The sequence below is a fragment of the Castanea sativa genome, chromosome 5, assembly GCF_040712315.1.
Source record: "Castanea sativa cultivar Marrone di Chiusa Pesio chromosome 5, ASM4071231v1".
In the NCBI taxonomy this organism is placed as follows: Eukaryota; Viridiplantae; Streptophyta; class Magnoliopsida; order Fagales; family Fagaceae; genus Castanea; species Castanea sativa.
This window is the reverse complement of record NC_134017.1, coordinates 77,906,535-77,978,623: the sequence shown is the minus strand read 5'-3', so window position 1 is coordinate 77,978,623 and position 72,089 is coordinate 77,906,535. Positions and strand designations below refer to the sequence as shown.

At 33.7% G+C, this 72,089-nt stretch overlaps 3 protein-coding genes, 1 non-coding gene and 1 pseudogene across 4 annotated transcripts; all 5 read right to left on the bottom strand.

The window, feature by feature from the left end:
- Positions 1–15,943: 15,943 nt before the first annotated feature.
- Positions 15,944–17,509, bottom strand: LOC142635862 (LOB domain-containing protein 24-like). The gene is made up of 2 exons (XM_075809924.1): positions 17,354–17,509; positions 15,944–16,300 (listed from the first exon to the last, which is right to left on the bottom strand). Exons 1-2 carry the CDS (start codon positions 17,507–17,509, stop codon positions 15,944–15,946), a joined length of 513 nt encoding a protein of 170 aa, XP_075666039.1.
- A 9,200-nt stretch (positions 17,510–26,709) lies between these two features.
- On the bottom strand, positions 26,710–28,184 carry LOC142635861 (protein MANNAN SYNTHESIS-RELATED 1-like; annotated as a pseudogene).
- A 12,596-nt stretch (positions 28,185–40,780) lies between these two features.
- On the bottom strand, positions 40,781–42,797 carry LOC142635860 (LOB domain-containing protein 24-like). The gene is made up of 2 exons (XM_075809923.1): positions 42,642–42,797; positions 40,781–41,119 (listed from the first exon to the last, which is right to left on the bottom strand). The coding sequence occupies exons 1-2, from the start codon at positions 42,795–42,797 to the stop codon at positions 40,781–40,783; spliced, it is 495 nt and encodes a 164-aa protein (XP_075666038.1).
- Positions 42,798–46,558: 3,761 nt separating this feature from the next.
- TRNAK-UUU (transfer RNA lysine (anticodon UUU)) lies at positions 46,559–46,630 on the bottom strand. Its single transcript has one exon. It is a non-coding gene; the product is annotated as a tRNA-Lys (tRNA).
- Positions 46,631–53,603: 6,973 nt separating this feature from the next.
- LOC142635968 (protein MANNAN SYNTHESIS-RELATED 1-like) lies at positions 53,604–59,165 on the bottom strand. Its single transcript, XM_075810018.1, has 6 exons — positions 58,839–59,165; positions 57,963–58,110; positions 57,776–57,846; positions 56,122–56,207; positions 54,454–55,033; positions 53,604–54,261 (listed from the first exon to the last, which is right to left on the bottom strand). Exons 1-6 carry the CDS (start codon positions 58,938–58,940, stop codon positions 53,983–53,985), a joined length of 1,266 nt encoding a protein of 421 aa, XP_075666133.1. The 5' UTR covers positions 58,941–59,165; the 3' UTR covers positions 53,604–53,982.
- Positions 59,166–72,089: the final 12,924 nt, after the last annotated feature.

Below are 72,089 nucleotides of genomic sequence, written 5' to 3'. Positions count from 1 at the left end.
AGTTCTTTGCTTTTGTATTCGTCAGTAATGTACATCCGTCGATGCGGAATCTTATTACTGAGATTTTTTTTTTATTTCTAACTCTCCGAGACTTGGTACCTGTATGAGCACATCATTTGAAAAATCATTTCATTAATTTTCAGTAATTAGTACATTCTTGATCTATGTCTGTTGGTGGTACTTCTTCAAGTTTTCTATGTTCCAAGGTCGCGGGAGTTTTTGTCCGTCCAGGGTCTCCAAGTGATAGCTGCCTTGTCGGGAGTAGTGCACGACCTTGTAAGGTCCTTCCCATGTGGGGCCAAGTTTCCCGTGGGCGGGGTCTCTAGTTGCAGTCGTCACCTTACGTAAGACGAGATCGCCAATTTCTAGTCTTCTGAGCCTGACTCTTTTGTTGTAGTATTCAGTCATCTTACGCTGGTACTTCATCGTCATGTTCGAGGCTTTGTCCCTTACCTCGTCTAAGCAATCCAGATTGATTCGAAGTTGGTCGTCGTTGTTCTCCTCGCGGAAGACTTCTCGCCGGGTGCTGGTCATACCCACCTCGACTGGGATTACTCGCTTCTGCCATAAGTGAGCCTCGAAAGGCGTCTCTCCCGTGGGGGTTCTTCTTGCCGTCTGTAGGCCCACAAGAGATTGGGCAATTCTTCTGGCCACGCGCCCTTAGCTTCGTCTAGTCGTGCTTTTATGATCTTGAGCAGTGTTCGATTAGTTACCTCCGTCTGTCCGTTAGACTGTGGGTGCCCAGGTGACGAGAACTTATTCTTGATACCCGATCCCGAGCAAAAGTCTCTAAATCCACAGGCCGTCGAACCGTCGGCCATTGTCCGAAATGATCGTTTACGGGATCCCGAACCCTGCAAATTATGTTTCTCCACACGAAGCTACGGATTCTTGCCTCCGTGATCGCGTTGCTATTGCTTCCGCTTCAACCCATTTAGTGAAGTAGTCGATAGCGACGAGCAAGAATCGTACTTGTCCTTTTCCCGGGGGTAACGGACCGACGATATCGATCCCCCATCGTGCGAATGGCCAGGGAGGTAATCGTTGTCATCTTCTCGGCAGCCTCTGGACGTTCCCGAACCTCTGGCACTTATCGCACCTCTTGACGATCTCCATAGCGTCTTCCTGCATAGTTGGCCAGAAATACCCTGCTCTAATAACCTTACTTACCAAGGATCTGGGCCCGGCGTGGTCTCCGCAAATCCCTTCGTGGATTTCGTGGAGGACGTACTTAGCTTCTTCCTCGTCGAGACACTTCAAATAAGGCAAGGAGAATCCTCTTTTGTATAAGGTATCATTCAAAATTGTGAATCTGGCCGCCCTTGCTTTAATCTTCCTGGCCTCCATTGAGTCATGAGGGAGATGTCCGTCTTGAAGATATGAGACGATCGGTTCCATCCAACCACCCATGTTCTGGATGGGGAATACCGAGACTTCCTCGATGCTAGGGTATTTTTGAATCTCCATGAGAATCTCCTTGTCCGTTGGTTCTTCTATAGACGAGGCCATTTTGGCGACCTCGTCTGCCTCTGCATTTTGGCTTCTCGGGATCCTGACGAAATTCAACTTGTCGAACCCACGAGCTAGATGCCTGACCAACTTGAGGTACTTCTGCATCCTTTCTTCCTTCGCCTCATACTCTTCCCTGATCTGCCCTATCGCTAGTTTCGAGTCACTCTGAATGAGCAAGTTCTTAATCCCGAGAGCATTGCCAAGTCTTAGTCCCGCCGCATGCCTTCGTATTCGGCCTCGTTGTTGGTTGCCGGGAATTTTAATTGGACTCCATATTGGAGTTTTTCTCCATTGGGGGTGTTTATAATGATCCCTACTCCTCCCCTCTTTCGGCCGACGATCCGAGTCGGGCCCGAATCGTCCAGCTCCGCCTCGTCCGTGACGTCACCATCGTCCGGGAGGGTGAATTCGCCTTATGAAGTCCGCTAGAGCTTGCGCCTTGATGGCCGTTACGGGATGGTATTCGATGTCGAACCGGCTGAGTTCGATTGCCTACCGGACCATTCTCCCGGCCTACTTCGGGCTTGCTCATGGATTTCACGATGGGTTGATCCGTCATTACAAGGATAGGGTGTGCTTCGAAGTATGGTCGTAGCTTTCGCGAAGCCACTATTAGGCGAAGACAATCTTCTCAATCCCGGGGTATTTGGCCTCGCTCCTTGGAAGGCTTGGGCCGACATAATAAACGGAGCTCGCTTCTTGTCTTCTTCTCGGATTAAGGCGACGCTGTGGGCCGCGGCGATGGCGCGCTGTGTATAAATAAAGGTTCTCTCCTCTCGCTTTTGAGGACTCAAGACGGGCGGGCTGCTTAAGTAGCGCTTGAGTTCTTGAAAAGCTGCCTCACACTCGTCAATCCAGGCGAACGCTTGCTTCAACGTTTTGAAAAATGGGAGGCATTTGTCCGTCGCTTTAGAGACGAACCTATTCAGTGCAGCTATTCTTCCCGTGAGCTTTTGGACATCTTTGACGGTTTTGGGGGATGCCATGTCGAGTATCGCTTGCACCTTCTCCGGGTTTGCTTCTATTCCCCTTTGGGATACCATGAACCCTAAGAACTTTCCCGAAGCTACCCCAAAAACACACTTACTAGGGTTGAGCTTCATCTGGTATCTTCGGAGGGTATTAAATGTCTCTCCCAAGTCGTCCAGGTGAGTTAGCTCTTCTTTGCTCTTGACGAGCATATCGTCCACATATACTTCCATATTCCTCCCAATTTGCTTGCTGAACATCTTGTTCACCAATCTTTGGTACGTTGCCCCTGCGTTCTTCAGTCCGAAGGGCATTACCTTATAGCAGTAGAGTCCTTGGCTTGTGATGAAGGCGGTTTTTTCCTGATCTTCCTCAGCCATCTTTATCTGGTTGTAACCTGAAAATGCGTCCATGAATGTTAGTAATTTGTGTCCAGCCGTAGAGTCTACCAACTGATCTATCCTCGGCAGGGGAAAACTATCTTTCGGGCAGGCTTTGTTTAGGTCCGTGAAGTCTACACACATTCTCCATTTTCCATTTGCTTTCTTCACTAACACGACGTTGGCCAGCCATTCGGGATAATAAACTTCTCGGATGAAGCCTGCCTGTAACAACCTGTTAACTTCTTCCATGATTGCTTGGTTTCGTTCGGGGGCAAAGACCCGTCGTTTCGCCGGACGGGTTTTTTCTCAGGATCTGTCTTCAATTCGTGCTGGATTACCTGGCATGGTATGCCCGGCATATCTTCGTGACTCCACGCAAATACGTCCAAATTTCCTTTAAGGAAACGGACGAGCTCATTCCTCATCTCGGGGCTTATAGTTGTACCTATTCTCGTCACCTTCAAGCTTTCCCCCTCAACGAGTTCTACCGTTTCTAGGGCTTCCATGTTGTCTTCTTTTTCTCTTTCAATCGTCCATGTGTGGTTTTCTCCTGCAGCCAACACGGCTTGATAGCACTCTCTAGCTAAGACTTGATCTCCTTTTACCTCACCGACCCCTTCTTCAGTAGGGAATTTTATCTTTAGGCAGTAGGTGGACGTTGCTGCCCTCCATTGGTTGAGCGTGGGCCTTCCAATGATCACATTGTACGAAGAGGGGCAGTCTACAACCAGGAAGTCCAGATGACGGGTCTGCTGCTTCGGGTATGCGCCTATCGTGACTTTTAGTGTCACAATGCCCTTGGGGTATACCCGGTCACCGCTAAAGCTGACGAGGGGGGACTCAAATGGACGCAATTTACCAGGGCCTAGTTTCAATTGTTGGAAGGCCGATAGGTACATAATGTCTGCAGAGCTACCGTTGTCGATGAGGATCCTTTTAGTATTGAACCCTTCAATTGTGAGTGCTATCACCAGCGGGTCGTTATGGGGCTGCCTGACTCCCCTCGCGTCCTCTTCGCTGAAGAATATATCTTGGTTCGTCCATCTGTGTTTCAACGGGGGTTCCATGTGGACACTGTTTACTTGTCTCTGGTACGTTTTCTTGAGGGACCTGTACGATCCCCCCATGAAAGGTCCTCCTGCTATCGTGCTTATCTCCCCGATCACTTCTTGTGGTTGAGATCGGCGACTCTCGTTTTTGGACGAGGGCTCTCGTTGGCTCGTGTCGCCCTCTCTGAACCTGCTGGAGTCCCCCTTCTTGACAAACTTCTGAAGTTTTCCTTTCTGTATCAGTTCTTCTATCTGTCCCCTCAGATCTCGGCAATCTTCTGTGTAATGGCCGTGGTCCTTGTGGAATCGGCAGTATTTGCTCTTGTCCCGTACACTTGGTGACGAGTGCAAGGGCTTTGGCCATTTTAGGTGGTGTTGATCCTGGATCTGTGTCAAAATTTTGTCAACAGGCATAATTAGGGGTGTGAATTTTACCGGTCGTGGAGCTTTCTCGTCTTTCCGTCTGTCGGTGTCACCTCTCCGACGGCTCGGACGCTCCCTCTTTTGTCCCCTGCGTTCGTCTTCCTTCCTTCCTTCCGTCTTTAGTTTCCCCTCGTCTACGATGGCCGCTAGTGCGTCCTCAGCATTCATGTACTTTTGAGCTTTCAATAACATCTCTGCCATCGTCCGGGGCAGATTCTTTGCTAACGAGACGACGAATTCTCTGGATTTAAGCCCTGCCTTAAATGTCGTCAGCTGGACCTTATCGTCTGCATCGTCCACCTCTAGGGTCTCCCGAGTGAAGCATTTTACATACGATCGCAAGGTCTCCCTCTCTCCTTGCTTAATAGTGAGTAGGTGATCCGCTGGTCTTTTGGGTCGTTGTCCCCCGACGAAATGGCGCAGGAAAGCACAACTTAACTGCTCAAAGTTATCGATGGACGAAGTGGGCAATCTTGTGAACCACTCTCGTCCAGCTCCCTTCAGCGTAGTTGGGAATGAACGACACATGATCTCGTCAGGGGGCTGTTGAAGGCCTAAGGTCGTCTTAAAGGTGTTAAGGTGATCTTGGGGGTCCTTGAGCCCGTCAGGCTCGCCGAGGTAAGCCAATTTTGCCGGTACCGGTCTTTCTAGGATTGCCATGGTAAAAGGAGAGTCCGTCGCTCTGACCATTTTATCCAGGCTTCGATCAGTCTTCTCTTTGATGGCGTTTCTTAATTCATCCATCTCCTTCCTCATCTCTTGGAGGATGTCAGAATGCTGCTCTTCTGGGGTTACCGTTCTCCGTCGGTCACTCCTCCCATGGCTATCCCCTTCGTCTTCTTGAACAGCTCTTGACCGGTTCTCTTCTTGCTGTAACCTCTGTCTCATCTCCTGATTCTGTCTTGTAAGTTCTTCGACGGTGGCTGCGAGATTTCGGACTTGCTGTGCCAAGGCCGCTGAGTCCGGGTTGGATTCCATCTGGAGCTGGTGGGAACTGCGTTCTCGTTGTATGACAAAGTCGTTCCCACAGACGGCGCCAAACTGATGAAGCAGTATCTCGTTGATTTGCTTGGATTCGTCCAGACGGCTCCTATAAGTACTCTGACGAACCTGTGGGAGCAGGAATTTACTTAAGTAGTCACCGGTGTGGTGCCTGCCACAACACCTCCGATGATAAAGTCAGTATCGAAGAAGATAATGATTGAAAATACCAGAAAAAATGATTCAGGTGGTGATGTTGTTTTTTTGTACCTTGTATTGGTGTTGTGAGGGTTTTATATACCCTTGGGGATTGTAGCCGTTGGAGTGTTAATGACTCCCTGATAACGTCTCTGGTGGAGTTATGGACTTTAATGCGTTCACGTCGGTTCGTCCAGCTGGTCTTGTAACGGTTGGAGCTTTATTGGCAGTATTGAATGGCATTAATTCTTTTTGGTGACGCGGATACTGTTCATGTTCGTCCGTGAAGGCAACTTCGTCTATAACTATCCTCGTCAGTTAAGTATTCGTCAGTACCATCACTTACCTACAAAACAAAAGTTGTTCAAACGAAATTGTGCACAGAATGCACTGTGTCTATGTGAGCACCGCTTCTGTGAAATTGAAGATTCATCGCATGCTCTATGCGGTTGTCGGGGTTTAAAAGAAATCTGGTGGGAAGTGGAACAGTGTCGACCTTTCTTGACGGAACAGTTTGCTAATTTTAGAGATTTATTCCGTGGTATTCTACTTCACAGGAACCAAAAACTTCCTGAATTATTCGCCTTTATTGCTTGGAGCATTTGGTTTAACCGAAATGCCATTAGAGTTGGCAATTGGTTTTTGCCAATCTCAAGAATCTACTAGGAGGCAGTGGAAAGATTACACCAGTATCAAGTGGCCAATGATACCCCGCTGCCACTACCTGAAGCTACACACCCTGCTCACTGGCTTCCACCATTGCCTGCACGGTATGAAGCCAACTGTGACGGAGCAACCTTCCCTGACATCAATTGTGCCGGTTTGGGTATCGTCATTAGAGACTCTGAAGGCATGGTAATTGCTGCCATATTGGAACGAGTCCCTTTGCCCCCATCAGTGGACGATTTGGAAGCACTGGCATGCAGAAAATCGATCACCTTAGCACTTGAAATCGGGCTGCAGGATGTAATCTTCGAGGGAGACTCTGAGGTTGTGTTTAAAATCCTCACCACCGACTCGACTTGCCTGGCCACATTCGGCCACATCGTTGAGGAGTCACGGTCACTTGTCTCAAGGTTGCAAAATGGCTCCTTTTCTCATGTAAAACGTTGTTGTAATGCAGTGGCTGATAAGCTCACCAAACTCGAGAAGTACTCATTGAACCTCAAATTTGGTTAGAAGACATCTATCACGATGCAACCAATCTTGTAACAATTGACAGAAATTTTCAGCCCAATTAATATAACGCCTCGGCTGGTTTCTCAAAAAAAAAAAAGAATGATGCGAAGAAAACTAAACTTTGCCTATGCCAAAGTTTGCAGTTTCAGTGAGATCTTATTACCACCGTGCAACTTTAGTGCGGTAGTCACTTCAAAAGTATAAATATTTGTGGGGTATAAGCGACAAAGACCAAGGTTCAAATATTTAAGAAGAAGCTTCACACATATATACTTTTAGAATAGGTTAGATTAGAGTAGAAATTTTTATCTTGTAAAAAAAAAAAAAAAAAAAAGGTGAGATCTATTAATATCGGTTCTAATTTTATCTTCAAGTCTATTTATGTTGCAAACCACAGTTTGCTAATTGTTCAAATTACATATTTTCAATGAGTTCAATGCTCGCAAACCAGATGAAATAAATGTCTTCAGTGGAGTTACCAAAAACCGCCTTTTCATGTGGATAGTTTTTTTTTTTTTTTTTTTTTTTGAGAATGTTGATAGTTGGAATTACCTTGGTACTTCAGGTGATTAGCCATTATAATTGTTTAACATGCTTTTATTTTTTGTACATGCATGTATACTTGGTATTAATAATGCTAGTCCTTACTATTTTGTAGATACTCGTCATTGAATTTCTTGGAAAGTTTACATCAACAGTAAAACTCAATTGGAAGCAATCAAGGACGGACCGAGGATTTAAAGTTAGGGGAGGCCAGAAATAAGCAAGAAAAAGAAAATTACAACTATATCCATATATGTTCAATTTGAATCTTTTCTTTTAACAAAAAAAAAAAAATCAAACATTGTAGTTAATTTTCTCATGATCTATGAATAAAATAAAATTATATTTATTATCTCACAAAAGGACTAATCAAACAATGACAATTTTATTTTGATAAATTTGTGTCACATATTTATTATATTATTTATTTCTTTCTGTTTCTTTATCTCTGTCACCCATTGCCCCAAACACAATAGTACCCCACTACTAATTTATAATGCATTATATGTCCTTTATCTTTTTCTATCTCTTTATCTTTGTTGGCTATTCCCAATATTGCCCCACTGCCAACAAACAGTCAAACAATAAAATGCTTTATATATTATCACTTTATTATAACTATATATAAACCACAGCTCACAATCAAATGCTTTAGCAAAAACTTTATTTAAATCACAACTCACATCTCACTTTCTTAATTCAGACTCTCCTACTCATCAAATGCAAAAAATTAAAAATAAATAAATAAATAAATCTCTGAATCAGACAGACTCCCAAGCCCCAAATGCAACCGCATATTCAAATTCAATTCACAGTCATCCTTTGCCAAAAAAAAAAAAAATCCTACAACACAATCACAGATTCCCACAATCATCCTCAGCCAAAAAAAAAATATAACACAATCAGTCAATCATAGATTCACAACACAAACATTATATCAATGTTATGTTAGGTTTTGAAGTTTAAAGAGAGAAAAAATTCTTGAAAGGGCAAATTGGAATTTCGGGATGGAGGCTGTAGCTACCAGAGACAGCGGTGGGTTGGGTAGATCAAGTTGTCGAAGGTGCTGAGGGCAGTGGCGGCGACGTGGGTCTATGGCGACTAAGGCTAGGCAACGTGATGGTGGCTTGTGGCGGCGTTGTGCGGGCCTGACGTTCTGTGCAGCGCTGTGGTTGACCGTTGACTCCAGTTAGTACTCTTTCTCAGTCTCTCCACTCTAATCACTCTCTCTCAGTCTCTGTCTCTCTCAACTTTCTCTGTCTCTCTCTTTTTGTTTTATTTTATTTTATTTGAATCGGTTTGTAGGGTTAAAAGGGTTAATGGGTTTAAAAAAACATTTCGGGTTGGGCTTGGGGGACCTGGTCAAGGTTGGTGTCATGACACAAACCTGTATTTTAGAATTTAGAGCATGACTGGCATGTTAATATAGAGTTTACCTCAATACTAACACGAACCAACTTAAGCTGAAGGTGCTTATAAAAAATCGTTTTTTGTGTTCCTTTTTATTTCCATGCATAAAATTTGTAATATACAAAATTCGTAAAACTTTGAAACTTCATTTCATTTCGAACTTTGCAAGATTACAACTTGGCTGAAACTTAAGGTATTCGTGTAAATATTACATAGCTAAATGTTTAGCAAAACTATTATTTACGAACCTAACCCCAAGACATAAAACTGGGGTTCGAAACAAACTAAGGTTTTGCATTACATCAGTGCTCAAAATGATCAAGTATATCTTGATTCCTCCTATACAACAAAAGAGTTAAACTACTATACAACAAAAACTATACGTTCTAACAAACGAGAATCACAGGATTCTTGCCATCTCTAATACTCTTGCTGCATTTAGGAAATAACCTGTGCACTAAAATATAATAGGGTGAACTGCGAAGCCCAGTAAGGTTTTAAGCTCCATGAGCATTTAATAAGAATGCATGTAAATCAAGTATTTTATGGATATGTCAACTTTGATAAATAGTCTTCATACTATTCATAAAATAACTTATAAACTTTCAGATGAAAATACATCATTTTCCTTTCATATAATATTAAAGGACATAGTAAGCAACTTAAACATAATTCAGTACCCTTATCTTTAAATAAACTATAAAATACTTTATCATAAACTTTCCATCAGACTTATAACACATTCAACAGACTTTTCTTATCATCATATTTTGATATAATTTCCAAGTAGTTTAATAGCTCATTTGTAATACATATTAGTTAGTCCAATTGTAAGTCTGTCACAACTTTGGGAAGCTTCTAGCACAATGTGCTAAGCATCCAGCATTTCCCACAATGCTAGGTAATCTCAGGATCATATCAGAAAATATCACCCCTTTTGATTTGATCATATCATCAACCATGGGGGTTAGTTGGCATCATCCACAAGTTGGTCATTCCCAATGAGAGTAGGTACAGCAAAGTCTTCATCACTTATAATGGTCAATCAAAATCTCCATGGAAATACCAATACTATAACCCTTATTGGCTGAATTCAGATCTTAACAATGGAATAACCAAAAACTATATTTTTCTAATAACTATGCTTTTACATAAATATTTCATAATAGTAGCATATTCCCTTCATTCTTAAATATTATGTTCGTGATATAAGTAATAGCATCAATATGCTAAAATTATCATATATATAAGATTGAACAACTCACAAACATAATTTTACTTAAATCATGCTTATATGTAATATCTCTAATTAAAAGATTTTAATGCACAATAATTTTCTAAATAGTCCTTATACTTATCAAACGCACATGTCACATATCCCTTACCTAAAAACAAAAGACGCAAGAGATTTGAATAAGAGGTGCTAAAGTATCTATGTTCTCGTTCTCGTCACCTAAATGAAATACCAAAACTTATTACTAACAAATTCTTCCTAAGTATTTAAACTAATACATGAATCACCACCTAACTCTTAAACTCAAGAAAATCTTAATTCCCATCACACAAAGGTTCCCCAAATACAGGATACATTCATCAAGCACATTGTGTACCAAACCATAGAGAAATCAAGGCACACAAAATTTATCTATGATTTAGATACAACAAAAGATGAGCATACTAATTAATAGATCAAAATATTCACCCTAACTTTAGAATTAAATCATCAAAGTCAGGTTTATCATATACTGTTCTCTGCTCATTTCAGCAGCATATGCCTCACTTGTAAAATACAAATGGGCTATCCGAACACATCCAAATTTCATAAAAGTTTACAGAGTCACTCCTCTGGATGTCTATTAAATACCATATCAATTTCAGAGTCAAAACATAAAACCATGATTTATTACAAATCATACAAGACAGCATGTTCAAATTTGTCCTGATAGAATTTCATGTAACTTAAAAATTAAACAATTATTTTTAAATTTAATCTAAATGTTGTGAGACTACTTCCATTACAACCATGTGTGTCTTAAAATTTATAAAAACTACCCCTAACATCCTAATTCACAAAATATGATTTAATACAGATTTTTCATGTTGTAAACACCAAGTCTGTCACAGTGACAACTTTGACATATTTTCTCACAAAATCACCAAATAAATGCAATTGGCCTTCATTCCATTTGGGTATTTTTATACCTATATTATATATGTTAGAATACATGAATAGGCATCCAATTGAACATAATATCTTCAATATTTCAAATTGCTAACCCAAAACCACAATTTCAGCTTCTAACAATCATGTTAGAGAATAAAGAAGGGAAAATAAACAAAATAATTATACTATCAAAATACCCAAAATAAGATAAGGTTTTATTTACTTACCCACAAACTTTGAAGTTGAAACTTTAGTGTTAACCTTTTAATTTCTTCTTTAGAAAGAGATATATGGTTTCGGTGAGAGAGTGAGAGAGAGAGGTGCTGCCGATAAGAACAAAGGAAGAAGAAAACAAAGGAGCAAAGAAAGATGAACCAAGAAAGTTTCTGGTACAGTAAAGAAAACAAGGAAAATAACTTGGGTGGGGCACGTGTTTGCTAAGGGGAAGATGTTGATGAGTCACCCTTTAAACTTTTAAAAATTTACTTTCCACCCCCGTTATAAACTTATATTTTAGAAATGTCCAAACAACAATATTACTTTGCATATAAACTCTTACCTTATAAACTTCTTTTCATAACATAAAAAAAAATTTTAAAAATTAAAAAAGTTAAATAAAAAAATAAAAATAAAAACCTATATCTTTTATAACATCAAAATATCAAAGTTTTATGCACTGAAAGTAATTAAGATAATAACAAGCATATAAACACATAAATTAATTATGCAATTAGGTTGAAATATTACAGTTGGGCTAAAGGGCGGTAAGGGTTGGCTGGGCTTAGGGTAGTATATATAACTTTTTTTTTGGGCCAAGGAAGGCCCGGGCCCCCTTAGGCCCCCTACTGTGTCCGTCCTTGGAAGCAATGGCTTATATCCATTGTTATTGCTAATAATAGGTTAGTTCAGTTATTCAAAGTAGTCATTCATGATATCTTACAAGTTTCTTTATAAAGCCATGGGAGTATCTTGTTTCAAGTATCTGATTTTGAATCTCTCCATGCATCCTGTACTGCGTGTTTAGCAATAAAATCATTTGATAATGGTTCTAACTTCTAACAGCAGAAAATCTGTTTATGGTGGAAAAAAATAATTTTCAGTGTCAGCAAGATCTGTGATGTTTTCTGAAGATTTGCAAAACTGGGCTCTTTTAACCTCTATATATATATATATTGGCTAATTAGAGAATTCTGATTAATTGACACTAGAAATGAATACAAAGAACGCACTAACTATACATCAAAGAGCATACAACAAAAGAACTATGCAGTTCTATCCCCAATGCACTAACCAAACCATGTGGAAAAAACACAAGGGAGCATAGAATGATTTTACATTTGTTCAGACAAGGGAGCAATTCTTTTTTCTTTTTTCACGAGTATTAGTGCTTGTGGTTAGAAGTTCACATGCAAGGTACTAAATGATTTTACTTTTGTTCCAAAACTTTTGCCTTTTACTTCTGACAGCTGGCCTCTTGCTGTGGTTGGGAAGCTTATTCGAGTTCCCACCACTCTGTTCTCGAACTACTTCAGTCGGCCAATCCAACGATGGAGAACTGCTTGTAATGCTTGACTCCCGGTCAATCCAACCATGAAGAGCTGCTCATAATGCTTGACTCCCGTTTAGTTGCAATTGAATGCCATATGCCATGTGTCATGTGAACAAGTGTGATGAAGTATCTATTCATGCTATGCAGCCAAAAAATAATAGTAAGTATTTTTTTTTTGTGAACATCTAACTTTACTTGTAAACATCTGACATATGACAAGTTATTGCATTTAGATATCATTTGTAAAAGAGTGGTATTTATTACACATACTCTAATCCACACAATTTTACCCACGCCCCAAAACAACATAAGGATTTCAAAGACCACAAAATTCAGTCTTTTGGTACGTGTGGAAGGAAAACTGTGCGGATTAGCTTGTGTGCAATTGTAGTATTTACCATTTGTAAAATTGGCATTCTTTTGTTGTATTTGGAGTACTATAAATGAAAAGAATTGTATAATGGATTGAAATTATTTGAACTTTCTTTAACCTTTGGTATTATTTTGCGAGATTGAGCCATTGATATACTCAGAAAAGCATTGCAAAACCAGCACTTATATTGACTTAAAATAATACAAATTAATCAAATTCTGGTTTTGTTTCAATGCCAAAAATAATGAAAAATGAATCATCTGTATACAGGCAGCCTTTGAAATTTCACCTAGGGGACCACTTGCCCTAGGGGAACAAAACTTAATGATGTGATTGCCCTAGGGGAAGACGTTAGGAAATTTAGTAATCGATTAGTCGTTTTGTTCCCCTAGGGGAACAATACTTTGCAATGGGGCTCCAATTTTGAAATCATATAAAACTTCCTTCATTTTTTATCCCTATTTTTTTATAATTTGATAGATAGGAGAGGGGGGATTCAAACTTGAGATGTCTTCATTGGAAGAACTAGGAAATATTCACTAGTTAAGCAAGGCTCTCAGCGATCTTTATTATCAATAGTCTTAGAAAATTCAATATAAATTTATATAAAATTTAAACTCTCTAACCATATCTAATTCATTTATTCTCTTTTATATATAAGGAGAGGGGTTCAAACCATAGACATTAGCCATCACTTTTTCTTTTCTTTTTTTGAGAAAGATGTTAGCCATCACTTCAACACCCTCCTTTGTATTACTTGTCTCACCCTTTCTTTTCCAAAATCATTACCTCTCCTCCAATCATAATTTAAGTCATTGTTTTCAGTCACATCTTTTTCACTTGTATCATCCTCCTCATAGACATCTTCGCAACAACATTCTCTACCACATCTCTTCTGTCACCCAAAAGAACCACCTAATCCTCGCTATCATCCACCATAATTTCATTCACATTGTTTATTCCCCTAAAACCCTTCTTAGAAGTGAAAGAGATATATATATATATATATATATATATATATATATATATATATATATATATATAAAAGTGAAATAATTTTGGTATTATTGCCACTACCCGGTAGGTGTGTGAGAGAGAGAACATAGAGAAGTGGTTTAGTGGTAAGAACTTAGCTTCTTGAGGTTTGTTGGGTGTACAATATAGGTGAGGAAGAAAGGGAGAGAGAGTGAAAACAGAATTACAGAAATAAGTGCGGCTGTGTTGGGTGAGAAGAATTGAAAGTAAGAACCCAAAGTAACATAAAATGAACCAAAAACAATGGTTAAGGGTCTCTTTGGATACCACTTATTGCTGAAAACTAAAAACTAAAAATACTGTAGCAAAATAATTTTTAAATGTATGAATAGTATTATGAGACCCAATTTTCATAAAAATTTTGCTAAATTAGACAACTTGTGGGTTTCGTGAGCAGTACATGAGACCCACTAATAGAGACCAAACCCAGCCTAAATATAGAATTTGCTACAGATTAGGCTACCAATACAAGATGAGATGAGATGAGAATAATTACAGTTCAATCCAAATGTGACTTCTTTAGAAAAATGTGTTTCTTAGAGTTAAAGCTCTTTTCTTGTTTGCCGAGCCACAAGAATGGACAATTTTGATTAAGTGGCACGTAACATAATGATATATAAAGCTGTGTTTGCTTCCTTTGGTCGAATGTCATTTCTTTATATATGTTTGTTTCTCGTTCAAAGTATATTGATATAAAATAATTGTTTGTTAAAAAGAAAGTTACTGAGGCACATATATTGAGCCAAATTTCACAGAAAAGCAGTAGTAAATTTGTGCAATCAAATTCATTAATATAGGTTTTTTTTTTTTTTTGAGATGTTTAATATAACTGTATTGAATGTTAAGGATAGTATAAATTTTATTGAAATAGATTTTAAAATATATAATTTGATGTGAGTATCAAAAAGTGATTGTGTAAAATAGAAAGAGACATTTCCAACACTATTATATTTGTGGCTTTCAAAACACAGATGAATGTTGCTTTTCTAGGTTATTTGTTGTCTGTATATATAAGAAGGGTGTGTTGTGTTTGGTTACCAAGAAAGTTCACCAAAAAAAAAAAAGATTAGAGATTAATTTGTTTTGGATGTATTGTGTGACTAGTTAGCAAGAAAGTGACAGAAAAAAAAAATCTAGACAATCATTTTTTTTTAAATGAGGAATTAATTTTTTTTTTTATGAGTTAATGGAAGGAAAAAAAATGTAGAGACCAAAATAGTATTTTTGCCAATAAAAAAATAGATACTTATATGATTATAAAGATAAAATTTGTTGCACAAGGGTGAAAAAAAAAAAGTAGAATTGATTGTGGCCATGGACAGGCTGCATCCAAAGAGCTGGAGTGTCATTACTATTGTACAAAATGTAATAAAATCTAAATTTAATTCCTTTTTTATTTTGTTATTCCATCTAACGTTCAATTGTTTTGATAGCATATCTATGTGATTTAGATTTGAACAAAGTTTAGGTACAAAATTAGCTATAACCTTACACAATATTTTCTTACTGAAGGTGAGTTTTGATAAATTCATCATTGGATTACATTTTTTTCTTATATTCTCTATGCTTGCAAAATTCTAAAAAATTAAAGATTAATTACTATGTCATCAATAAATTGTTTAAATTGCAAGTTTTTGTAGTTTAAAATTATGCATAAAATATAAGTTTATAGATCATATAATAAATAATATTCAATTGATACAAAATTTGACACATATATTAAGAGCATAAAGAACATACAATTTAACGGTTAGATTTTCAAAATATGTAGTAATGTTTTTTTTATTAAGTAATATTGTAGACTTAGGCTACAATCAATTTTGTAACTAAAATTTTTTCATTTAGATTTTATTTAATCAAAATCTTGGACTAATTCATTGTCAACAAATTGTTGAAAAAGTGTTTTATATAATATTCACACCGCATTCTAATCATTGTGCACACTATATGTGATTTAAGATCGATAAATATAGTCATATTTATATTTTATTTTATTTACGTATAAAAAAAATCTAAAAATGAGAACACAAAATATAAGAAGAAAACAAATAATACAAAAGAGAGAGTTCAAGTAATTAATTAGTACCACCTCAATGACATAATACATAAACATCTAAATCATCTGTAAATAATATCCATAACATAACTCGTGGATAAACTAAACTTACAGTTTGCTCAAAATTCAAAGCCACAAAAGGTACTGGAATAGTTGTAGTCTCCAAATAGCTGTTGATTTACGTTGGAGAAAGGATCTTGTTGACTTGAACTGAGCCATGAAGGCTGATCTTCACCTTCTTGGGCAACAGCATGAATCATTTGAAGCTGCTGCATTTGCTGTTGTTGTAGTTGTTGTTGTGCATTATGAAAGGCTATTTCACCGTTTGTCTTCACTAGCTCAGACTGAGCCTCAATTATTTTTTCTTGGAGTTGAGAAATTATCCGAACACTTCCATAGACTGGGTCTTCAACACGTGAACTTGCTTCAAAAGACATGCAATCAGCTGCCATAGGTCGTAAATGCACCGGAAGTTGCTGCAATGCCAAATGATGAAAAAAAAATTGAAACCAGCTTTCTTGCTTTGTTTTTGTTTTTGGGTAAATAAACTAGAGAGATGAACATAAGGGACTAAATTTTGAAGTAATAAAGATAAGTAGCTTAGTTAAAAACGTACTAATAATCAATTTCAAAGTAAAATAATTTTGGGATTCTTTTTTGTCAAATGAAAATCATTAATTACTCAGGCAACTTAATTTGACAAAGAATCTATTTCAAATGATGGTGCTTTCATTCTTTTTTGTGACAGGTATTAAAATTAAACTTGATAAAAGTTGACAAAGAGTCTATATATGGAAAATATCAAACGGCTTCAAGAGTAATAAAAAAACATTTCCATTAGGAGTACAGTCAATTAAATTAGTTGCTCAAATAACTAAATTCTAAAAGAATAATGCAGATTTTGTTAAAAATGGAAATTGAGATAAATTTAAATATTTTTGTTCTAGTCAACTTCATTAGTAATATTCACTTACTCGAAACACTCATAAAATTTTCTCAAGTGTTGTTTCAAGAAAACTTAGGAGGAAAAGGTACTAAACAAATTTGATGTTAACATAAAATGATGAACTCAAAGCTTACAATGATAGGAAAAAAAGAGTAAAACATGTTCAAATTCATATTGAACAAAGTAAGAACTGAAGAACAACACTAACAATAGTTGATAATAGTACAAAACATATCATCTTGAAACAAGTGTTGTTTCAAGAAAACTTAGAAGGAAAGATGATATGTTTTCTACAAAAAAAAAAAAAACCAGCGTCAATTATTATCTTCTTTCTCTATATTTACCAATCAAAGATGAATTAGAGAAAGAATCCATTAAGAAACATCTTAATGAGATCATGAACACCATCTATGTGATTATTTCAATAAGATAGAAAGATTTTTGGTGGATGACAAACAAGTTGAAATATTAATCCCTCCTCTATATATGCATATGAAATAATATATATTATACCTTTATGTTAACTAATTAATAAATGAAAAATATGTTACTACTTACAAGCTAGTAACATATTTGGTCATACCTCTAGCATTTTGGTAATGTTGCTAGCACCAAAGATTTTGTGAACACAAGCGAATCTTTGTGGATTGGTTGGAGGAAAATATGGTGCAAGAACACAATCTTTAGTGCATCTCCTTCTCAAAGATTTGCAAGCTGCACATCTAGTTGAATGGGACATTGTCAGATTTTCAAGAATCTACTCAAAGTTTTTCTTTCAAAACTTATTCTAAAGAAGAGATTTGGTTTCTATATATATATATATATAATGGTGACAAGTTTATGGCTGAGGGGTTTGTCTTACCTTCAGTACTTTTTTATCTAATGGTCTTATTTTGTTTTAATGAGAAACTGTCACATCACTCACTAACTAAATAAAAGATAGAGATTAAAACAACAATAATTACGTACAGAACAAATAAAAGGTCAAACACTACTCAAAAACAAAAATTCTATCCCACACAATTTCCTTATGAAACAAAAGGTAAAAAGAGAATAATATAGTTTCTATTAAAGTAGGGCTGGCCAAATTCAAATAAGTATTTTGTGTGTGTGTGTGTGTGTTTTTATTATTGAAAGAAGGCATTTGTGTATTTAAACATCACTTTAAATGATATTTATTTATTAACCATCAATTTAGTTAATGTTTTGTTTATAAATTTTAAAAAATGAAATAAAATTCATTATTCTTACTTTTTTATATGGACTGAAGAATTTAAATGATGGTAGAGTAGAAATACTACAAATTTTATTACATAGACCTTACAATCTGACGTGCCACAAATTAGAATAAATTAATTTAAACATTGATTTATTATATTGTTTAAGCGGCACTAGTCTATTCTTGCCAAATAAGTTGCATGTATTATGTAGTAAAATTTGTAGTAACTTTAATATTTTTCATTTACTTAATGGTGATTTGGTTGGATTATTATTATTATTATTAATAAATGGGTTGAGTTCAAATTACACCCGATGTAACTTTAAACAATATTACATCACTCGATATTTTTTAACTGAATGTGAATTTTAACAAATTAACTGTTGGATTACATTATCTTCATGCATTCTCCATACTTGCAAAATTTCAAGATGATTAAATATCAATAGTCATATTATCAATCAATTATTTAAATTCATATTTTTGTAGTTTAAAATAATGAATAGAATATAAGTTTATAGATCGAATGATAAATAACAATTGATTGGTATGAATATTGGTATATGCACGTTAAAAACATATAGAACATATAATCTAACGGTAGAATTTTTAAAATATAAATTCAATAATAAGTTATTGGGAGGTGTAACGTTACTTAGAGTTACACTAAATGTATTACACCAAATGTAACATTACTTAAAGTTATACTAGATATAACATTGTTTAGGGAAAACATTAAAGCTACTATACATTTTACTACAAAAACTTGAAAAATGATGTGAAAAAGAATGTGATTGGTAACACTTCAACAACATAATATTTTAATATTTGAATTACTTCTTATAATTGGTCAACAAAAATTTGTAAGGCCTATATAATAAAATGTAGTAATTCTAGCATCAACCAAAATTTTGAGTTTATTGCAACAACAAAAAATTTGTTGCAATAGGGCTTTATTCTTGTAGTGATTACTTAATAAATGAATTAATGTTTGAAATGTGTTTTGATGATTGTGACACATAAGTTTGTTATCTAGTATGTATTACTATTCTAATTAAAAGTGGAGGGGAAAAAAGTTCACTTTTTGGATCCCATATTTTGAGGCATTTCTCTAGAATGAGAGGTGATATTATATGTATATGATACATGTATCTACTATTTCACATGGAGATGGACCCTACATTTGTGGGATCAACCCATGTGAGAGGGTGAATTAATATATACATGAGAAACACGATATATTTTCTCCTAATAAGGGGCCCTATATCAGAGCCTAGGTCTACGCAATTTTTGTTGCATGTGGCGGGTGATTGTGTGCATGCTTAAGCTATAATTAAAGGACTGCAAGGGCTGATCAATTGGCTTTATACAGGTGAAGAGATTTTTGAACAAAAAAAAAATATTCGGTCAAAAACTTTGCATGCATTTGCATGCGCATGGCGACCACTTCTATCATATCTGTCTTTTTCACTTTTAACTAAGGTAAATAAACAATTGCTTTGTTGAGACCTGAGTAGTTTAATTTTTTATTGCATCTTTACTTAATTAATGAGCATTACAAGTTAAGCTTTTTTTAATTATATATATATATATAAAAGAAAATTTCAGTTCATGATCTTTTAGTTCAAAATACATTTTGCACGTTAATTTTTTTTATTACAATAAATTTTGGGTGCCTGATCTTTTAGTTTAAAATACATTGGTTTAGTTGGTTCAAGTTAATTCAATTGCTAAAGTTTTTTTGGTATTGATTCAAAAATTTGTGTTCAAGTATTGCCCACACCAAAAAGATACCAATTGATGTATTAAAACAATACTAAGGAGTTAAGTACTTTACATGTATTTCGGCATATTTATCTCTATCACTTTAAGAAAAGTAAATAAATAGCTGCTATGCTTTGCTGAGTGATCTAATCTTTTCCTCACTTCTTACTTAATGTGTGTTATAAATTAAATTTTATTTTAATTTGGGTGCTTGATCTTTTATTTCAAATTACATAAAGTTTAGTTGGTTAAAGTTAATAACACAACTGCTAAAGTATTTTAGTGTCAAATGAGAGATATGTGTTTGAGTATCACCTACACCAAAAAGAAATTAATTAATATCTTGATCTGATGGTAAAACATGATCATGGAGCAAGATGTTATAGATTTTCAATCCTAACTTACCTTATTTATTAAAAAAAAAAAAATCTTTCATTTCACTAATCAATGTGATTGCAAATCATTCATGTTCGAACTATGTTTGAGTCTTACTTAGAACATCAATTAGGAAACAATAAGTAAAATGAATGTACATGTGTTTTATAACATGGTTGAGATGCATTTTGAGATTCGTTGTATTATTGTTTTATGTGAAAATATGGGCATGTGTCTCATCATCTTATGAACGATTCACTATTTATTAACTTAATTTTCAAAGCTGTTAATGATTTACACTTAAAAACAATACTAGGAGGTTTACCCTCAAAACTATGTTCTTCAATACTTAGCAAAAAAAAAAAAAGACCCCAGTAGGAAACATTGCTGTTGTCTATCTAGGTCTTGTATTGAGTTGTCCCACTGAACTGAACCGTTGCCTGCAAAGCAGCAAAGGTTGTAAAGCTTTATTGTTGCCATTGAATACTTTTTTTTACTGCTCTTTTAATTTGACGGTTTGATGTATAGGCATTTGGATCAAAACTATGGGAAGGATGAAGGGATTTTTGCTACTTTGCAATGCAAGAAATATTACTTTTTTTACATTGCCAATTGATTATTATTATAGAATACTAATTTAAAATTTAAAATTTTTTTGAAATCCAAAACGAAAAAGAAAAAGAAATTACTGCATCCAAAAATGATAATTATAATAAATGAGAACGTTGTCTGTGGAGATCGAACCCATAACCACATGGTTAAAAGCCATGCGCTCTACCACTGAGCAAAGCAGATTTGTTATTTGATGATGCCGAAGAAATCACCAGTAAGCTGCGAGTACTCCTCCGATTGAAGCGACACCTGCGAAGAGAAAGTAGGTGATCGATAGAGAGCACCGGTGTGGTGCCGGCCAAAGACCCTCCGACGATCAAGTTAGAGTCTTTAAAACAACCCTAGAATGCCAGAGTTGAGGTAATAGTGCGTACCTTTGGGTCATGAGGGTCTTGGGGTATATATAGTGGTATGTGGCCGAAATATGCGCCTTGGTGAAGAAGTACTTTCCTTTTAAAAGAGTAATTCGCGGATCTTTGCCTATTGTATTGAGCCCTTTCCTTATAGGAATCTTCTTGACTAAAGTCGAACGTGTAGCGCAAGAACTTTCCTTATATTCACATAAGCAGAAGTCAAGATAGGCTAAAAATGAAAGTTGGATTACTCCTTCAGCCTTCATCTGCCAAGGTCGTCAGCCCACGTGTACCTCCTATACTGTCGTCAGCTTACGTACGCCAACGTGATCCGTCAGCCAAGGATGTTAGCCAAAGACCTTACAGCCAAGGTCGTCACCCCTGACTCGTCAACGTGATCCGTCAACTTAACGTTGCTGCGTAAGGGGCATGGCTATGAATGCTAAAAAGGTGGCATCCTAATGAACCGGGCTGACGGGTTGCGTGTTCCCCTCAGCATTCTTAAAAACGTCACTATCATTATTCTTCTGAGTTTAATAAATATACACCGTTTACCTTGGATGAATTGCACGTACAAACCCACTTCCCGTCTCTATGATGATTGATTACTCTCAGAATTAGATTTAGTAGAGTTTCATTCTTGTGTATTTTCGTTGCAGAAATACCACATTTTCAATTAATTGCATCACTTTACCATGGTATTTAGCATAGCATAACACTTTAAGAGTATCTGCATTGGAACAGATGCAAATGCTTACTAAATAGTATAGTTTTAGCTGCTTACTTCTCAAATGTACTCTCTAAAAGAGCATTAGTATAGGAGCTGTTAAACTCTCAAGAAACCATTTTTAACGACCCAAACACCAAAATGGGTCACCATTTTTATTATATTAACATGGTGAGGAATGCTCTACTAACAAGCAGTGGCAGAGCCAAGAATTTATTCCCGAGGGGCAAGGTAAACACAATAAAATTATTAATTATTAAAAAAATGACTTACAATATTTTTTATCCATAGAGATAAACACAATAAAATTCTTAAGTATTAACAAAAATGATGATTGAAAACATTCTTTGTTTGACAAATTAAGTATAACTTAACAAAGATGTGTCATCTTTCATGGCATTAAAATCATTTATAATTGATTTTGAACTAAATTCTTTAGAAATCACTTACTCAAAAACTCAGGACTCATTTGGTACGTGTGTTTAAACACATGTTTTCAGTTTTTACTCACACGTATTTTCAAAAAATATAAACAACATTACTATAACAACATTACCAAACGGCCCCCTCATTGTCCGTCTTGTTACAAAGCTTACAAGTCTATAAACAATAATAATTTAATTTATATAAAGATATTTTTATTTCTTTCTGTGCGTTTAGTAGCATTAAAAAAAAAAATTAGTTAAAAGAAGATTCATGACAAACACCTTTTTTTTGTTAAAATGTTTTTGAAAGCGATTCTATCTCACAGCACGTAAAACAAAGGTGTAAAAATGCATGCTTTCAAACTCATTTTCAAAGTTGCTATCAATCATAAGAAAATTAAATATTCTTCTACAAAAAGAATTTCGTCATTTTCCCAAAAAAATTAAAGTTAATATCGAAACTGACAAAGCCTAAGTTGAAAACATTGTGTGACATTGCCCATCAAAGTGAGTCGGTTGGTCGGAAGAGTCAGATTTACACTTTTACAAAAAGCCTTTAGACCATAACCCCACTTTTAAACGTGCATGGAATTTTAATTGCTTTTTTTTACCAAATTCGTGTTTAATTTATTCATCTTGCAGATTGATAACAAAAGTTCATCATCAATTTATATACGTGGTTCAAAACTTTTCCCTTAACAATGTTCACATAAGCTGAACCCAAGAAACTTTCATATAAGGATAATTTTACCATTTTTTAAGGGCAAGTCAAAATTGCTAAGTTGTTATTGGTTAAGTTGAAAATACTTCAAAAAAAAACCTAAGAATTTTTCCCAATATCTTAATCACCAAAAACTTGACCATGTAATCCAATTTTCTTTTGATTATGAAAAAAAGTGTTTTTCTTGGATTTTTTTTTCTATACGTTACTTCCTCAAAATCTTCACATTTTTCTTTTTACAACCATATTTTCTTTAGAAAAGAATAAAATACATGTAGCCAACCTAAATCAAGGAAGTTAATTTCGTACCATACCGGTGATTAGGACGGTACTGAAATACTATTATTTTTTACCGGTTTAAAAACCGATTATACTGGAGTTGTTTTGGCCGTACCAGGTTACATACCGAATTTTGGCCAGTAAGTGGATTCCAGGCCGAAACAAAACTCTTGATTTCTCATTCAAAATAATGAAAATATAAACTCATAATCCAAACAAAACAGATATAAATCAATAATGGAGGTGAGGAGACGTTGTGCTAGGTAGAGGCGGCTTGAGAGAGGAGCATGGAGGTGCTATTAGGGATGAACGATGCTTGTTGAAAGAAGCATGGTGGCGGTGTAAAGCGATGCTAGAGGAGAACATTGAGAGAGAAGAAAAGTTGTGACTAAGAAATAAGGACGAAGAAAGAAAAGAGGAAAGTAGATCTGAAGAAAAATCTAGAAGAAACAAGATAGAGATAAGATGTAAAGCACGTGTGAAGGAGAGAAAAAAGGTTAAAGCAAAAATAACACAAGTTAAAATAAGACTTGACGGAGAAAATAAAGGTAAAGGTAAAAAAAAATTATTAAAAATTAAATTAAATTAAAGGGTGAGCCTTGGTTTATGGTTTGGGTTATGACATGGGTATAATTTAAGGCTTGGGTTCATCACTTGATTGGCCCACTCAACTTTTAATTACATTATACATATTAATTATACACATACACATATAAATATTTGCCATATTATTTATACATTTTTTTTTTAAATAGCGATAATCCCGAAACGGTACACCGGTATTAATCGGTACCGAAATATTTCATTTTTTTGACCCAATCAAAACGGTCCCTGGTATGGTATTGACTCCCTTAACCTAAATAGCCTAAGAGTATTCACATCAAGAATGCTAAAAAGCCAATTTTAGCACCAACACACAAAAATACCTACTAAATCAAACCTCTCAAATGCTAAAATATTTGACGCTCAACTACAATGAGTTTCCGTCTCTAGCAGTTCATTGTAACTAAATGTAAATAATATTTTTTTAATCCCTCAACATGCCAACTCTCTCTTTCCTCATGCTGCCTCTCCTTCTTTCTCTCTTCCTCATGCTGCCTAGCTTCTCCATTTTTTTTTCCTGTTGGTTCTCCCTCAACCCACCTTGCCAATAAATCCTTCCATTCTCCCACACCTAAGACTGAACCCAAGCTTGAAACTCTCTAACCAGCGCGGGCATCGGCGTTGAGGTGAGATTAACGTGAGTCATCGGCTTGGAGATTTGTTGGTCAACAGCATGGGCATCGTGGTGGTTGTTTGGGTTGTGTGAAATGTGATTTGTGGCTTCCTAGGTTTGGGTATGGTGGGTGGGTTTTTGTTGGTTGTGGCATGGGTGGTGGGTTTGTGGTGGTTGTGGTATGGGTGGTGGGTTTTTTGTGGTTTGTTGGGTTTGTGTGATGGGTTTGGGGGTGGTGGATTTGTGGTGGTTGTTGCTAATGTTTGAGTTTTGGGCATGGTGTCTATTGGTATTGTGGTGGCTGGCGGTGCGTAGGATTGTTGAGTTGAGAGAGAGAGAGAGAGAGAGAGAGAGAGAGAGAGAGAGAGAGAGAGAGAGAGAGAGAGAGATAACAGAGGAATAAAAAATGAATAAAAAATAATAAAGAAAGAATATTTAAATGCAGTAGAAAATAAAAATAAAAGTTTTTATGTTGGATGTATTGTAAAGTGAGGTGTTAGTTGCCATAAAGTGACTTTTTAAGTTACTAAATGTTAAAATTTACAAAACAGTTGATGAATGCTCTTAAGGATCAATAACCAATCTTAAAATTTTAGCATCAAAGCTTGATTGTTGTTGTATATTCTTTAAAAAAAGCTTTCAAAATTAAAACGCCTTCTAGAATTTGCACAAGGAGGGGGCATCTTGATATACATCCCGATGACTTTCAACAATGGAGAAAAGCCAACAAGACCCTCCCTAACAAAAGGTCAAAGTTAAGAGACTTGTAGCATTCTTTTGGCAAACCATTTTTCCCAGATTTCTTACAAATTAAAATTATTGTCCATATGATCAAATATATTGGCAGAACATACACAGTTCCTTGGTGCAACACATTAGATTGTCTAGTTAATTCAAATGCATTTTTGCCTTGACTAATAAAGCACAAACATTTTATATTTTCCAAGAATAATTAACTTCAATGTAGCTGTGTAATGTGTTTGAACCTAATGTATTATACTTAAGAAACTTTACTTACGTTTTATCCATGTTTTAATAACAGAACTACTACTAAAAGACAAGATAAGTGCACCAATATAGCATTTCAAATGACTACGAACAATCCTTTCGTTCAACCAAATACAAAAGAAACTTAAACCAATTTTACAAAGAACATAAATAGGGTTAAGTCTTGTGAATATATCATATCAAACAACATATCAACTATGACAGCTTGAAAACTTCCCATCTATCGAAAAGAAAAATAAATGAAGACATTTTAAGAAATGACCTTAACAGGAAAAAATAAATAAAAATTAGGGTACTTCAAACCCAAGTCGCGTATAAATAACATAATTCATCTATCCCGTCTGCTTACTTGAAAAACTTGATTAAGGTAATGGTAATACCTTCTTTGAAGGATTCAATGCATTTGTCCTGCACTTTCTTCAGGTTTCTTAGTGTGGGGAGTTGAGGATATTATACAAAGTAATAATGGAAGAACAAGGTTAACACAAAAGACAAACAGAAAATAGATAACTTGGAGGCACAATATCGATTTCCTTAGACAATATTTGTCCCGCACACAATTGTTGCTAAAGGGTTATCGCAAATTTATCCCTAAGATACAACCAAAATGTTGGGTTCTGTAGATAGAACTCTGGAGAATGATTACAATATTTTCCCCGCACACTATTGTTGCTAAAGGGTTATCGCAAATTTATCCCTAAGATACAACCAAAATGTTGGGTTCTATAGATAGAACTCTGGAGAATGACTACAAGATTTCTTGTGTTTCTCCCTAACTTACTATTTTCAAGGGAACATAAGCCTCTATATATACTCATAGGGTTTATTTCATCAAAAGGCACGTATGGAGAGTTAAAATGTTTCATAAAACCGTTCACAAGGCTTGAAACCTCTTCAAACACACTAAACAGTCACCAGAAAATTTTGCAAAAAAACCCTGATTTTTGACTTTCGATCGATCAAAAATTCCTTTTGATCGATCGAGTGCTCTTTTCGATCAGTCGAACAGGAATCGAGCTCAATCGAGTCATCTAGAAACTCCAAGATTTTTTCTTTACCATTTTGATCGATCGAGCCAAAGCTTCGACCAATCGAAAATACTTAAACTTGAATTTTCACTTAGAAAATTCTGGAACTTTAATTTTTACTTTAACAACTTTATGATACAAGATTTTTCAAACTCAAACATCATCATTGTTTCAACCTATCCTTATATACACCTATATATACAACATGGTGACTAGCAAAAACATGAATAAGCCAAGTGATTCTTCTTAGTCACGTAAGGAGTGCTAAAATCTGAGGCGGAAGCAAAAGACCCTTTAATATTAGCTGGAACAAGTGTTTGAATCCTACCGATAGCAATTCTCTTACCGACCACATCGGAATAGAACTGGCCAAAGATGGCTGGTACAAAAACATCACTCTGATAACATACATAGAAGTCAATAACCTTTTCATATTCAAAGCCTTCGGAATCCAAGAATGTTGCCTTTTTATCTGCAGGCATTATGCTTTCCTGCAATATTCTAGACAAGAAAAAATGTCAGACCTCATGCCAAATTAATGATTATGATTTTAATGATATTGGTGTCTACTTGGAAGCAGAAAGTGTATTATACACAATGATTAGGCGTAAGCAATTGAACAAAATCGAAGAGAATAAACAACCAGAAGATTGTGTAAGAAAAAAAGAGATCTCTCACCTTTGTATACATTTTAAGGAAGAGATCCATTAGAGCATCAAGGCTGCTTTGCCACCTTGATTCAGTTAAATAGACTGGGGTATCCTTGTCAAACCTGGTCTTCTTCAAAAATTCAGCAAGCTCTTATGCACTATAACAAGTTTTTCTTCAAGTATCACCATTTTCATGGCAACCGTTCTTCTCTATTATATCAACCCTAAAATCCACAGCTATAAATTGGCCATCTGACTTTCTGCTCAAAGTTCTTAGATGCCCAACCATTGAGTCAACAACCTCTTGAATCTCTGGTTGCAACTACAAAGTTCCAAACATTGCCCAACATGCAACAAAAGAAGTAGAACTTGTTTTTACTGATTTTTTCATGTTCACAGAAGGGAAGTATGTAACCAGCCGTATGTTGCCCTTTTGCTTATAAACAGGTTCAACATGTTCTACAATGTATAGTCTTCTGTCACCAGGTTAGGAACTTTGACAACAGCAATATTTCTTGTTGATATTTCAGAAGGCTGATCTTTTGCAACTTTAACCACCCCATCCAAGCTTTTTACAGAATTCTCAACATCATAAATATCTCCAAAGTTCTTGGAAGATAAAACCTAGTAAGTTACCCACAGAAACCTATTTTTGAAATGCATACCAATAAAAAAGAAAAAGATGGCATAAGTGCACAATATCCAGCCTAACTAAATAACTTTATTTCAAAAAACAATAAATCCAAAATGATTTTCCTCAGGTCACAATTCATAGGTAAGGTAACTAGGAACTATACCAAAAAAGATATTGCTTTGGAGAAACTTGGTGTCTGTTTGGGATGCATTTATAAGTCAGCTTATTGCTAATTTTTCCTATAATTTGTGGGTTCCATGTGAGTCACCTATTTATTTTATTTAACATTTATCTTTTATCTACAGTACTTTTAGCAAAAAACTAAATAAGTTATTCCCAAACGGATACTTGGGGCTTTGTTGGAACAATAAATTGGACAGACACTAACACAAAGTTCATCCATATATGAGAGCTAAGGGCGATCCAAGCTTGGGTAAGTTCTAAACATTGAATTTGAGTTCAGGTAAATTTGCCCTCATGCCACCCATCCTAAGACTAGCCTAATGATATTCAATAAGTTAGGTTTATAAACATTTTAGCCTCTCTCTCTCTCTCTCTCTCTCTCTCTCTCTCTCTCTCTCTCTCTCTCTCTCTCTCTCTCTCTCTCTCTCTCTCTCTCTCTCTCTCTCTCTCTCTCTCTTAGATTGGGGCAAGTCTGCTAAGCTTGAAAGTCTTTGTTCCTGCCAGTCTTGTTCTCCTTGTTCCCTTTCTGTCAGTTTTCTATTTGTCTTTAGTCAAGCTTTTTGGCCTTCTCTGCATTTGATAATCGTGTCAAAAAGGGGGAGAAATTTGATATTTGAATATCGTTCTTCAAGTGAAGTAGTGGATTTAGGGGGAGAACTTCATGTTAAAGGGGTATAAAAAATTTTATGTAACTAACTTAGGGGCAGAGTTAGTTTGATACACTTTGATATTGATATATTTTGAGATGTGTATCTTTGTGCTTTGGTTCACATGCTATGATTGAGATATTCTTGTTGTTTATTTTGATAGCATTGTGAATAAAAGTTTTCTTGAGCTTATTTGTTTAACTTGTCATTATTTTTCACATGGTACCATGATGAGTCTTGTTTAGTGCCTTTCAGGAAAGACAGATTAAAGTCAAGTCAAGATTCTGAACCTTCTTCATGCAACAACTTCCAAGGTTCAGATCTTTTACACTAGGCTTGGCTTATTTATTTATTTTATTTTTTGTAAACTTGAGTAAAATTTATTATAGGACATTCAATTTACTCTTATGGTTTTGTCACGAATTGCCAAAGTGGGAGCTTGTTAGGTTCATATTTCTAAGTGATTAGAATATTCTATGACAAAACACACTTTACTTATATTTGGGTAAATCTAAGTCGATTCAAGATGATCATTACAAGTAGTTACATTAAAAATATGAAGAATACTCAAGAAAAGCTGAATTTGCAGGTCCCAAAACCTTCTTACTACTTGTTGATCTATGGAGATTTAATAAAGCTCGATTCCTCTTGATCTATCGAGCTACGATATTTCTAATATAGCCTGCAACGTTTTATTCTAATTGGCTATTTGTTTATTGGTTTGTGTAAATCTAATAAGACTAGGAGAGCAAACCTAATTGGAATATATAGGAGAGCCCATTCAAAAAGCCCATTAAGCTCCTATTTTAATAAGGAGTTGGAGAAAGAAGACTCTAACCCTAAAAAGCTTTATAAGGTTTTCTTTTTTAAACTCTAGCCTTGTTCTATAGAAGAAAGAGATATTGTAACCAAGCAAAGTCTCTAAAACTAACATTAAAGATCTTATTAGTGTTTCTATGTAAAGCTATTGTAAATCAACTACAACAATCAAAGGTTTGCTCTGGAGTTAGTCACGTACTGGGATCCGTGCTAAAGAAGAAGTCTTCTACAAGATCAAGTTCAATTGGAGATTGGAGTAAAGCTTCAACCGACTCATTTTGTGATAGAGCTAGACTGTCTTGATCATTTCACCATGGTTGGCTATCTCAACCTAACTGTCAGCCCAGCAAGTCTTGTTTGCTATATATATTTTCCCTCATTTTAATTTTACTCCCTCTTAATTGTATGGAACATCTTGCTGTTAAGTCTAATAAATTTTGAAGGTTACTAATTAGTGAAACTCCTCAATTTGTGCTTTTAAACTTTTTTTTTTTTTTGGGTGAAACTACTGCCATGCTTTTTAAAATGTTACCCTAACTTTTCTATTCTTTCCTATGGTCATGTTGTGACCTTGATGTCTACAAATTACACTTGAACGACTGGGATGCTGAGTGGAATATAAAAATTTATATGAGAAAGCATATGAAAGCGGTGTTTTATAGTGAATTAGTGATTGATTAGTTTTGTACGTGAAAAAGGAGTGGGGAGACTGTTAATCACTACTGCTCCATTGTCCTACAGCTAGGGAGTTGTGAGATAAGGTTTTGGGTCTATTCAGGGTTCAGTGGGTTATAGAAGTTCGAAAGGCTGTCCCTCATTGCTTAATGTGGAGTCTTTGGCCAAAACGGAATGCTCAAAGTTTTGAAGGGTGTCAATGGACTATTATAAAGTTAAAATTAGTGTTCCTTCAATCTTTGTATGAGTGAATGCCAGCATTAGGCTTTGTTTCTTTTTCATCTCTTCTAGACTATTTTTTTTTTTTTTTTTGGTACTTTGAGGCCTTGGTTTTGTTGTACTCATAGTATATTTCCTGTGTACTTGCATTATACAATTTCGATCTTGGGGTGAGTTTGGTTCAGCTTTTTAAAACTGGGCTTTTTGAAAAAGTAGGGTTTTCAAAAAGTGCAGTATGAAAAAGTGTTTTTTAAAAAAAGCTGAGTATTTGGTAAAAGCTATTAAAAAGTGTTTTTCGAAAAAGCTGAGTGTTTGACTAGCACTTATAAAAGTGGTGGTTTGAGTGGTAAATTACCAAAAAGAAGTTTGTTTCATACTTAAATCAACTACTTCATCATACTTAAATCAATTTTTCTCTTTCTAAATTTTTTTTTCTCACCAATATTAGCTAATAATAACCTACCACTTAATATTTATTGTGAAAATATTGTGATAATTGATACTGATTTTAATTTGACCGTACTATTACAATTATTTTTTTCTCTTTCTAAAAAATTATTTTTTTCTCACCAATATTAGCTAATAATAACCTACCACTTAAAATTTATTGTGAAAGTATTGTGAAAATATTGTGATAAAAATTGATATTGATTTCAATTTAAACGTACTATTAAAAAAAAAATTCTCTTTCTAAAAAAATTATTTTTTTCTCACCAATATCAAATAATAATAATCTACAACTTATGATTTATTGTAAAAATATTGTGATAAAAATTGATACTGATTTTAATTTTAATGTACTATTAAAATTAATTTTTTCTCTTTCTAAAAAATTATTTTTTTCTCACCAATATTAGCTAATAATAACCTATCACTTCAAATTTATTGTGAAAGTATTGTGAAAATATTGTGATAACATTTTTTCTTTTTTTTCCCTCTTTTTTTATCCTCCACACACCGCATTTCTTTCTTTTTTTTCCCCTCTTTTTTTCTCCTCCACTCACGTACCCTTACTCTTTTCTTTTTTCTTTTTTTCCTTCTTTCCTCCTTTTTTTTCCTACCATTCCTCCAAACTCCAAAATGTTCCAAAGCTCTCCTTCTTCCTCTTTTTTTTTTTTTTTCCTTTCTCCTTTTTCTCTTAGCACTTCGTCTGTAACACTCATGCACTTCTTCACCCTAATCTTCTTGATTCTTTTCTTTTTCTCTATATTCAACCACTCACAAAGGGGATGATTCAGATTGGGAAGATTGGATCAGAGCAGAGCAAATGGGATCAAATCAGATCGGGAAGTGCTTGCAAGAATTCATCCATCCTCTTGGAGAGACTCTTCAACTTCTTCTCCAAACCTCCATTATCCATCCACCGCAAGATGGGTACAAACTCCATTTGAAAGATTTTGCTATATTCTGATGTTTTTTTGTTTTACATTTTGGGGAATCCTAATTTGCAAGGGATTGATTTTTTTTTTTTTTCCTTAGCTGATTTGGGAATTTGTTATAAATTTTTATTTTGTTTGGATTTGGAAATTTGTTATTGAGAAGGCAGAGCAGAGAGATGAGAGGAATGAGGAATGGCGTGAAGCTTATTTTTTGATTTATCAAAGGGAAATTTTGTAACTTCACCCAAAGTCCAATGGTATGATTTCTCAACGCGCACGGGCTTTTGGAAAAGGCTCCTCACAATTCCATTAAGAGAACGCACTTTTCCTTCACAAATGAAAACTTAGCTTTTTTACAAAACGCAAATGCACATTTTATAAATTTGGTTTCAAAAAACGCGTTTCAGCTTCTAAAAGCTTAAACAAACAGGCGCTTAATCAAATCTATTATTTATCACAAAAAAAGAAAGAAAAAAATTACTTAACAAGGGATCTTTTGTATGCTTGAATATATGCATGTGGAGATATGTAGAGATGCATATCCCTAGAGCCATACAAGGCTTCAAGAAGACGCCATTTGCTTTTAGGCCTTCTCATTTTTAGTAGAGACTACTTCATAAAACATCTGATTACATGATAATTGTGAGGGAAATAATTTAAATCACTACTCAAGCCTCCAAATGTGAAAATAAACTTCTCAAAAATTCATACTTGAAAATTTTCATAGGTCTCCAGTGTGAGGTGAATAGAGATTACCACTCGAAAATTTTCATAGGTATCTTTGATTCTACATTTCAATTTGGCTGAAACTTGGATAACTCCGTAAGTGGGGTAAACTTCAGAAGTTCATGGAAGATTGGAGAATATTTCAAGTTATATTTTTAACTAGACTGCCTTCAATTTATATAGGCTCAGCATCTCTCTCCTTCGCATAAATCACCTATTACTAATGAGATTCCACTAATTATGTTTTATGGCAGAATGAGTACTTTGAAGTTCATATACATTGGAAGGGAGCAGTTGAGATAGTTCTATCTGCATGTACGGGGTATCCTGACTCAAATGGTTGATTACAGTCCATTGAAGAAGAGAAGGTAAGGACCAGTGGTTTGTTGCTGACAATAATACTTCTTTAGGAAGCTTCTAAGAGGAAAAAAATAAGGGGAATTTATGTTATAAGTGATAGGAATTTAAGTAAATTTAAGTTATATGTACATGGACCATGCTTTTTCATGTTGGTATCAGTCAAAGTATTGATGAGCCTCAGAGCCTCTATAATCTGGGAACTTGGTCTTAATAGGTAGGTGTGATTTTCATGAACTGTATAGTTCATAAGATAATATATGATATTGCTACATAAGACTGTCATGATAATATGAAATAAATCTTTTGAAAACTCGGATTTGTGTAAATACACAAGAGCTTGTTTAGACCCTCAAATTAAAATTACGGCTAGATAGTTTTTACTCTAACTTATACTAAGTACGGAATAAGAGTAAAGAAGCGCAAACAACCGTTATCACTACCCTAAGTCATATTCATCCATTATCAACAATAAAAGGAAAGTTTAAGAGTAGGGAAGAGAGATGCAAACACAAGATAACTCCAAGACGTGTTATCGAAGAGGAAACCAAAGAACTCGGCAAAAAGCCTTTTTACAACCCTCCAAGTTGAAATCGATCCACTAGAGAATAAAGTTGGAGTACACGAATAATAAAAGATCCTCCAAGCCTAGTCTACCCCATGTACTTGAGCCCTCTAAGCTCCTGCTACCAACTGACTTCTCGGAATCTTGTCTTCTCTTACTTTTCAAATCTCACAATTCAGCCTAAGTGCATCTTCCAATAAATGGCTTCTTCCAATACTTCCTAACAGCACCAAAATCTCACTTTACACTCAGAATGAGTGTGATAAGTGTTTGGGCTATCAACCTCTCAAGGATGTAGAGATAGAGAGGTAGGAGTTGAGGAAAACCATAAGGAAATGTGTAGATGATTGTGGGTATAACAATCTCTAACTCTCAAGTATATTTTCTAGGGTTTTCTTTCTAAAAAACACTCCTCACAATTTGTGAGTAATGAGGGTATATATAGCATGGGTAAAGACTTGGTAAAGTAAAACATCACTTTTTCCAAATAGAGAGTTCTGCGAGTCCTTCACAAGTTGGCCTTACACACGAGACACTTGCAAAAACTTCCAGCCTGGCATGACTCTTCATCTTCAAGTCCTGTGCTTTACATGTAGCTCTTTCGCGGGTAAGTTTCTCGCGAGACACTCACAAAATCCACTTGTTTATCCATTTAAGCTTGAGTCTTTACAAGCTCTCACACTCATCCCTTACAATCAGAAACCCGCATACATACAGGGAAAAATAATTGAAGAAATTACAACCAAATTTGGCACGGAATTAAAGTCAACACAAAATAGTTGTAAATCATAACTTTACATCTTTTATATAACATCTTGTTGGGTAGAAATGCTTTAGGGTTTTGGTATGTATTGGTTTATTATGCCCCAGCTTTAGGTATGTGACAATCGATACAAATGTTCTTCTCCTGGGATGCTATAAAGTATTTTCTGATCATTGAGATAGCTCACGTGGGACATTACCTTTACGTCATGTGTCTATTGGACCATAAATCGGAGTGAGACCGTTGAATATGTATGATGTTTTGCATGAAATGACTACTATTAGCCAATGTGTTGAACCATGATTTGAAAGATACCATTCTCGTTGTAGGTGAATATGGTTTAACATTGTGTGCACAATTGTAAGTAAAATTTTGGTATTATGCCTTCAATTTCTTTTTTGCAGGAATTTTTCTAGGCAGCTATTAATGAGATGGCTGTGAGGAGCTTGCGATGTGTTGCCATTGCATACCGATCATATGGATTAGACAAAGTTCCTACAAATGAGGAGGATTTAGCTCAATGGGCTTTACCTGAAAATGACCTCGTCTTACTGGAGTAGTTTTAACAGCTGGAATCTTCAGTTTAGCTGACCACCTCATGATTGGGAGTTGTGGTTACTCCTTTGATCAGCTGTATTCTAGCTTACCTTCTGGACAAGGGGAGGATTGAATGTTGTGGAAACCTTCAAAAGCAGCAGGGTTCTGTGACTGTTCTTTGTATGGTGGTTATTGAGGGGTTCTACAGGGGTTAATTTTCCTTGGAGTAGTATCTAGTGTGTTAAGGTGCCTCAAAAGGTTTCATTCTTTACTTGGCCACTGGCGTTGGATAAAATATTACAGTAGATTATCTTCAAAACCAAAATATATGATTGTAGGCTGGTGTTGTATGTGTAAGAATGGTGGGGAATATGTTAAGAGTATTGGAACTCAACTAGCACTTCCTGGTATTTTCAATAGAAACATTCAAGGTTCAAATTCCCTCTTTTCCATTGTAAATATCAAATTTAAAAATAAAATAAAAAAAATAGTGGGGAATTTGTTGAACATCTTTTGCTTCATTGCAAGATGGCAAGAGATATATGGTGGCTTTTATTTTCCTTTTTTGGAGTATGTTGGGTTATGCCAAAGACAGTAGCAGTTATTAAGCTATTTTTTTATTTTTTTTTTATAAGTAAGAAAGATGTGTATTCAAAACGCTACTTTATGCAAAAAGGGCATAAAGCAAACCAAAAATTACAAATGAAAACAAAAAGAAAAGAAAGCAAAGAATAAAACTAATTACAAAAGAGTATAGAACAAAAGAAAGAAGGGAGAGAATCACTAGTTATAAGTTCCCAAACCCGAGACTAGTCGAATAGAAAACCACTAAAGAAAATAAGCAACTAATCAATAGAACTATCCAAGTTCTCGAATTCCGCCGATTATGTTCTTTCCATAGAGACCATAATAAGCACAGTAGAACTAAATTTCAAATGTTAAATGAATGTTTTCCCAACCAATTCCACTATCCAAAAAGTAGATCCAAAATGGTTTTTGGTAGAACCCACAAAATCCCAAAAGGTCTAAAAACAAAACTCCACAACCAATGAGCTTCTCACAATGGAGTAATAAGTCCACAGTCTCCCTACAAATATGACACATAATACATCAGTCAACAAAATCAAAACTCCTAAGTCTCAAATTGTCACCTATAAGAATCTTATTCTAAACTACAATCCAAACGAAGAATGAAACACGCCAAGGAGCTTTCAGCTGTTGGTAATGGATGTTTCAACGCCATCATAGTTTTAAAGCTTGGAAGGCTGTCCCATTATGCATTTTGTGGCGATTTGGTGAGAGCGTAATGGTAGTACTTTTGATGGTTTTGAGTGTCCAATTCATGTTATGAAGCAATCCTTGCTAATATGTTTGTTTGAGTGGATGGTTGTCTTAGGCAACATCACTCCTGTTCTTTCCTAGAGTTCTTTGCTTGCAGTTGACTGTGATTTCTGTTTATGGGAAAGTCTTGTATTGAGCATTATTTTTTTTGTTTGGAATGACATCATTTTTAACTCTGAGAGAGAGAGAGAGAGAGAGAGAGTGACAAACATGTATATGACTATACGATTGTGTTGCATGAATTGTCAGTTTTATTTATCTCGTTTGGATGAACTTATTATAAGAAGATTGTGAATGGCGGTTAAGTTGAAGATTCCCAAACATTTCTGATGTATAATTAATGCTATTGCTCGTTGTAATCATGGTAGGAAAAAGTTAAGACTGTAAGAATGTTTTTCAATCATTTCCCCTGATCTTGAAAAATAATTTAAATTAGTAGGCTGCAATTGTTAGTCTTTGAATACTTTGCATTTGCAGTTGAGCACTATGAAAATGATAAACTACCGTTTTAAAACTTGCATATATCCCAATCAGTTCATTACACTTTCGGTACAGAAGTCAAAAGTCAAACCCAATTGTTGGTAAAGTTCACTATGCATGCATGATGGAGCATTATGAAATTCATTTTCCTTCCCCTAGTTCTGGCTTGCTAAAAGACACTTATTAAGAATCCAACTTTTTGGTAATAACTATAAATTGTTGTTTTATTTGGAAGTAGGGTTCGTCAATTATATTTTGTAGCTGAATAGTTTATTTGTATATACTTTTATATAACAGCACCTGATTTATGTGATCTAAATTCTAATATAGCTATTGCAGTAAGGCATGGCCTGACTCTTCTTTTTATTGTTGTTGTTGGTGTTTTGGTCTGAACAATCAATTTGTTCTTTTTGACTGCATGTTGTAGTAATACCATATTCTTGGGGCTTTCTATTTTCATCGAATGACAAACTCTGACCTTGTTAGACTCTTCGCTTTAACAAGTCCTTTTGACTACATGCAGGATCCCTGTCATCCCGGTGTCAAAGACGCAGTAAATGTGTTTCAGAAAGCTGGTGTAAAGGTAGCATGTCACATTTTTGGTCTAATATGCAGTCATTACATCATGATATATTTTTATAAAGTAAGGGTAACTGGAATGGCTAGGTCATATTCCCAGGCAGATCATAAGGTGTCTTAGTTTCGGGTAGTAATGACAGATTTGAATCCATATGGGATTATCGCCAGGTGTGTGTGGGAGAGAACAGGGAGAGGTGGTTTGGTGGGAATGAACATAGCTTCTTGAGGTTTCTTGGATGTACAATATAGGTGAGGAAGAAAGAGAGATACAGAGAGATCAGAAATAAGTGGCTGGGTTGGGTAAGAAGAATTGAAAGTGAGGAACCAAAGTAAATTGAAATGAACCAAAAAGAATGGCTAAATAGAGAATTTGCTGCAGGATGTCAGCCCCTTACTAGATCAGACTACCAGTACAAGATGAGATGAGAATAAATACTTACAATCCAAATGTGACTTCTTTAGAAAAATGTGTAGATGATCTTCGTTAAACCAAGAAATTATGTGACTTCTTAAGAAAAATCTGTTTCTTAGAGTTAAAGCTCTTTTCTTGCTTGATGAGACACAAGAATGGACAATTTTGATTTAATGGCATGTCACATAATGATATATAAGGTTGTGTTTGTTTCCTTTGGCCGAATGTCATTTTTTTTTTTTTTATGATGCTTGTTTCACGTTCAAAGTGTATTGATATATAATACTTCTTGTTTGTTAAAAAGAAAGTGACTGAGACATTTATTGAGCCAATTTTCACAGAAAAGAATTATTAAATATGTACAATCAAATTCATTAATATAGCTATATTGAATTTAATTCAAAAAATGTTAAGAATACAATAAATTTTATTGAAATTTCTTTTAGAATAAATAATTTGATGTGAGTATTGAAAAATGACTATGTAAAATAGAAACAGGCATCACCGACACCATTGGATTTGTGTGCAATACACAAATAGATGTTGCTTTTTTGGGTTATTTGCTATCAGTATTAGAAGGGTATATTGTGTTTGGTTACCAAGAAAGTTCACAAAAAGGAAAGAAAATGAATTAAAGATTAATTTGTTTCGGATGTATTGTGTGATTGGTTAGCAAGAAAGTGAAAAAACCAAACAAACAAAAAATACCAGACAATCAAATTTTTTTTTTAAATGAGGAACTATTTTTTCTTTTTGTAATTTTTTGTTTTTATTTTTAATTTTTTTAATCAGTTAATGGTAAGAATAAAAAATGTAGAGATCAATAGTATTTTTGCCAATAAAAAAATAGATTCTTATATGATTATATAGATAAAGGTTTTTGCACAAGGGTGAAAAAAAAGTAAAATTGATTGTGAACACGCAGCATCGAAAAAGGTTGAGTGTTGATAAGGATAATTTTGTGCTTAGCCCCTGACGAAACGAAAGGCGAAGGATACAACGAGGTCATCAGCTTCACTCATGAAACTACCTTCTCGTAGAGTTCACGACTCCACCTCATAACTGACGGCATCAAGCTGAAGGGAATAAGCTGACGACATTGAGCTAAAGGGAGTAAGCTAACGGCAAAAAGCCAACGACAAAAAGCTAAGGATATTAAGCTCAACGTAGTAAGTTGAAGGGGATAAGCTGAAGGGACATATGAATCTCCACTAAATCCATCCATAGCTTTACCTAATCTCCACGCATGCATGTATAAAGAAAATTCTTGCGCTACACGCTTAACCCTAACTAAGGAGACTGCTATAAGAAAAAGAACTCTAGGAGATACACAAGATCCAAGAGTTATTCTCTTAGAAGGAAAAGACTTCTTGACCAAGGTATGAATGTCAACCCCACACTACTATAAATACCCCCAAAACCCTCACAAATCAAGATACGCATAATTCCCCCCAACTCTGGCACTTTAAAGTTGTGAATAAGAGATTTTCTTTAACTTAAGCGCCGGAGGGTATTTGGTCGGTACTACACCGGTACTCCTCTTAAGATCTTCAGCTTTAGTGTTATGCAGGTCTTCTATCAGGAACACGTGAGGACCGTATGACTTACTGACGATTTTCGGCATCATCAAGTGTCAGTACTCATTAATATTGTACAAAATGTAATAAAGTCTAAATTTAATTTCTTTTTCTTTTTCCTTTTTTGTTATTACATCTAGCGTTCAATTGTCTTGATAATATATCTGATTTAGATTTTATTTAATCACAATTTTGGACTAATTTGTTGTCAACAAATTGTTGAAAAAGTGTTTTATATAATATTCATGTGGCTTACTAATCATTGTGTACATTTTTTTCTTAGAAGAAATCATTGTGCACATGATATGTGATTTGAGATAAATATGGTCATATTTAATTATTTATATATTTTTTTTTAACTATAAAAAAATCTAAACATGAGAACAAAAAATATAAGAAGAATTCTTTAAATGATTCTAAATATAAAAAATAAAGATGTAATTTTTTTTTTTTTTAGCTTGCATAATATATTCATGGGAAATTCATTGGTTTATAAGTTCAGTGAATTTCAATGATACACTAGGCAACTCAGCACTGCAATAGCATTGTTGCCAATACCATCTGAACCTTGGTTTGAGAAAATTACTCCTTCAAAATTCGCTTGATAGAGAGTACAAAGGAAAGAATTATGAAGACGATGAACTATAAATACAAGGGGAAATTATAATTTACCACAATAAACTATACCCATTGTTATATGTTACACACTAAACTTTTTTAATACACATTTTGCACCTTAAACTATGAATTTTGTTACACTTTATACCTCGACATTAAGTTTAGTGTTAACTTAGATGTAAAAGTATGATACTATGTGAAAAGACTTAATTGTCTATCTTCTCAATCCATTAAAAACAATTGAATTACATTTTATTATCCTAAACTATATTTCTTATTACACTTTACGCTCTAAATTTTGAATTTCCATCCAAGTTAACACTAAATTTAACGTCAAGGTACAAAATGTAACAATAGTCATAGTTTATGGTGCAAAATGTGCACTTGAAATATTTATGGTGCAAAGTGTAATATGTGGTATAGTTTAGGATAATAAAGTATAATTTCTCCTAAATACAATTAATAAAAAGGAAAAAAAATATTATCTAATTTAGAAAAGATAAATTATTAATACTATTAGTAGAGTGATTTCTAATTTTAAAAGGAATTTTTATTCTAAAAATGTATCTAATTATTTGTAATAGTATTATAGTACTCTTGTGGAAATAAACTAACAAAATAATTTTTGCAAAAAGAGAAAGGGGGCCGAATTTTTTGTTGTTGTTGTTACTTGTTACTTACAATAAATGGAAAGGAGACCACTTTGCTCTATCTAGGGGAACATAAAATAATTTTCTTTTTCTATCAAAAGAATATAGATTTTGAAATCTTTCTAGAAACTTTCTTATGGAAAATATAAAAAGTTCAACTTGAACTTACTCTTTTTGTATTATTAGTTTTGTGCACTTCATAATTACTGGCATATCCTAAGAAACATGCAGATTGATGTAAACATTCCTTTTTTTTGTTTTGTTAATATGCTATAAGACAGTTGGTAATTGAATGCAACTAGTTAAGTATTTTCAAATACCTCAGAAGCTAAGAAGAAAACAAATAATACAAAAGAGAGAGCTTAAGAGATTAATTACTACCACCTCAGCAGCATAATATACGAATATCTAAATTGTCTGTAATATCCTTAACATCACTTGTCGATAAACTAAATTTATAATTTGCTCAAAATTAAAAGCCACAAAAAGTATTGGAATAGTTGTAGTCTTCAAGTAGCTGTTGATTTACGTTGGGGAAAGGATCTTGTTGACTTGAACTGAGCCATGAGGGCTGATCTTTACCTTCTTGGGCAATAGCATGAATCATTTGCAGCTGCTGCATTTGTTGTTGTTGTGCATTATGAAAGGCTATTTCACCTTTTGTCTTCACTAGCTCAGACTGAGCCTCAATTATTTGTTCTTGGAGTTGAGAGATTATCCGAACACTTCCATAGACTGGGTCTTCCACACGTGAACTTGCTTCGAAAGACATGCAATCCGCTGCCACAGCTCGTAAATGCAGTGGAAGTTGCTGCAATGCCAAATGATGAAAAAGAAAAATTGAAACCAGCTTTCTTGTTTTTTTTTTTTTTTTTGGGTAAATAAACTAGAGAGATGAACAGCTATAAGGGACTAAATTTTGAAGTAATAAATATAAGTAGCTTAGTTAAAAATGTACTACTAATCAATTTCAAAGTAAAATAATTTTGGGATTTTTTTTGTCAAATGAAAATCATTAATTACGAAGGCAATTTAATTTGACAAAGAATCTATTTCAAATGATGGTGCGCTCATGCTTTGTTGTGACAGGTATTAAAATTACCTTTGTTAAAAAGAGTTAGAGTCCAAATCTTCTGTCTCATTTTTTCTGCTCCACTCTATACTCCACCAATAAAAACTTGCCACGTATTTACCGCATTAATTAAATAATACTATTAATTAATAACGGTAGCATTAATAAGTCAATTAATGATAGTATTTAATTAATGCGGTGAATACGTGGCAAGTTTTTATTGGTGGAGTATAGAGTGGAGCAGGAAAAGTAAGACAGAAGATTTGGACTCTGTTAAAAATTGACAAAGAGTATATATATGGAAAATGTCAAACGGCTACAAGAATAATAAAAACAATTCCATTGGGAGTAGAGTTGAATATTAAATTAGTTGCTCAAATAACTTAATTCTAAAATAATAATGAAGATTTGGTTAAAAATGGAAATTGAAATGAATTTAAATATATATTTTTGATCTAGTCCACTTCATTAGGTTGTAATATTCACTTACTCAAAACACTTATAAAATTTTTCTCAAGGGTTGTTTCAAGAAAATTTAGGAGGAAATGGTATTAAACAAATTTGATATTAACATAAAATGATGAACTCAAAGCTTACAATGATAGGAAAAAAGAGGAAAGTAAAACGTGTTCAACATTCATACTGATTATATAAGTGATTGTTTTATTTATGTGTATGTGCTGAAACTTCTCTCCATTTCCTAGCACAAAGTAAGAACTAAAGAACACACTACTAACAATAGTTAATAATAACACAAAACATATCATCTTTGCATTATTATTATAGTAAGGATTTTGCTCTTAGTCATGAATGTCGATTCTGTAATGTACTTTGTATTTAGACAATGGGTAAAATTTGTTTACCTACTAATATACTGAAATATAAAAAAATAAATAAATAAAAATAATAAATAAATAAAAACCAATGTTTAAAAGAAAACCTAAAGTACGTAATTACTTAAATAAATAAAAACTAAATCAGTGTCATTTGTTATCTTCTTTAGCTCTATTTACCCATCAAAGATGCATTAGAGAAAGAATCCATTAAGAAACATCTTAAAGATATCATTAAAGATATCCATCTATGTGATTATTTCATAAGATAGAAAGCTTTTCAATGAACGACAAACAAGCTGAAATATTAATCCCTCCAATATATATGCGTATGAAATAATATCTATATAATACTTTGTATTAACTACTAAATAAATGAAAAATATGTTTTTAGTAACATGTATGTGTGTATATATATATGGTCATACCTCTAGCATTTTGGTAGTGTTGCTAGCACCAAAGATTTTGTGAACACAAGCAAATCTTTGTGGATTGGTTGGTGGAAAATATGGTGCAAGAACACAATCTTTAGAGCATCTCCTTCTCAAAGATTTGCAAGCTGCACATCTAGTTGAATTGGACATTGTCAGATTTTCAGGAATCAACTCAAAGATTTTCTTTCAAAACTTCTAATTATTCTGAAGAAGAGATTTGGTTTCTATATATTTATATAACGGTGACAAGTTTAAAGCTGAATTCATAGAGATATGCTTATGGATTTATTCTTGGAAAGCCACCAACGGCTCCTTCTTCCACAAATAAGGAAACTTTCTTGGAAAGCCACCAACGGCTCCTTCTTCCACAAATAAGGAAACTTTGTGAAGCTTAGGGCCCGTTTGGATACAGTTGAAAACTGAAAATTGGAAAATGAAAACACTGTAGTAAAATAATTTTTAAATATGTGAATAGTGTCGTTCACGGATGCACTGTTCACGCAAGAAAGTGGCTGAAAAAGTCATAATTTGCGGCTATTGTTCATACACAATGCATAAATAGTAGCCGTTGGCCCTTAAAAGTTGAAAAGCTGTCCAAAAAAAAAAAAAAAAAACTTAAACGTTAAACGTAAGCCCAATAATCCTATCCAAACTCAGCCTAGAATTCTCCTTTATCAAAGAAAAAAGCAAATGTGGTGAACAGTAAAAAAATTTAATAAATTACAGAACCTCTAATAGGTCAAACACTACTCAAAACAAAAACTCTATTCCATGTAATTTCCTTATGAAACAAAAGGTAATAATTTCATTATGAAAAAGAAGGTAAAAGGAGAATAAAATAGATTCTCTTAAAGTAGGGCTGGCCCAATAAATTTGAGGCCTTAGGCAAAAACGTTAAATAGGCATTTGTGTTTTTTTTTTTTTTCTTTCTTTCTTTTAGAAGAAGGCATTTGTATATTAAATATCACTTAAAATGATATTTATTTATCAACCATCAATTTAGTTAATGTTTTTTTTATAAATTTAAAATAAAAATAAAATTCATTATTCTTACTTTTCTCTATCGACTAAAGCATTAAGTTGATGCCAGAGATACTACAAATTTTATTACATGGGCCTTACAATTTGACATGTCACAAATTAGAATAAATTAATTTGACCATTCATTTATTATGTTGTTAGTCTATTCTTGTCAATTAAGTTGCAAGTATTATGATTCTCAAAAAAAAAAAAAAGTTGCAAGTATTATGTAGTAAAATTTGTAGTAACTTTAGTATTTTTCATTTACTTATTGGTGATTTGGTTGGATTTCGATTGTTATTATACAGGTTGGGTTGTTCAAGTTACACCTATTTTAAAAAGTGTTACACCACTCAATATTTTTTTAATTAAATGCAAATTTTAACAAATCCATTATTGGATTACATTATTTTCGTGTATTCTTCATGCTTGCAAAATTTCAAGATGATTAAATATCGATAGTTATATTATCAATTAATTGTTTAAATTCATATTTTTGTAGCTTAAAATAATGAATAGAATATGAGTTTATGGATCGAATGGTAAATAACAACTTATTGACATGAATATTGTTATGCATGTTAAAAACATAAAGAACATATAATCCAACGGTAGAAAAGAATGTGATTGTTGGCATTTCAACGAGATAATATTTTAATATTCGAATTACTTCTTATAATTGGTTACACAACAATTTGAAAGGCCTATGTAATAAAATTTGTAGTAATTCTAGCATTAATCAATTTTTTGGTTCTTTTTAAAGGAAAATACTAAATGCACTACAAATTTTACTACATAAAATTTATAAATTAATGTGACAATATATGTGATTAGTTCAACTACTTAATAAATGAATTAATGTTTGAAATGTGTTTTAGTGATTGTAACAATTCAATTTGTAAAATCCATATGGTAAAACTTGCAATATCCCTAGCATTACTATTCTAACTAAAAGTAGAGGGGGAAAATATTCACTTATGGGCCCCCACATTTGGAGGCATTTCTTTAGCAGCAAGGTTTTTTTTGCTAAACTTTGCAGGCAAGGTGATATTACATATATACAGTACATGTATCCACCCCTAACATGGATGGGACCTACTCCATGTGAGAGAATGAATACATGCATGAGAAATAGGATAGATTTTTCTCCTAGTAAGGGGTCCTAGATCATAGCTAGCCTAGGCCTACGCAATTTTTGTTGCATGTGGCGGCTGATTGTGTACATGCTTAAGCTAAAATTCAGGAAGAGCTGCAAGGGCTGATCAATTGGCTTTATACAGGTGAAGAGATTTAATTTTTAACAAAAAATATATTCGGTCAAAAACTTTGCATGCATTTGCATGTGCATGGCGACCACTTCTATCATATCTAACTTTTTCACTTTAACTAAAGTAAATAAACAATTGCTTTGTTGAGACTTGAGTAGGGTTTTTTTTTTTTTTTTTTGCATCTTTACTTAATTAATGAGCATTACAAGTTAACTTTTTTAAATTTTTTTGTGTGTGTATATATATATATATAATAGAAAAATTTTGAGTGCCTGATCTTCTAATTAGTTCAAAATTCATTGGTTTGGTTGGTTCAAGTTAATTCAATTGCTAAAGTTTTCTTGGTATTGAATCAAAAATTTGTGTTTAAGTATTGCCCGCACCCAAAAAAAACCAATTGATGTTTCAAAACAATACTAAGGAGTTAAGTACTTTACATTTATTTCGGCATATCCATCTTTATCACTTTAAGAAAAGTAAATAAATAGTTGCTTTGCTTTGTTGAGTGATCTAATCTTTCGTCACCGCTTACTTAATGAGTGTTATAAATGAACTTTTATTTTAATTTGGGTGCCTAATCTTCTAGTTCAAATTACATAAAGTTTAGTTGGTTCACGTTAACAACACAACTACTAAAGTATTTTAGCGTCAAATAAGAGGTATGTCTTTGAATATCGCCTACACCAAAAAGAAACCAATTGATATCTTGATCTGATGGTAAAACATGATCATGGAGCAAGACGATATAGATTTCCAATCCTGACTTACTTTATTTATTAATAATAAATAAATAAAGCTTTCATTTCAATAATTAATGTGATTGCAAATTATTCATGTTCGAACTATGTTTGGGTCTTACTTAGAACATCAATTAGGAAACAATTATTAAAATGAATGTGTTTTATAACATGGTTGAGATGCATTTTCAGATTCGTTGTATTATTGTTTTATGTGAAAATATGGGCGTGGTTATCATCATCTTATGAACAATTCACTGTTTATTAACTTAATTTTCAAAAACTTTTAATGGTTTACACTTAAAAACAATACTAGGAGGTTAAGTGTTACCTTCAAAACTTATGTATATTATGTTCTTCAATACTCAGCCAAAAAAAAAAAAAAAAAGAGAGACCAATAGGAAAAATTGCTGTTGTCTAGCTATAGGTCTTTGTATTGAGTTGTGCCCACTGAACTGAACCTTTGAAATGGAATAATACTTGGAAAGGTTGTAAAGCTTTATTGTTGCCATTGAATACTTTTGAGTTTTGAGTTTGACTACTCTTTTTTCTTTTTCTTTTTTCTTTTTTTGATAGCACACAAACATACGACAATCCATCAACTCTAAAACTGCTAGCAGCAGTGCGACTAGCAGTTAGAGTCGCAGAGCTGTTGATTAACTACTCTTTTTGATGGTTTGATGCATAGGCATTTGGATCAAAGCTTTGGGAAGGACGAAGGGATTGTCGCTACTTTGCAATGCAAGAAATATTACTTTTTTTACATTGCCAATTGATTATTATTATTGTAGAATACTAATTTAATTTTTTTTTTTTTTTTATATCCAAAACGAAAAAGAAAAAGAAACTACTACAGCCGAAGATGATAATTTGAAATACATGAGAACGCCGTCTGTGGGGATCGAACCCACGACCACGTGGTTAAAAGCCACGCGCTCTACCACTGAGCTAAGACGGCTTTGTTATAACGTCTGAGTTTAATAAATATATAGTTTTGAGTTCAGACAAGTGTTCCTACATGCCTTGCACTTACAAACCCAATTCCCGTCTCTATGATCATTGATCACTCTCATAATTAGATTTAGGTGAGTTTCATCCTTGGGTATTTTCGTTGCAGAAATACGCCATTTTCAATTGCATCACTTTATCATGGTATTTATAGCAGAGAATAACACTTTATTAAGAGCATCTGCATTGGAACTGACGCAGATGCTTACTAAATAGTATAATGATAGATCATTGCTTCTCAAATGTACTTTCTACTGTTATTATCAAGTGTGCTAAATGCCAAATATTTGACATTTGACATAACAAACACCAAAAAACCCTCCTCATAAGGTGTTTTAAATCCTATAAATTTTGACACATGTGAACAGTACCGTTCCAAAGATGGAATGGTATGAACAGATGCTTTAAAAAAAAAATTATTCATTTCTCTTTCTCCTTTTATTACTTTTCTTTCTTCTCTTTCTTACTTTTTCCTTCTTTCTTCTTCCACCTAATTCCCATGTTCAGTCACTCCCTCTTCCCTTTTTCTTCTTCTTTCTTTTCCAACATCTTCACCACATGGCCTCGGGTTCTTTTTTTCCCTTTTTTCTTTTTTCCATTCTCTTTCTCTACGCCTCTTTCTCTATTTTTTTTTCCTGTCACTAACTCTTGCTCTCTCTTTCTTTTCCTGTCACGAAGAAGAAGACGCTCTCTTTCTTTTCCTGTCACGAAGAAGAGGACGATTTCGATTCGATATTCGCAGATGCACTGGAGGGACTCCGGCGGCGAGGTTGTTGAGGATTTGAAGCTCAGCTCGCCAATCTGAAGCTCTGCTCGCCCAGTGGCAGTCACTGATCTTTGATTGATTTGTTGGGTTGGGGTTTTGTTGAAGATTTTGAGTTTTTTTTTTATTTTAATTTTGTTAAGGTTTTTGGATTTGGAAATTTGTTGGAGGACCTGGTGATTGTGGTTGTAGTTTATGGCAGTGGTTGTAGTGGTGGTTGTTGTTGTGGCGGTGGTTGTAGTAATGGTTGTTGGTTCTTTGGTGGTGGCGACTGTCACTGGCTGTGCATTTGTATATTTGCTAGGTTTTGAGAAAATATATTATTTAATGTGTTGTATATATTATTTTAATATTTAGAATTAAAGAATAGAAAATGTGATAAATGATGAATTGTAAAATGGTGTGTTAAAATAATAAAGTAAGCTTTTGGTGTGTTAAAATGGTTTTTTTTTTTTTTTTTTTTTATAGAAGAGCTAATGAGAATGCTCTAAAAGAGCATTAGCGATTTAGCATTGGAATTGTTAAAACTTAAGGGGTCATTTGGTAATGTTATTCTAGTAATATTTTTTGTATTTTTTGAAAATACATCTGGATGAAAAAGTGTGTGAAAATATATGTAATGTTGATTAAAAACTGAAAATTGTTGCTTAAAACACCTTACCAAACAGCCCTAAAAAATCTCAAAAAGCCATTTTTAACAACCCAAACACCAAAATGGTGAGGAGTCCCCTACCAACGAGTTAGTGACAATATGGTAGCTAGGTGAAAACAAAGAATGAGAATACATGATAAAAAGAAAATGTAACTCTTAACACATGTGTGATCCCACATGTTGTGAGAAAGATTTCCGATAAGATTGTCTCATAATATGTTATTCAATGCCATTAGCCAAGTTTGTCAAGTGGGATATGATTTTCTTTTGCCCAACATGTGCCAAAGAACCCAAATGTCACAAAAGATCAAACATTTCACATGATCACCTACTCAAGCGCCTTTTATTTTGATGAAAAATCTTATATAAAGATAGTTTTTTTCTCTCCATGTGTTTGGTAGCGTTAAAAAATGGTAAAAAAAACTACTTTTGGTCAAAAAAAAACTTATGACAAATAGACTTCTTTCTTTTATTTTGGTTACAAATTTCCGAAAAACAACTCTATCTCACATAATGTGAAACAAAGGAATAAAGATTCACACTTTTAAGCTCATTTTCAAGATTTCTACCAAACACAAGAAAATTAGAGTTTTTTACAACAACAAAAAAAAAATTCGTCATTTTCCAAAAGAAAAATTTTAATATCGAAACTGATAAAGCCTTAGTTAAAACCATCGTGTGACATTGCCAGTCAAAGTGAGTTGGTTGGTCGGATGGGTCAGATTGATCGTCTCATTGAGCATACCATTCACACCAGGACCTAAGAATTTTTTTTTTTTTTTTGAGACACACACAGACACGGGTCCGGCTCCCCTCCCGTTCAATTATCTCCCGTTCTCTACCATTTTAAAATAAATGAATGACATGTGGCACATAAATGATTTAAAGGTAGGAAAAAAGACACGTCAAACCCCATTTATTTCTCAAGCTATCTTTTTTCTTCTCTTCTCTGGGCCAAAATGGGAAATAGTCATAGATGCTGAAGAATATAGTTAGTAGTTAAGGTTTACAAACTATATTTTTTACTAGCATCTCGAGTCTAAAAGACTCGATTTTAGGGCTATAAATCGAGTCTTTAATGCTCGATTTCTATGGTCTAATTCTGTCTGATGTGGCATTTTTTCCACGTGGAATCTACCTTAAAATCGAGTCTTATAGACTCGATTTACAAACCCAAAAAAATTAAATCGAAAATCGAGTCTTAAAGACTCGATTTACAAACCCGCCAAATTGGCCAAAATGGGCAAATAGCCATAGATGCTGAAGAATATAGTTAGTAGGCATTGGTTTGAAAGAAAATATAATAGTAACATCTCGACTCTTAGAGAGTCGATTTTGGGGCTATAAATCGAGTTTTTAATGCTCGATTTTTATGGTCTGATTCTGTCCGATGTGGCATATTTTCCACGTGGCGTCTAGTTGGAAATCGAGCATCTGAGACTCGATTTATATCTTTTATATATCCTCTTCTTTGTCCTTATTTTTTCTGGGTTTCACTCTCTTCTCACCTGATCTGCTTCTTTCTTCCTCTTCCACTCTGATCTGCCAGCCGCCGCCAACCCAAGCGAACCCAGGTCGCGCGACCTAGGCCTCCGTGCCCAAGGTCGCGCGAACCTGGGGCGCGGCGGCCTGGGTCGCGCCCAGGCAGCGCGAACCTGGGTTGCACCCCAGGTCGCCCCCAGGTCGCGCGAACTTGGGGCGCGGCAGCCTGGGTCGCACCCAGGCAGCGCAAACCTGGGTCCGCCCCAGGTCGCGCGACCCAGGCCTCCGCGCCCCCGCCCGCGGGCACCTGGGGCGGGGCGGCCTAGGTCGCGGCTAGGCTGCGTGAACCTGGGGCGCGGCGGCCTGGGTCGCGCCTAGGTCGCGCGACCCAGGTCGCCGTGGATCTGGGGCAATGGTTTTTTTTTTTTTTTGTGCATACTGGGTTCTGCGTGATCTTCCCATGGTGGTGATGAATTTTGATGGTTGTTGATGGTTGTCGTGTATTTCAGGAACAGATGGTAAAAGACTTAGATTAAATTTTTTTGGGTTTGTAAATCAAGTCTTTAAGACTCGATTTTCGATTTAATTTTTTTGGGTTTGTAAATCGAGTCTATAAGACTCGATTTTAAGGTAGATTCCACGTGGAAAAAATACCACATCAAACAGAATTAGACCATAGAAATCGAGCATTAAAGACTCGATTTATAGCCCCAAAATCGAGTCTTTTAGACTCGAGATGCTAGTAAAAAATATAGTTTGTAAACCTTAACTACTAACTATATTCTTCAGCATCTATGAATATTTGCCCATTTTGGCCAAAAAAATTTAATCTAAGTCTTTTACCATCTGTTCCTGAAATACACGACAACCATCAACAACCATCAAAATTCATCACCACCATGGGAAGATCACGCAGAACCCAATACGCACAAAAAAAAAAAAAACCATTGCCCCAGATCCACGGCGACCTGGGTCGCGCGGCCTGGGCGCAACCCAGGCCGCCGCGCCCCAGGTTCGCGCGACCTTGGGCGCGGAGTCCTGGGTCGCGCGACCTGAGGCGCGGCGGCCTGGGTTTGCTTGGGTCGGCGGGCGGGGCGGCGGGCGAATCGGCGTGGAAGAGGAAGAAGAAGCGAGAATCGGGTGAGAAGAGAGTGAAACCCGAGAAAAATAAGGACAAAGAAGAGGATATATAAAAGATATAAATCGAGTCTCAGATGCTCGATTTCCAACTAGACACCACGTGAAAAATATGCCACATCGGACAGAATCAGACCATAAAAATCGAGCATTAAAAACTCGATTTATAACCCCAAAATCGACTCTCTAAGAGTCGAGATGTTACTATTATATGTTCTTTCAAATCAATGCCTACTAACTATATTCTTCAACATCTATGGCTATTTGCCCATTTTGGCCTCTTCTCTGCCCCTCTCTCTTCCCTCTACAACATCACCTTTGCTCAAACTACCTTCTCTTACACTGAGCACATTGCAAGAGGATCTTGGTGGCAGAGCGATACTTTGTGGAGTGGCATGACTGGATAAAGGGTAAGAGTTCGATGAATCTGGGTTCTTCGCCGATGGTGGCAAGATTTCTTTTCTCTGATTTTGGTGGCTTGATTCGGTGGTGGTGGGATGGGTCTCGGCTAAGGTTGGTGGTAATTTGCAGCGCTGCTTTTCTGTGATTCCGATGTGGGTTATGTCTTTGGGTATTGATGGTGACAGCAAGGTATTACAATTGTTTTAGTTATGGAATTACGGTGATACTAAGATTTTTTTTTATGGGTTTTTTAGTGGGTATAATAAGAACACAACGCGGAAGAATATTCGTTGGTTTTTTTTTTTTTTTTTTTTGGGTATGGGTTTTCTAGTGGGGATGGGTTACTGATTTTGTTACTCATTTTCCTAATTTTGATCGTAGAAGATCACAAAATGAGTTGAATTTATATACAAGTTTCTAGTTGTGATTATTACACAAGTTTCAGTTTTTGAAAGTATTATATTTGCACTCATGTAATATAAAAAATAAATAAATGATAACTTTATTGATTAGCTCAGGTAGTTTGAAACAATGATGAATTTGTTAAAAACTCTTTGAATTTTTGTGTTGAGTTACTTTGCATACCCAATTCACTGGCAATGGGTTGGCACAGAGGCGATGCTGCAGAGGGAAGAGAGGGGCAAAGACGAAAAGATAACTTGAGAAATAAATGGGGTTTGACACGGCCTTATTCTTACCTTTAGATCATTTATGTGCCACACGTGATTCATTTATTTTAAAATGGGAGAGAACGGGAGATAATTGAACGGGAGGGGAGTCGGACCCCCACACACACACATATAAGAGAAATGGATGAGATAAGGAAATACACTCATTTATCAATACAAAAACTGCATGCGACAGTTAGTGTCGCGGAATAAGTGATAAACTTCTTCTCAAAAAGAAATACACCTTTATACCATAACCCCACTTTTAAACGTGCATAGAATTTTAATTGGTTTGTGCTACCAAATTCATGTTTAATTTATCATCATGCAGGATGATAACAAAAGTTCTTCATTAATTTATATTCGGGGTTCAAAACTTTTCCCTTCACAATGTTCACATGAGCTGAACCCAAGAAATTTTCATTTAAGGGTAATTTTGCCATTTTTTAAGTTTGGGTCAAAATTGCAAGTCGTTACTCGTTACATTGAAAATACTTCGAAAATAATTAAGCATTTTTCTAATATAATAATAACAAAAAACTTGATCATGTAATCCAATTTCATTTTGACTATGAAAAAAGTGTTTTTCTTTGAATTTTGTTTTTTTGGCAAATTACAACTTACCAACCTATGGTTTGGCTGAAATTTAAATTATCTACCTATAATTTGAAATTTGACACTTTATCCACCTAAGATTTGACTAAAATTTAAATTGTCTACCTGTAGTTTGAAATCCCATAGTAAAAGTGTTCTGTTGGATCCTTTTTTATCTTATATTTTTATGTTTTTTGTGTTTTTGGAGAAGAGAAATATAAAAGTTAAACAAAAATTACATATTTAGGCTTGTTTTAAATATAGGTATGTTACAAAACTCTAACTAAATTAACATCAAGTGGATAAAGTAACAAATTTCAAACCACATATAAGTGACTTAAATTTCGGTCAAATTAAAGATGAATAAGTTGTGATTTGCCTTTACAGATTAGTAAGTTGTAATTTGCTTTTTTTTTTTTTCAATACGGTTACTTCCTCAAAATCTTCACATTTTTTTTATAGCTATATTTTCTTTAGAAAAGAATAAAATACATGTAGCCAACCTAAATAGCCTATTAAGGATCAATAACCAATCTTAAAATTTTAGGATTAAAGCCTGATCGTTGTTGTTGTATGTTCTTTAAAAAGCTTTCTAAACAAAAACGCCTTCTAGAATTCGCGCAAGGAGGGAGCATCTTGCCATGCATCTGGTTGAGTTTCAACAAAGAAGAAAACCCAACAAGACCCTCCCTAACAAGAGGTCAAAGTGAAGAGACTTGTAGCTTTCTTTTGGCAAACCATTTTTCCCAGATTTCTTACAAATTATTGTCCATACGATCAAATATATTAGTAAAAGTTAGGCACAATTCCTTGGTGCAACACATTAGATTGTCTAGTTAATTCAATCGCATTTTTGCATTGACCAATAAAGCACAAACATTTTATATTTTCCAAGAATAATTAACTTCAATGTAGCTGTGTAATGTGTTTGAGCTTAATGTATTATACTTGGGGTCTATTTTAATACTGCTTATTTTGCTGAAACTGAAAATTTATTACTAAAAATATTGTAAATAAATGTAAAAGTTAGTTAAAATAGTACAACAGTGCCATGATAGTACCAAAAAGTGCAATGGAGCCCATAAATAATTGAAAAATAATTGCAATAAGTTGAATAGTAATATAATTTTAATTTTTCATTGGTATCCAAACACACATTTAAGAAATTGTAGTTAGGTTTTATCCATGTTTTAATAACAGTTCTACTTCTTAAAGACAAGATAGGTGCACCAATACAGCATCTCAAATGACTACAAACAATCCTTTCGTTCAACCAAATACAAAAGAAACTTACACCAATTTTACAAAGAACATAAATAGGGTTAAGTCTTGTGAATATATCATATCAAACAACATATTAACTATGACAGCTTGAAAACTTCTATCTATCAAAAAGAAAATAAATGAAGACATTTTAAGAAATGACCTTAACAGGAAAAAATAAATAAAAATTAGGGTACTTCAAACCCAAGTCGTGTATAAATAACATAATTGATCTGTCCAGTCTGCTTACTTGAAAAACTTGATTAAGGCAATGGTAATACCTTCTTTGAAGGATTCAATGCATCTGTCCTGCACTTTCTTTGGGTTTCTTAGCGTGGTGACTAGCAAAAACATGAATAAGCCAAGTGATTCTTCTTAGTCACGTAAGGAGTAATGAAATCCGAGGCAGAAGCAGAAGACCCTCTAATATTGGCTGGAACAAGTGTTTGAATCCTACCGGCAGCAATTCTCTTACCGACCACATTGGAATAGAACAGGCCAGAGATGGCTGGTACAAAAACATCACTCTGAGAACATACATGGAAGTCAATAACCTTTTCATATTCAGAGCCTTCGGAATCCAAGAATGTTGCCTTTTTATCTGCGGGCATTATGCTTTCCTGCAATATTCCATACAAGAAAAATGGTCAGACCTCAAGTCAAATTAAGGATTATGATGTTAATGATATCGGTTACTTGGAAGCAGAAGGGCATTTGAGCGTATTATACACAATGATTAGGCGTAAGCAGTTGAACAAAATTGAAGTGAATAAACAAGCAGAAGATTGAGTAGAAAAAAAGAGATCCCTCACCTTTGTATACGTTTTAGGGAAGAGATCCTTTAGAGCATCAAGGCTGCTTTGCCACCTTGATTCAGTTAAATAGACTGGGGTATCCTTGTCAAACCCAGTCTTCTTCAAAAATTCAGCAAGCTCTTGTGCACTATAACAAGTTTTTCTTCCAGTATCACCATTTTCATGGCAACCCTTCTTCTCTAACATATCAACCCTCAAATCCACAGCTATAAATTGGCCATCTGACTTTCGGCTCAAAGTTCTTAGACGCTCAACCATTGAGTCAACAACCTCTTGAATCTCTGGTTGCAACTGCAAACTTCCAAACATTGCCAAGCATGCAACAGAAGAAGTAGAACTTGTTTTTACTGATTTTCTCATGTTCACTGAAGGGAAGTATGTAACAAGCCGTATGTTGCCCTTTTGCTTATAAACAGGTTCAACATGTTCTACAATGTAGTCTTCTGTCACCCGATTAGGAACTTTGACGACAGCAATATTTCTTGTTGATATTTCAGAAGGCTGATCTTTTGCCACTTTAACCACCCCATCCAAGCTTTTTACAAAATTCTCAACATCATAAATATCTCCAAAGTTCCTGGAAGATAAAACCTAGTAATTTACCCACAGAAACTTATTTTTGAAATGCATACCAATTAAAGAGAGAAAGATGGCACAGGTACACAATATCCAGCCTAGCTAAATAACTTGGTTTCCAAAAAAAAAAAATCCAAAATAATTTTCCTTAGGTCCCAATTCATAGGTAAGGTAACTAGGAACTATACTGTCAAAGATATTGCTTTGGAGAAACTTGGTGCCTGTTTGGGATGCACTTATAAGCTAGCTTATTGCTTATTTTTCCTACTATTTGCGGGTCCCATTTGAGTCACCTACTTATTTTATTCGACACTTATCTTTCATCTACAGTACTTTCTACAAAAAAACTAGATAAACTATTCCCAAACGGACACTTGGGGCTTAGTTGGAACAGTAAATTGGACAGACATTAACACAAAGTTCATCCATATGTGAGAGCTGAGGGCAATCCAAGCTTGGGCAAGTTCTCAGCATCAAACTTGGGTGCCCTAATGCCACCAATCCTGAAATAAGACTACCCTAATGATATTCAATATGTTAGGTTTATGCACAGTTCAGGCTCTCTCTCTCTCTCTCAGATGGGGGCAAGTCTGCTAAGCTTGAAAGTCATTGTTCCTAACAGTCTTCTCATTTCACCATCATGCTCTAGCATTGTTGTATCTGCCCTGAATCAACTTACAGACGACACCACAAACCAAATAGGAATAAACCCCATAAAGAACTACAACATGAAACTGAAGAGAATAAAATCAAAACAGCAATCTATCACCACCTACAAAACATGGGCTGTTAAAGGGCTCAAACAGGTGCATGAAAACTTTTATAATTTATTTACAGCATAAATCCATATGTCCCAGCCCTTACCCCCGCCCCTAACAACGACAAAGATAATCAAAAGGAACTCAATATTGAAAAGCTTCTCTCAAAGTTCATAAATTTTTTTTAAGTGTCTCATTTATATCATTGGTTTAACACTAACAACAAGAACAAGGAAAACAAAATTGAAATCACAGAAATATACCCCAATGTTACATATGCATAAGAATCAATAGGAAAACAAGGTTTTTGAGGGTAATTATCAGCACTAACCTCTCATCACCTGGATTGGTTCCTCTAATGTCAGGAAGTACAAGAGTTGCTCCAAGATATCTTGCTACAACAACCGCATCAGCAATCTAAGGAACGCAAATACCAGGGAACATTTAAGAAGGAATTAGGGAATAAAGGAAAGGGTGAAAATAGTTTTAAACTGTGAGGATTTTCAGGAGTTAAACTCATCACAAGATTAGAGAATGCAATATAGAGCATGAAAAATACGGATATAGAGGGAAAAATTTTCTATAGCAGAGATAATAATTGATTGAGATGATCATGCAAATAACTATGTTGATTCAGAATATTAGAGGTGAGTCCTCATCAACTCTAAATATAATAACAGGATCCTCATCAATTTCCTGTTGGAAAGATGAGAGATTGATATGCAATATCTGTAAAAGTGATCATAGGGGCAAGTCTGAATTTTCAGCGGACCCTCATTAAGTGAAAAGGTGAAAAAACAAGAGTAATAAAAGCATTTCTATATACTTGTAGACAGGAAGGACCTAGGATTAGTAGCATCCAAAGCATGCTTTAAATAGTGTGGAAGAGAATCGATTTTCTTACTAAATTATTTAGTACAAACAAAAGAGAGAGATGCACCTAAGACAGATTACAATCAATTACATACACATGTAAACGAGATAGTCAACATCATAGCATCCATTCCAACTCAGAAGAACACAAAAAAAGTCAACACCTATGAAATGTAAGTCCACTACAGGAATCCCTAAAACGGTTTGCACAATGGGTCCTTTTCTTTGGACTTTGATCCACCAGTTTCTGTGGTTAAGTTCAGAACTGCCACCACAATTACACCTTTATTCAATTGGGAAATTGAAAATGTTTAATAATTGACCCTTAAAAGAAATATTTTTTGAAGGGTTTGAATCTCATATTCAGACAATTGATGTGAACACCACACTCAAAGAACTGCCATCACAATTAAACCTTTGTCCACCAGTTTCTGTGGTTAAATTCAGAACTGCCATCATAATTAAAGCTTTATTCAATTGGGAACTTAGAAATGTTTAATAATTGACCCTCAAAGAAATATTTTTTTGGATGGTTTGAATCACATATTCAGATAAGTGAGGTGAGCAGCACCCACCTAGAACTCAAACTAAGTAAGAATTTTGATATTATTGAAATTTGAGTTGACTTTCAGAAATCATGAAAACACATTTTAAGATCCCTATGAAAATGCTTTGGATTGAGAATTTGACTTGTTGGAAAATCATAGAACTATGACAGAAAAAGAATGGTGCAGGGCAAAATAAAGAATGGGTCTTTTGTCTTCCTGAATTTGTATCAGCCCACAAGATAACCTCATTAAAACTCCTCTTTTCCCATGCTAGTATGTACTTCACAAACATAGAGGTAATGGGGGTGGCACAAATACTGACATTTATATAATTATACTATTAACTATTGCAAAAAATAACTTTGCCACTTATTAGACATGCTAAATGAATATTCCTATGTCTTCCATTGGTTTTCAGTTTTCTAATAAAAATAAAAGGCAACATCTGTACAAACTGCATTATTATCTTTGGCTATTGGTCAGACAACCAACTCAGCCAAATGATACATCTAATGCTAAACCATAAGAACAAAGTCAATTTATCAGAATCGTTAACTGGTATACCTGCGAGACATGGTATGCAGGGCCATTAGTTAATGAGAAAGTCACAAACCCTTCTGTGGACTCTACATCATCTGCAAACCAAGCAACAAATTAAAATATATTAGACACAGATTACACATATCTAAGTAGGTCTAAATTAAAGATGTGAAAATCTTGGTCATTTTCTAAGTACTAAATTTATATTTACCCAAATTTGGCTTATCCCAACATGGTTTTAGATAATGGCCATCGTCCATCGAAAGACCCCCACTCTTTTTTGAATGAGAAATTAGACCCTGCTCTTCAAGCTCAGAACCATCTAAATTAACATTGCCTCCTCCACCTGGAAGCTTTTCCTTCAAAAAATCAAGAAGAGTTAATCTATGCAAGAAAAGAGTGAAAATTTAATTTTCATTTTTTTAATAAATTCAACTAGAATCAGCATCTCATTGCAGCAGCAATTATGAATATTAATAAAGTGTAAAAAAAAAAAAAAGAAGGTAAAAGATCAAATTTACTTTAATTGCTCTTGTTGCTATAAGTAAATTTAACAAAAACGAGGAGCGATTAAACTTCTTTAAATTTAAAGAAAACAACAATTTTACTCAAGAATTGACTAAGTTGACCAGAGTCTATACATCTGAAAATCTAAAATGATTCTCACTCTCTCTCTCTCTCTTCTTCTTCTTTTGAATTCTCCTCTATTTTCTCATCAAACAAACAGAAGTTAAGCAAATAACTCTGTCAATTTCCATATAAAAAACGAATGATTCCAAAGGAAACAACATAATAAAAAATGGGTTTTGTTACTTTTGCACTTTTGTCATGATCTCGATCTCAATTGCAAACAAATCCCATAAAATTAAAAAAAAATTAAAAAAAAAAGAAAAAGATAAAGCAACAAACTTTAAGGTGCAATGAGAAACAGATCCAGATAAATTGAAAGCATATAACGAAAAAAAAAAACACAACAGGGGTTGTTCAGACAAGACTCACAGACACAGAATGAGAAAGAGTCAACAAAAGAAACAGTGTGTGTGTGTGTGTGAAAGAGAAAAGAATGGTGGTTGAAGAAGTAGCTTACTTCAACAGAATCAAAATGGTCACGCTTGATCATGTTCCCAAGCATCACAAACATGGTTATTGTCAGTATCCCTGCAACTACTTGCCTCAAGTCCACACCCATTTTCTCTGTCTCTCTCACTGTAGGACTGGTTAAACTTAAAGTGAAGGTTAAGGTAAGGGTCTTAGGATATTTGTTTGTTGGTACTAAAGAAGGAAAGAAAGAAGAGAGAGAGAGTGTCTGTGGGTGTGAGAATGAGTGATTTGTGTTTGTGTGTCTTTGAAGGCTACAAAATTTTGTTGGGAAGTTACGAAAAGGCACAAGTTGCACAGAGACAGAGAAGATACTGAATGTGAGGATAATCTAAATGCTTTTGAGTTTCTTATTGTGTTATTTAACACCACCGACACTTTCCTCAGAAAATGACGGCCTGCCTAAACCGGTAACTATATTCTTTTTTACATTTATAAAATAAAAAAAATAAAACTATATTCTTTTTCTTTTTCTTTTCTTATTATGTATTTTTGTTGTTTTTGTTTTAATACTTTTGTTTCATTTTTTTTTCTTCCTTTATTTTCTCTTTTTAAATTCAATCCCTACGACAAGTAAGAGACAAGCAATTCAAATACTATTATTCTACCATTGCTAGTGGCGTCCCAAGGATTTTTTTTTTTTTGTTGGGGGGTAATAATTTAACTTTTCTAGACTAATCCAAAATTTGAGGAGCTATTATAAATTTATAAAAGTATGGGTCAAGATTTTAGATTTTGAAGGTTAAATTTCTAAAATTTCAGGGGCCCATTAAGGAAATTTTTACATGAAAATTAATTTTTTTTACCATTATAATCAAGGGTATAACTAAAAATTACAACAATTTTTTAGATAAAAATAAAGTTAGGTTTAGAAGCAATGATTGCACTAAATTACAATAATATTTTTTAGATAAATGCAACATCTTCTTAATTGTTCATAAACTTTCCTTCTACTACTTTATTAAGTTTTTAGATAAATATAAAAGCTTAATTGTTAATATCAATTTTTTATTTTCCTTCAAGGTGTTAAGTATTTGTTTTAGGTTTTTTGATATCCACTTTTATTTTTATTTTTATTTTTTTACGATTTGTGATATCAACTTTTCTTTATGAGTAATATTAGAGATGACCATTTTGAATATATACCACTATAAGTTTCTTTAAAAAACCTTATCCCCTTTTCCCGTATGTGTATGCTAATACTTAGGATTCTCAAAAGAAAAAATAGTGGGTTAATCCCACATTAGAAAATGAGTGTGAGTTAAAGAAGTTTAAAGCATGTGCTGTATATCCAAAAGTTAGGCCATTTTGGATATACATCACTATAAGTTTCTTTAAAAAAACATTCTCCCCCTCCTCGTGTGTGTGTTAATACTTAGTATTCTAAAAAAAAAAAGTACTAGAGATACAAAATTTTTATAAAAAAATTTACAAATTCCTGATGTGATGAGTGATTATTGATAAATGAAAAGAGTAATGTTAGAGATACAAAAAAATTTACAAAAAAATTTATAAATTCTGATATGGTGAGTGGTTATTGATAAATAAAAAAATAATGTTAATAGTAGGTTTAAGTAAAAACTAATAGGAAGTTGACTATATTAACAATTTGTAAAAATATTGTAAAATAATTTATGTCTGTAGCATTACTTAAATGAAAAGTGATATTAATGGTGGGTCTATAACACATGTCCTAAAGTTACATTATCTCTTTCTTCTAATCAAAATTCAAACTTAACATCTTCCTAAAATTTATCTCCCTGATAAATTTCATCATCTTGGTACTCAGAAGGAAGTTGCAAAATCAGCTATGATCATTGGCTATATTTAAGGTAAGTTATCATCTTGGCACAGGATTAAGTTGTAAATTTACCTAAAAGAAATATGCTGCTCACAACGTATATGATGCGGACTAACATTACATGAGGAAAAACTTCACCTTTAATATTTCAAATTATGGGTGCCACTTTAAATTTATTTGTCTAATACTATATATTGATTATTCTAATTACTTTTCTCAGAAAAAAAAAAAGATTATTCTAATTACTTGTATATCCTACTTAAATACTTACCTAGTTTGCTATAAGGTCAACTTCAAGTCTACTTTTCTTTGTAGCTAGACATGTTTCGTGTTTGACTTACTTGTTTTGATCCTTAAGAAATAAAAGACTTACTGGATTTGAATCATTTTGGGCCGTTTAGTAGAGAAATTTGAGTAATGTTGTTTGTATTTTTTTTGAAATATGTGTGAATGAAAAAATGTGTAGAAATACATATAATGTTGTTTAAAAACTAAAAATATATGTTTAAGATACTCTACCAAACGGAGCCTTTAAATTTTAAACTTACATTAACGTCATACAAAAAAATGTATTAATTTTTTTTTTGTTAATTAGGTAATTAAGAATATGACTGGTGGATTAAAGGCAGTTCTCCTTGTTAATTAATTAGATAAAAATGATAAATTTATTTCCCTAGTACAAATACATTAGGTGTTTGAATTCTTCTCAAAAAAAAAAAAAACATTTGGTGTTTGAATTAAATGCATTTGACTTAATGGTGTGTATTATTTTAAAATCTCATTACATTAATGTCAAAAAGATATGAAACAATTATTTGAAAAAATCATAAATCTTTCATTAATGTAGGACCATGGTTGAATCCATTATAGCTCCACAATTAATATCCTAAATTTTAAAAGAAAAATAAAAAAGGAGCAAATTGGAGTTACAATTATAAAATTCATCGATTTTATTTTTTTTTTATTTTTTTTAGTAAACAGTAATACTTACTAGAACACACACGAAAATAGTAATAGTAATATTTTAAACTGAGTTTATAATACATTAGATAACTAGAGTACAACTACAAAAAGACCTGAGATGGATGATATGTCCGAATCTAATCTTTTCGTTTTCCTGCAGACACACGTTGGATTTTAGATCAAACAAAAATTAATATGTATACCATGTGAGAGGGACTGAGATGGATGATATGTCTGAAACTATTCTTGTTGTTTTCCCCCAGACACATGTTGGATTTTGGATCAAACAAAAATTATAAAGGAGTATGGGCCACCATTATCAATTGACTAATCAAGGCTGTTTACTGTATGCCCATTGGCGAATTGGCTTTAATTAATTATTCCTTTTCTTTTCAATCCATAAAATCTTCCACCAATCTTGCACATGATTCCGATTTTAATTATAACTTTCTATTCCAACTAGTCAAATAAATGGTATTTGTAAAAGTAAGTCTTTTTTAATTATAATGACAGATTAAGGGATTTTTGAAATCTCGATCACCATTTACCAACTTGTGATATGATGATATCTAAGTTCATACTTGGGGCCCAAATCTTCTGTACCATTTTTTATATACCACTCTATGTTCTATCAATCACTACTTATCATGTTTTTATTTTACTTTCCTTATAGAATAAATAAAATTTAAAATGGAAAGCAATCATACACATGGTAAATAGTGATTGGTGGAATATAGAGTGGTACACAAAAAGTGGTACAGAGGATTTGGACTCCATACTTGGGGTTGGGTTGGAATTACGATTTTACTTAAAATTGTAACTTTCAACTCATGATTTTAAGCTAAGTTGGCAAAACATGAATTCAATTTAACTTAGAAAAATGGTATGTTTATAATACTTTCATATCAAATCTTAAGTTTTAGATTGTTATTGGTGTAAAAAAGTAATTTCAGTTGTGAATTCAAATTAAAACTAATAACAATTTACCACTTATAATTTGTTGTGAAAATGTTATAAGCATAGCACTTCTCTTTAATTTATGGTGTCTTGTTAAAATCGAGCTTTAAGTTTTAACTTCTAAAAAATTCTTCTCCAAAAAAGAAAAATTCTTCTAAAAAAATCAAAAATTAACTTCCTTTCAAGTTTTCTCTTAAAAAAAAAAAACTACTACTACTACTAATTATTATTATTATTATTATTATAAATTTCGTTAGTTTAGCGTAAAACTAAGATCATGAGTTCAATTGATGAGTTTTTGTTTTTGGTAAAAATAACAGAATTTATGAGTTCATCAATTTTTAATTCTTTTGGATACATTGATAATTGAAAGTGGGAGGATTTGAACCTATATATTTTCATTAGAAATATTAACCAACGAATTACAACAAGAAAGCTCTTGACACTCTTGGCAACCCAAGTGGTGAAGTATGCAAAAATTAGTTCAATATAAAAAAGGGGGCGAGGGTGATTGGTGCAGGTTTTAAATTCCTTGAAACTTCTAACCATATATAAAGTTTCAATCATATCAAAATTTTGAACGTGTTGAAACTTTAGCATTAAGTTTTTCAAACAAATGGGTTTTTTGTGTTATTGATTTTAGGTTTAGTTTAATTCAAGAAAATTATATATATATATATATATATATATATATATATATATATATATATATATATATATATAGATATAGATATTTTTAAATGGGCGATTACGTTGTTGTCCTATTCTGATTTGGATAGGATTTGTACGTTGACCGGCCTACAACTCTAGGTTGATTTTTTTTTTTTTGGCAAAAATGTAAAACTGACTCTCTAACTTTCGGTATTTTTCATGTCAATCCTCTAACTTTCAGTTTTGTCATTTCAGTCCTCTAACTTTCAATTGTTGTCAATTTGGTACTTCGTTAAACCTCAGTTATGTTCTGCCGTTAATTGAACCAAAACGACATCGTTTTGGCTTTTTTTTTAAAATAAATTTCAGAATTAAAAGAAAATTAAAAAAAAAAAACATTTACCTGGTCAAAACGGAGGAATCACTCCACACCCAAATCCCTAACTTAGAGAATTTGGGGAAACAATTACACTAGGTGAAATTATTATTCAGTAGCTGAAGTAGAGTAGAGAGACAGACAGACGAACGATGCTCTTTTTCCCCTTCTTCATCCTCAACCCTTGCACCTAATTTCTAAATTCTAAATATAAATTTTATTATCCATACGATTACGATACCAATCCGAGAGAGAGAGAAAACTGGAAGCATGAAATTCCAGTATGCCATGGTGTGCTCATCGAATTAGAATCGAAGCATGGAAGCTCCCTCGCTTTTGAAAAAGCAGGGATTCGACGTGTCTTCATATGGTACTGGGGCTCACGTTAAGCTTTCTAGACCCTCTCTTAGAGAACCCAACGTCTACGACTTCGGTACTCCCTACAAGCACATGTTCGAGGATCTCAGGCGCAAAGACCCTGAACTGTATCCTCTTCCTCTTCCCTTTTTTATATGCTAGTTAATTTTCAATTGCAATTTGGTCTTAACAAACAAACAAAAACCTATACTAGTGCTTTAGTCTTAACTTATATATATTTTTTAGTTTAAAAAAAAAACTTATATATTTTTTTAATATCAGTTTTTTTTTTTAAATTTTCTTTTAATTCCAAAATTTACTATAAAAAAAAAAAGAGTCAAAACGATGTCGTTTTGGCTCAATTAACTGCAGGACATAACTGGAATTTAACGAAGTACCAAATTGACAACAATTAAAAGTTAGAGAACTGAAATGACAAAACTAAAAGTTAAAGGACTGAAATGAAAAAGATCAAAAGTTAGAGGGTCAATTTTGCATTTTTGCGTATTTTTTTCTTTTTTGGGTTGTTTTCTAGCTAGGTGAATTTCACTCTCTCTTTATAGTCTCTTTTGAATCGTTCACATGAAAAATGTTTTGTTTGCCCTCTACTTTATTGCGTTAATTTAGATTTGAGTTTAGAATTACATGAGAATTTCAATTATTAGTAGTAATAAGATGGCCAAACATGAGAATTTCAATTATTAGTAGTAATAAGATGGCCAAGCATGCTCTAAATGGGGAGGAGGAGAAGATTTGGATTGAATTCTTACTAGCTTTAGAACTGACTAATCCTAATAAGTTAAAGGGTTGAGAAACTCAAAGCTACTATTCCACTATTCTTGAATAACTTGGCGTTAGGAATAATTTGGAGACTCAAGTGGTGGATATGGAAGCATGATAACCTATATGCTATTCTATATCGATCTCCATTGATCTAAGAACTTTTGCTTGCATTGTTATGTCCTAGAACTAAGAACATTAGAGATTATGCATTGCATACATATAGTAGTTGTTATATCAGCAATAATGTCTTTACCCATGATAAATTAAAATTATTGTTACCTCGATATTCTTAATCCAACTCACGTACCACTTTAATGCGCGAACAGTCCAACCCTTGAAAGAAAAACTTACATTGGGTTTAGGGATAATCAAGCTCGAACTGATAACTTCTACCACGTCAAGGTGACACTCTACTACTGAGTTATATCCCTTGCCCTCTATCAAAAAATAGAACTGACTAATCCTAAGTCAAAGGGTTGAGAAAATCAAAGCTACTATTCCACTATTCTCGAACAACTTGACGTGATAAACCAGCGTTTATATATAGATGTAGGAATGTCTATTTGGTAAGTAAGAAGCCCCTTTGGCATCTTTTCATTTGCTAAGAATTCTTGATGTGAAAACACAAAGACAATACAAGAATTCATGGGTTGTGCTTGTTGAATTAATTTTTAGACCTTCTAACGCTAAACTTGATGGATTGTACAAACATTTATTCATTTTAATTTAAAAACTTATCGAGAAAAAAATCACAACTTTTCCCTTTTATATTGTAGAGATAATAATACTTTAATTTTTTTGACCGTAGAAAATATTATCTACTTTTTTATCATATAGCCTAATTTAGATTTAATCACATCATTGTGATTACTGAAACTAATATATATATTCAAAATAATAGTGAGAAATATCACAAATGGTATCCAGTGCATGTAGAGTTTTGCATTTCGTTTTATTGTTTTTCATATTTACATACAGTGTTTCTCTTACAATTTAAATGCAAACACTTTTAACAATCAATAAATTAATTGAGAACTCCAAAATTATATATGTAGTATTAATAACTATTAATTTTTTTTCTCAAATAAATTATGTACTATATAAGTTTTTAAACAAGCTGTGGCGGTGCTATGTATATTTGAGGGTGGTCACAGGACCACCCTCAACTTGGAAAATAAATATATTTTATATCTTAAGAGAATGAAAATCTAAAGTAATATAGGTTGTTGACAACCCTAGGAAAAAAAAAAAAAAAACTTGACCACCTTAGAAAAAAACTTAAACATACTAAATAAAAATCTGCCCATTAAAAATAAAATTTTACCCCTCCAAAATTTTGGTCTATTGAAGATTGAACCAAAAAATTCCGAGAAATGCTATATTCATAATATGTCCTTAATACTTTCACAACAAATCTTAAGTGGCAAGTTGTTACTAGTGGAGAATTTTTTTTTTTTTTTTAATGATATGTAAATTAGAACTAGGAACTATTGCCAACTAAAATTTGTTGTGAAAATATTGTGAATGTAGCAGTTTTTAAAAATTGTCCAAACAAACAAATTAGCCTAAATCAAATGTTTAATTTTAATGTTTTAAATTGAGTATTCAAAAGGCATATTTTAAAATTGCTATTAAAAAAAAATGTATATTTTCCAATAGCTAGTCAGGTAGTAAGCGCTTTAGTCTTTAGTTGAATTTATTGGATTTATGTGATACATCTTGTACATACACATATGCACTAATATAATACCTCAATACTTTATTGAACATGATTAATGTAATGATTTAATGCCAAAGTTGAATGTGTTGAATGAACTTGTAGTTTACTCTTTATTTTTTTGTTAGTGATATGGACAAAATTCTTACAAGGAAATCACTTTTATTGCAAAATTTATCTTCTAAGCAAATTCTTATTCACTTGAATAATCTTCTTTTAGATCCTAAACTATGAGAAAATGTTTCATTTTTTCATCCTAAAGATCGAGAGAAAATAAAAAGAGCATATTTACAAAGATGTTATTGTCAACCTCTTAGCAATGATTTCCCTAAAACAGACATTAGTAGAGCATTACATTGATTTAATCCTGATTAGTTTAAAGAATACAAAATATTGGTTGGAACATATCATAAAAAAGAATGATGCATTTTGTTTATATTGTTACCTATTTAGGAAATATGTTGGTAATTGAAAGGGAGATCAGTAGTTTAATGATTACTTGGTTTTGTATATTGAAAAAGATGTAGCTAATAACATTGATAATGAAGCTGCCATACAACAATTTAAAAATATGAAAAACTTGTAAATGGATATTATAAAATTTTATGTATTTGCAACTGTTTTTTTTAATGTTAATATATTAAGTCTTATTTTTATTAAATTTTGTCTAATTTAAATTTTTTAATAACCACCCTCAGCAAAATTTCTGGAGTAGCCACTATAAACAAGGGCAAAACTTGTATCCCATGCTTGTGTGTAATTAAACCGTTAGGATTTAGACAAGTGTCAAATACTTGCTATATGTCCATATTTTCTAAACCATGGAGGAGACTTGTAAGAGTTCTAAATTAAATACACTTGAAAATATTTGGATTTAATTGAACGTTTTAAGGGACGGTATTTATCATATTTTAAATAATTTTAGTAGAAACAACTTACCTAGTTACCAAATACTATTAAAGTTCCAATAAAAAAGAAATACTATTACAGTTGGTATCCTGTTGGGGTTATAATCCCAATCCTAGAAGGAAACGTTAAACCTTAATATATATTAAGCCCTAACCGTGCGATTATTTTGCTTATCAAAAATCTTAAGAAAGCTAAAGTATTCTCTTCCATATCATCGGAAACCTTAGTTAATTAAGAAAGCCAAAGCATACATTCTCTTCCATATCAACAAAAATGGCTGGTTATGATCCTTATTTGATTTCTTTCGGTTTCCATCCTCTGGACTACCGCCCGAACTTTGGAATCAAGTCGTTCAAATCTAAAGAACCAACCCCGGAAGCCGGAATTTTCGAACTCCAACTGAGAAGAAGGCATCAAGTTGAAGTTGTTGGGACCCGTAGCAATGGCACAATAGAGTCATTGGGTTTGATGGAGGACACAGATAGTTTGGATATCGTTGAAGGGTTTAACATTCATTACCATATCTTGAAATCACCCAAGTCGCTGGAAAAAGAAGTTAATCAGATTCTCGACTATTTGGAGCTTGACCCTTATCATTGTAAACGTATGAGGCCCTTGATTGTGTCCAATCTTATTGATGCCTCTAAACAGTATGGGTTCAACAACTTTGTGGTGGCGGCCAAAGTGGACCTCATAAGGACTGAAGTGATTCATAATGAATCTCTTGCTCGTTTGTTTTGGGATATGGATGAAGATTGTAACGAGTCTCTTGCTCGTTTCCTTTTGGATACAAATTCAGAAACAGAAGTTGATGCTGATTATAGCGAATCCCTTGCTCGTTTGTTTTTGGATACGGATTCAAAAACAAAAGGTTGATGATGATTGATGATCGACATGGAAACACAGTTTGGTTGTTTAGGGGTTCTTGCCAGCAATTTTTTAGTGCTTAGGGTGATGTTCTTGTATCATATCTATTTTGTACTAGCCTTTTTATGTTATAATTTTTCTGAAGTTGTTTTGTGTCTTGTGTCTCTACCTTTATAGTGTTCCTAGGGTTTTCGTTTACTTTTTTATAATAAATTTTTTATATATTCAAGAATCATATTCCGATCTGGATAGTTTTGGTTTTTTACTGCATGCAACTATGAGTTTATTTATTTATTATGGGCTTATTTATTTATTTATCATTAGTTTTCTTGGTAAAATTTCAATACCTTACACAAAATAGTGGTTACTTGAACCGAGTTGTTTGTTCGTATTTGTTTCTTTATAAACAATCCAAATTTGAGCCTTAGTTTTAAGGTTGTTTAATAAATGAGCAGAGCAAGCAAAAAATTTAAAAAAAAAAAAGTATATAATAAACAAATAAATTGTTCATGAACATGCTCCAAAATATTAGGGCACGATTAAAAAACAAGTTGAGCCTAAGCTCATTTATGGGCATCGTAATAACCTTGATACAATCAGCTTGAGAAATAAACTCATATATTACTATTACTAAGACTTTAATTAATTTTGTGTGTGTATTTTTATCATGTGAATTAGTTTATATATGCCTTCTTTGTGTTATTGTGATTCATCTAATCAGTTTTCCTATTTTAGGTTTTAGATTTGTAGATTTGATACGCATAATAACTTGATATCTTATGCCTTTAATTACAATCAGTCCACACAATTTGAAGAGCCAATTCAACATGCGATATATGACAGTATCTATCATATTAGATTACCATCCTCCAATTTGATCAAACAGAAACAGTAGAATGCATGCAGGATATCATTTCACCAAAAACCCAAAACATCCCACACATTGCATTTTCCCACAACATGATTAAACAAATGGTAGAAACAGCTTTTCTCTAGTTGGAAGCCTTAATCTTATGCACTTATTTGCCATTTGTCATTCTTATTTGAATAATTTGGAATATGCATTCTTTGGACTAATGGCATCAAGTATGCCTTGTTGTAGAATGGAAATTACCAATACAAAATAAGTGAATGAAGGAGTAGCTATAGGGCTTGGCTTCTCTTTTCAACAAAACTATCTTCACAAGCCTTTACATCAGAGGATCCTTGTCTAGAGGAACATGTTAAACTTAGCACATAACCACAAAATTTAGGCTGGAGAACCTACTCAGGCTCAAAAAATATATAGCAGTGCATGCTAGCTAGCATCACCATAAAAATTATTACATAGAACACACTAAATGATTTCCCAAAATTTCACTTTTAAATTGTAAGGTTTAAAATATATAGGTAGTGCTTCTTGCTTAATTGATTGATACACATGCTTGATGATCAGATTGTGTCTTGTTGAGTTGAAATTGTCACATAAAATTAATTATGTCCATCTCTATTTCATCTAGAAATGTATTTAGGCTTAAATTTTATATATGAGGTAAGGAGTGATGTAGGCATATGAATGTGGAGTTCAGTTGAAATGGGATAATGATTTCTCACAATTGTATGTTAAGTAAGCTCCAAACAATGCAGGCACACTCCCATATGGTTGTATTAAACTGATAAATCTATTACTCATTTTGTTCAATCTTTAGCAATAAATATATAATGGCAGATTATAGAAATAAATATATAATGGCACCAATCACAAAAAAAAAACAAAAAAAAAATGCTACTGTTAATGTATGGATCAAATATCAAAGGAAACAAGATCGAAATTCTCTTTGTGTTGTGAGATATTATTTGTTTGAAATAGTTGAACCTCATGTTATTATTATGGACATTTTACATTGATGATTGCGATAATATTAGATAACTTTATATTTGATTCGTGAATGTGGAAGTGCATAATTAAAGCAATGGTAACATAGCAGCCCATGCAGATAGCAACTTCAAACTCTCATTAAGACATTAAGGGTGAGTTTGGTTCAGCTTTTTAAAACTGAGCTTTTTTAAAAAGTAGGGTTTTTAAAAAGTGCAGTATGAAAAATGTTTTTTGAAAAAGCTGAGTGTTTGGTAAAAGCTGTTAAAAAGTGTTTTTTGAAAAAACTGAGTGTTTGGCTAGCACTTATAAAAGTGGTGGTTTGAGTGGTAAATTACCAAAAAGGACAATGTAAATATAAAAGAGTTTGTTTCATACTTAAATCTAGGGATGGCCATGGGTAGGGTATAGGTATACCCGATCCATACCCTACCCGACAAGTTTACCCATGGATATCCGAATATCAATAGCCATTAGTATCCATACCCGAATTTTACTCGAATTTATTATCCATGGATATCCATACCCTACCCGAAACCCGAAACTCAATTTTTTTTTTTTAATCCAAAACATTTTTTTTGACTGAAAAGATAGAAATATATTAATCAAAAGAAAAACAAAAAAACAAAAAACAAAGGAGGCCCGGCCTAGGAGCTTTACAACCAAAGAAAATGCCTAGAGCAAAACCATGGGCCCATACCCTACCACGTTCTTCTCATCTTGCTTTCAATTCTTTGCCTCCTCTGCTTTCCACTCTCTCTCTAGCGTTGCCTCCAACACCTTCTTTTGATTTTCAAGCTCGTCTTCTAGGTAGATCTGATCCAGATTCTCCATCTGGAATTTCTCCGTCAACAACAAGTTCTCTTTCTTCTCATTATCAATTTCTAGTTTCAATTTCGTTTCTCTCGCTACCAAAATCTCTTCGGCACGGTCAAAGTCTTTACTCCGATATGCAGTTCGGAGCTTCAAAACCAACTTCGAAATGCTCTAGTTCTTTGGGTTAGTGAAATTGCCATTGTCGTCCAATGCGAAAGCTGGTACATGCTGTGAACTCATTTTGGGGAAAATGAGAGAGAAACAGTCGAAACGACGCCATGTGCAGGTGAATGGTTTAATTTTGAGGAAATGTAAATGGTTGTTGTTGTTGGGTTTTGTTGTGGAGAAGCAGAATAGGTGGTAAACGACTAATCACTGACTGAGTGCCAAGTGGTTTGTACTTTGTACACTTCAGTATTTGTTTAGTATTTTTTTTTAATATGGGTCGGGTTTGGATAATATTCATACCCTACTCGAACAATTTGGGTAATATCTGTACCCTACCTGGTTAAGATATACCCATTAAGAATCGGGTATTACCTGGAATATTTGGATCGGGTAGGGTTGGATATCCATTACCCAATGGGTATGACCATCCCTACTTAAATCAACTACTTCATCATACTTAAATCAATTTTTCTCTTTCTAAAAAAATTATTTTTTCCCACCAATATTAGCTAATAATAACCTACCACTTAAGATTTATTATGAAAGTATTGTGATAAAAATTGATATTGATTTTAATTTTAACGTACTATTAAAATTACTTTTTTCTCTTTCTAAAAAAATTATTTGTTTTTCACTAATATTAGCTAATAATAACCTATCACTTAAGATTTATTGTGAAAATATTGTAATAATTGATATTGATTTTAATTTAAACGTACTATTAAAATTTTTTTTCTCTTTCTAAAAAATTATTTTTTTCTCACCAATATTAGCTAATAATAACCTACCACTTAAGATTTATTGTGAAAGTATTGTAAAAATATTGTGATAAAAATTGATACTGATTTTAATTTTAACGTTCTATTAAAATTATTTTTTTCTCTTTCTAAATTTTTTTTTCTCACCAATATTAACTAATAATAACCTACAATATAAAATTTATTGTGAAAGTATTGTGAAAATATTGTGATAACATTTCCTTCTTCTTCTTCTTTTTCCTTCTTTTTTCCTCTTTTTTTA

Coding starts and splice junctions, on each gene's coding strand:
- LOC142635968 (XM_075810018.1), bottom strand. CDS start 58,940: ATGGGTGTGGACTTGAGGCAAGTAGTTGCAGGGATACTGACAATAACC. Junction 58,111..58,838: donor ACCATTTTGATTCTGTTGAA/GTAAGCTACTTC, acceptor GATTTTTTGAAG/GAAAAGCTTCCAGGTGGAGG. Junction 56,208..57,775: donor CTGCATACCATGTCTCGCAG/GTATACCAGTTA, acceptor TGCGTTCCTTAG/ATTGCTGATGCGGTTGTTGT.
- LOC142635860 (XM_075809923.1), bottom strand. CDS start 42,797: ATGTCCAATTCAACTAGATGTGCAGCTTGCAAATCTTTGAGAAGGAGA. Junction 41,120..42,641: donor ACACTACCAAAATGCTAGAG/GTATGACCATAT, acceptor TTGGCATTGCAG/CAACTTCCACTGCATTTACG.
- LOC142635862 (XM_075809924.1), bottom strand. CDS start 17,509: ATGTCCCATTCAACTAGATGTGCAGCTTGCAAATCTTTGAGAAGGAGA. Junction 16,301..17,353: donor ACATTACCAAAATGCTAGAG/GTATGACCAAAT, acceptor TTGGCATTGCAG/CAACTTCCGGTGCATTTACG.